Source organism: Oppia nitens, unplaced genomic scaffold (genome assembly GCF_028296485.1).
Source record: "Oppia nitens isolate AA-2021 unplaced genomic scaffold, nextdenovo-longstitch-racon4-pilon3 scaffold1_pilon_pilon_pilon, whole genome shotgun sequence".
NCBI lineage: Eukaryota > Metazoa > Arthropoda > Arachnida > Sarcoptiformes > Oppiidae > Oppia > Oppia nitens.
Genome location: NW_026533199.1, coordinates 13,337,565 through 13,409,551, shown reverse-complemented (window position 1 = coordinate 13,409,551; position 71,987 = coordinate 13,337,565). Strand labels below are relative to the sequence as shown.

General features: G+C 26.8%; 9 protein-coding genes across 9 annotated transcripts; 4 read left to right on the top strand and 5 right to left on the bottom strand.

The window, feature by feature from the left end:
• Nucleotides 1-19,422: 19,422 nt before the first annotated feature.
• LOC128951610 (NADPH dehydrogenase-like) lies at nucleotides 19,423-21,129 on the bottom strand. Its single transcript, XM_054296858.1, has 3 exons — nucleotides 21,103-21,129; nucleotides 20,353-20,891; nucleotides 19,423-20,043 (listed from the first exon to the last, which is right to left on the bottom strand). Exons 2-3 carry the CDS (start codon nucleotides 20,887-20,889, stop codon nucleotides 19,423-19,425), a joined length of 1,158 nt encoding a protein of 385 aa, XP_054152833.1. The 5' UTR covers nucleotides 20,890-20,891; nucleotides 21,103-21,129.
• A 493-nt stretch (nucleotides 21,130-21,622) lies between these two features.
• LOC128951609 (uncharacterized) lies at nucleotides 21,623-25,905 on the bottom strand. Its single transcript, XM_054296857.1, has 4 exons — nucleotides 25,366-25,905; nucleotides 24,236-24,845; nucleotides 22,815-23,338; nucleotides 21,623-22,246 (listed from the first exon to the last, which is right to left on the bottom strand). Exons 1-4 carry the CDS (start codon nucleotides 25,903-25,905, stop codon nucleotides 21,623-21,625), a joined length of 2,298 nt encoding a protein of 765 aa, XP_054152832.1.
• A 13,569-nt stretch (nucleotides 25,906-39,474) lies between these two features.
• On the bottom strand, nucleotides 39,475-41,358 carry LOC128951608 (zinc finger protein 184-like). The gene has a single exon (XM_054296856.1). The coding sequence runs from the start codon at nucleotides 41,356-41,358 to the stop codon at nucleotides 39,475-39,477; it is 1,884 nt and encodes a 627-aa protein (XP_054152831.1).
• Nucleotides 41,359-41,634: 276 nt separating this feature from the next.
• On the bottom strand, nucleotides 41,635-42,291 carry LOC128951607 (deoxynucleoside kinase-like). The gene has a single exon (XM_054296854.1). It carries the CDS (start codon nucleotides 42,289-42,291, stop codon nucleotides 41,635-41,637), a length of 657 nt encoding a protein of 218 aa, XP_054152829.1.
• A 1,930-nt stretch (nucleotides 42,292-44,221) lies between these two features.
• Nucleotides 44,222-46,535, top strand: LOC128951606 (mite allergen Der p 3-like). The gene is made up of 4 exons (XM_054296853.1): nucleotides 44,222-44,226; nucleotides 45,364-45,555; nucleotides 45,614-46,019; nucleotides 46,389-46,535. The coding sequence occupies exons 1-4, from the start codon at nucleotides 44,222-44,224 to the stop codon at nucleotides 46,533-46,535; spliced, it is 750 nt and encodes a 249-aa protein (XP_054152828.1).
• A 511-nt stretch (nucleotides 46,536-47,046) lies between these two features.
• On the top strand, nucleotides 47,047-50,550 carry LOC128951605 (trypsin-7-like). Its single transcript, XM_054296852.1, has 4 exons — nucleotides 47,047-47,050; nucleotides 47,871-48,180; nucleotides 49,480-49,879; nucleotides 50,385-50,550. Exons 1-4 carry the CDS (start codon nucleotides 47,047-47,049, stop codon nucleotides 50,529-50,531), a joined length of 861 nt encoding a protein of 286 aa, XP_054152827.1. The 3' UTR covers nucleotides 50,532-50,550.
• A 919-nt stretch (nucleotides 50,551-51,469) lies between these two features.
• LOC128951603 (uncharacterized) lies at nucleotides 51,470-54,116 on the top strand. Its single transcript, XM_054296851.1, has 5 exons — nucleotides 51,470-51,731; nucleotides 52,325-52,540; nucleotides 53,032-53,292; nucleotides 53,654-53,814; nucleotides 54,111-54,116. The coding sequence occupies exons 1-5, from the start codon at nucleotides 51,470-51,472 to the stop codon at nucleotides 54,114-54,116; spliced, it is 906 nt and encodes a 301-aa protein (XP_054152826.1).
• Nucleotides 54,117-62,588: 8,472 nt separating this feature from the next.
• LOC128951822 (uncharacterized) lies at nucleotides 62,589-66,031 on the bottom strand. The gene is made up of 4 exons (XM_054297101.1): nucleotides 65,908-66,031; nucleotides 64,514-65,435; nucleotides 63,267-63,782; nucleotides 62,589-62,840 (listed from the first exon to the last, which is right to left on the bottom strand). Exons 1-4 carry the CDS (start codon nucleotides 66,022-66,024, stop codon nucleotides 62,713-62,715), a joined length of 1,683 nt encoding a protein of 560 aa, XP_054153076.1. The 5' UTR covers nucleotides 66,025-66,031; the 3' UTR covers nucleotides 62,589-62,712.
• A 2,409-nt stretch (nucleotides 66,032-68,440) lies between these two features.
• On the top strand, nucleotides 68,441-71,595 carry LOC128951863 (uncharacterized). Its single transcript, XM_054297150.1, has 4 exons — nucleotides 68,441-68,748; nucleotides 69,332-70,289; nucleotides 70,806-71,318; nucleotides 71,426-71,595. Exons 1-4 carry the CDS (start codon nucleotides 68,629-68,631, stop codon nucleotides 71,557-71,559), a joined length of 1,725 nt encoding a protein of 574 aa, XP_054153125.1. The 5' UTR covers nucleotides 68,441-68,628; the 3' UTR covers nucleotides 71,560-71,595.
• The last annotated feature ends 392 nt before the right edge of the window (nucleotides 71,596-71,987 follow it).

Below are 71,987 nucleotides of genomic sequence, written 5' to 3'. Positions count from 1 at the left end.
ATTACAACATCCCATTGACTTCGGGTCGGTCGATTATTTGGATCATAAGAAAGTATGTAACGTGTGTCCAACCGATACAGTAACCTACGCGAGAGTTATGGAAATAATTTTCCATTTAATGTACTACTTCGAGAATATGAAGAAATATAGACGACTGGATGAGCAACTTCAAGGGAAAGCTGATGAGGAAGAAAGTGAAATCGAAAAGCTTCGTTCATGGATACAAAGACACAACTTCAATACTAAGCCTTAACTATTAATTTAGACTACCAATAATATATACTTTATATTATTTTACTTATATCACTTTGTATTTTGGTGACGGTTTAATCAAATAAAACATTTATACACTCATATTAATTTACTTATATTTATTTTACTTTTATAAAAAAAATATATTTAAATAATTAAGTAAATTTTTAAGATAAAAAATTTTATTTATTTATTATTCAATCCCATAACCTTTGATTAAATACATTGTAATGAAAAAAAAAAAATTAAAATAAGTAATTTAATTAAGAAAATAAAAGTCCGTGCTTCGTTTATCAAGTAGTTTACTGATGAGTTCTAAGCATTGCATCATCGAGTCAACTTGACAAAGGTTGTTGGAGAAGACTTTGTATTCTTCTGTCGGTTGCCTCATTCTTAATTTAACCGAAGTACGATGTTTAGCGTGGTTGGAAGTAATGTATCCGTCGTTGAAACTATGAGAACCAGGGAAATAAGTGTTGAACGACAATACCTATGACCGAGGAGACATAAGATAATATTAATTATAATAATAAAAAAATAAGATCATATGAAGCAAACCTCATTGCCAGTGCTTGTCTCATGAAGTAAAGTTAACATTAGTGAAGTCTTATCGAATACGAAGTCATTGTGATGACTGAAGAGGTTAATAAACTTGTGGTGACGATGAAATTCAATGAAATTTGTAGCCACTTCCCTGTGATCAACGAAAGTGAAAGAACCCCAATTTTGCCGTATGATGTTATAATTAACTACTTCCATATCCTGCTTAAGTACGGAGTTTTGCCCTATTATATGCGACCATATGTAGAATTCTTCACATAAATCGCTTTGACGCCACGTTAGCAAGACATCACGAAAAAACTCTACCATCGTCACACGCTTATCAATAATAATACCTCCTTGTGTTGCTGACGGATGTTCTTGAAAGCCAGTTTTGAAATTAAAAGCTTCGTTAGTGATGTACTCCAAAATTTTAGTCCTCAATATAAAACCGGCTGGACCAACAAGTGAGTCACGAAGATACTGATAATTTTCGGGAATTTCCATTACAACTGGAATTTCCGAGTAGAGGACCATAGGGTAGTCATTATAACGTGGTCGAGTACCGACGCGCACTTCATCATACCAATTCTCGAAATGTATTTTTAAATGACGGACGAATAAATGTCTACATTGTAGTCGTAGTTCAAAATTTGTTAACCACATACCGTTGCGACGACTTGCGTCATTGAAACAAACGAAGTATTCCAGTGATAGAAAGTTATACCGTTTATCGATGATTTCTTTAATCAATGGTATATTATTAACCGCATTAGCGTTATTTACAGGCTCTTGAGATCTCAGATTCCTTTGTTGTATACGAAGAGATCGACGAACGGCCTAATCAAAATTTAAATAATTAGTTAAAATAATTATTCTAAATAAATATTTGTTTAAAATACATAACTAAACAAAGACTTACCATTTTTAGTTGAATAATAGTAGTAAAAGCGACTGATATCAAATGAGTCAAACAAGTAAATAAAACAAGTTTTTGAAATAACACAACACTCAGACATTAAGATAACACCCTTAAAAACTGGTTTTTACCTGACCTTCTTAAACTGGTTTTTCGTACATAATAAATATAATACAGTATATATACAATATATAAATATTTTTTTTGCTATATAGTTGTATAGAGCTATAGAGTTGTTGAACTTTGTTTATTTTTATGTAAATTATATATATAAAATTTTTTTTATTCTAAATTTTATAAGTCTAACATATAGTGAATATATAAAAATAATGTCGACTGAATACGACTCAGATGATACAGAAATTTATTATAATAGTGATAATTCAAAAATTAGTGAAGAACTAAATCTAATTATTGATGAAACGGTTCACACGTCGGACGAAGAGATAGAGTCAGCATACGATGACTCAGTATTTGATTCAATAAACGATGATCTAATTGAAGAAAATAAAGATGTTGACATCGCCAACAATGTACAAATCAATAGTTCCGATGACGCCAACGATGCTGTCAATGAGGACAACAACTTACAATGTGAAGAAAATGAAGTCAGCAATGAAGCAAATAAGGAAGCAAAGAATATAACTTCAATAATTAATGAGGTAGATATCATTGGAAGTGATGGTGTTAAGATATATGCATACTACAAACCAATAAAAGTGAGTACCTCACTGGATTCATACGAGGTAATGTTGGACGACGAAGTAAAAATACACACAGATTAATATTATGAAAATAACATCAAATCTACTTAAAAAAATTGAATTAAAACAAATATTTAAATTGCTTAAACAATTTATTTTTTTTATATCAAAAAAAATAATACAAAATTAAAATTAAAAAAAACCAAAAAAAAAACCCGTTATATAAAAAAAATTAAATGTTTAAAATTAATAAAATACAATAAAAATATTATATATAAAATAATTATTATGTTAAAATAAAATATATTTTATATTTAAAGTTAAAATAATGTAATTGATAATTAAAAGTAAAATAAAATAATAATAGATAATAAATTTATTCATCGTCTGTTAAGTCCACGTCAGTAGCGGAATTGTCAGCCAAAATAGTTGTTTCGTTTATTGATACCTCTCGTCCTATATTACGTAGAAGTGCGTACATTTGTAAGTTAACCGTATTTGGTAGGAATGCCAATGGTATTTCAGCCGAAGGAGACGACATTACATCATTTTCGCGGTTCAATGGAAGAGTTAATGATTTACTCAACGATGCCACAAAATCCGGTTTATGATTCTTCTTTAAAAAGCAAAACACTTCATATGTGTAACCTTTTGATTAAAAAAATTATAATTATGAATTTTTAAAAAAAAAGAATATATAATTTAATAACTTACCTTTAACATCCTGTTTTCGAATATCTGGTCGCAAAAGTATGATACTTAGAAGTTTATCACGTCGTATATTACACTCAGGTATAAACTTTTCAAGTGGTTCTCGACATAAAATGAAAATTTTCTTATTTTCCGTCAACGAGTCCTTTACTTCGGAGACTATTTCCTTTAATGAACGATCGTAGAAATTTTCCAGTATATCAGTGCTGTTATTAACTTTAACGAGTCTTTCATAAGCTTTGTTATTCTTATTTGGCCTGGTTGAGACGACGCGGTTATAAAACATATAACCTTTATCGCTTAGGTCTGATCCGAGAAGTAAAATTACTTTACGCCATATTAATACAATCAACTCATGTGTTTCAAGCTCTTCATATCTAAAAAAATTGAAATTATTATTAAATTTATATACAATTTAAAATATAAATTCTGAACAATACTTTAGTAATTCATAAAATGAGTTACACCACCCTTCGGTCATTCCATTAGCAAATAATTTTTTTATTTGTTCATCGATTACGCCGTAATCCTCATTAAAATTATGTAAAAGAGAGGACAAAGCTGTAGATGGAGTATTTGCTTTCGCCGTTATAGCCGAGGTAGAAGGCATATTAGCTATTGTAACAGAAGAGACGGTACGATTTACTGAAGCTTTTACCTTCTTAAGGGTTGCAGTTTTACTTTTGGTATATGTTCGCTTATTTACTTTTGGTCTATTGACAACTTCTGGTGTCGGGAAATTATACCGCTCTGGCCCGTGACCTCTACATATATTCGGCGCAGTACGACGATAATGATCAATTGATTCGAGACATGCTGGCAGTAAAAAAGATGCGGGTTGCCAACTATCTGGATGATGGATCAACTGATCATCATCGTTACGAGTCGAAGCATACCTTACTTTAAACATAAGACGCTCGCCTGTTGTGTTGGACGAATAATCGTGACCAACAATTGCCTCAACATCATAGAGGAGACCACTACGACGAGACGTATTGTTAGCATTAGACGTAGGATAAAATTCACGCAAATCAAAATCAAAAAACATGTGATTTTGGTCATCAGCATCATCGTCCTCATCATCAGCAGTCACAGTTATTGTAGGAGGAGAAGGAGGGGAATTGTTTGTAGGCAGAGCTGCGGAAGTTACAGTCACTGAAGCTGCAGGTGCAGATATACTAACATTGTTGTTAGAATTGTGCACTGTAGGTGAAACAAAGGCAGTAGTTGCCTGACGGAAGGGAAGCGGCAAGACATGAGGGGTTTGATTCAAGTCAGCCGATATTTGATCAAATGTGCTTTGAATAAATTGCATTAGACTTAACGATAATTTTTCTTTGGTGGCCAGTGATGCCTGATAAGACTCTCTATCAAAGGGCATGATGTCTGCTAAGCGTAACTATTAAAATTAAAAAAAAATGCATATAAATTAATATAAAAATATTAGAGTATAGTAATGGATATACTACTAAAATATTTAAAGTATTTATTTTAAAAAAAATGGACAAAGTTTTGTTTCGATTTTTAATATTTAACTAAAAAAAAAACTATTTTCCCTGCACGCTACCCGCCTTTCGCTTAGAGATCCCCTTTATAGGCCCGTACGGCCGCAGCCAACACATGTACGGTTCAGACTCTCTCAACTGGCCTAAGACAAGGGGTGTGGTTGTCCTAAAAAGATTAACCAGCCCTTTAGGATCTTAAAAAAAAAACCGATGAGGCCAGGTCCTGTACGTCGTTTATGGACGTAGTCAGAGGACAGGGCAGCGTATGACGAAAAAAAATGCACTCAAATATGTGTACATATGAAAAAAAACAAAGTCTAATAACTCAACAATTATTGGATCAAAATTTTAAAAATTAGTCTCATTTTGACCGCTAAGGTCTTATCTTTCGATTAAAAGAAAAAAATTAAATAAAAATTAAAATAATTACCTTATTTTTACAAATTTAATTTTATAAAAACGAGTGCTTGTTTACAAACAAAGAGTAGTACACATATGACTAACAAAAACAAAAACACATGGGTTGCTATGGATACCTATGACGTCATGAAAATGTAATAAAATTATTACAGAAATACTTTAATCAGATAAAGATTATAAAATAAATTTTATTTTGTATAATGACCTATATAAAATTCTGTACTGTTTTACCACAATGGTCAATAATGATAAATTTAATAAAAAAATCATATCTTAAAAACCATTAATCCTAAAAATCTCATACTTGACTATGATGATCAGTCAAATAAATACTGTAAACTTCGTAAATAAAAATTAAAAATTTTAAAGTTGTTTTTAAGAAAATAATTAAAATATAAAATTTTAAATATAAATTAATCGATTGTTAAATTTTGAAAATTATTTTCAAGTAGTTATTGAAGTTCTAAAAATCCAAAACTTATATAGTACATGCATACAGTATAATCAAACGTAAAAAGCAACTTTTTAAAATTTTAGTAATGCTAAAAATAAAGATATGAATTTTTGAAATTTTTTTATAAAAGTTACATTAAAAAATTTATAACTCGAAAACTATGATAGGCAGATGAAGCAAACATAATCGGTTGTGCTTAGCATAAATATGTCTAATTTTTATTAAATAATCTTAATTAAAAAATTTCTATAATAAAAAAGTTCACAATTTTCAAAAAATCGTGCTTCGTATATCGAATTGTCTTAAAAATACGAAATAAGTTTAATTTATATCCATCACTGAGGAAGTACAAAACAAGAGCATTTTGCTTCGTCTGAGAGTTGTAATTTAATAGATAATGAAACATTTGTAAAAAAATTTTAATTTTAATACAACTGTAAATTCACTAATTTATTTAATAAACGTACTTTATGAAACACTCATATGAAGCGATTTGCTATAAAATTATGAAATAGATCATAATTATTGGCATAAAAATTATTGAGCTTAAAATATTGACTTTTCAATGAGGTGGACCATTTTAAAGATTATGTCTATTTTCGGTAGATTGAGTTTAAGAATTTATTAAAAATAGAAGACGATGTCTAAAATTCTCGAAATTAAGGAAAATGATAGATGTATATATAAAATATTTATAATATTAATTACAAAATTTTAGCCCTAATAATAAATACATAAATGACGTTTATGTAGAAATTTTATGATTTTGTTAAAATTATTGTTAAATTTTTTAAAAATCAATGGATACAACTAGAATAATTCTAAATGATGCAATTTATCAACTTATTTGTCCTTTACTACCTACAAAAATATTGGTTAAAAATATTAAAGTTTACCACGAGGCAGGCCAAATAAACAAAATAGGCTAAAATCATTCTCATTTTTGAAATTACCGGCCTCATTGTTATTAAGCAGATACTATAGTTTTTGTTTCATGTATTTAAAAAACAAACTCTGAACAAATTTTTTTCTATAAATTTTAGCCGTAATTATTACCATAATTAAGATATGTTAATTTTAAATTAAATTTTTAAATTTTACTACACTTTGTCTTATAGCCGTAAAACTATTACTTTTAAAATTATTTAATTTGGTGCACATAAAGATTACAATATATTCTTCTAATTTGCTTAACAAATATTTTATTTATAGTAATAGTTTTTGAATTAAAAATTTTTAAAATTATTTTACATAAATTTTTCAATTTTTTGAAAATTTTTAATATATAAATGGTTTGCTCTAAAATTATGATTTCATATAAAAATTATGTGTTTAGTATCTAACTAATGAATTTCATAGGTATTACTTCATTATAAACTTGGTTGTGCTTTAAAGTTTTTTTAGTATTTTATTCTATAAAATTGATAATTGAAGCAAATATTTAACATTAAGTCTATGGGTTTACATGTTATTTCTATGGAAATTTCAAAAAAAATACAAGTATTTTTACATTATGTCTATGGGATTGTATGTTATTTCTATGGAAATGTTTTACAATTATACCTTATGTTTATTAATATTTTTATACAAACACGTGCTATAACTACTATTATAAAACATGTCAATGTGTTTTAAAAAAATATATAGGTATATGAGGTAACCTTTTATTTGTTATATTGTGACGCCCATGCGACGTCATGAAGGATGACGTAAAATACTACGGTTAGAAGTGGTATATATACGAGTGTAACCACTTCATTTTGACAATGATGTTTGTTACTTTACTCTTGTTGTTTGTGTTAATAATAGTTATTTTAATTTTAAGTGAAGTTTTCTTTCGCTATTATTAAAATGTTTCTAAAAAGTATTATTCTATTAATATTAGTTACCTATAGTATAGGTATTTATACTGACTATTTGACTTTGATTAATACAGAAGATGAAGATAAGTTCTTATCAAATCAGTCTTATGAATTGGTTAACATTATTGATCGAAACAACCTTATTATACGTAATTCAAAATGTGACGTTTTGCATATAAAAACATCAAATATTAAAGAAAGGTTTTCAGCAGATGTTGGTATCGACCGAAGATTTAAATGTAATGGATATGTGAATGTTGATGATAAAAATGATACTTCTATTGAATCAATGCAGACTTGGATTGTCATCAAGCGTCAGATGGTCAGCGTTGATAAAGATATTAAAGATGGTTTTAACCATGTCTTAATATACAAAGACAAACTGTATGAACCTGACTATGGCTCGCATACTTCGGGTATAATTTATATACATAACGATAAATGTGAATCCACTCCGGTGCCTTCAACGTATGCTACCGTCCATTACATTTACGACACAAGTACTGCTTTGTACCGATGCTATCATCCACAACTTTTCAGCAGCCAAATTGATAAAATAAATTATAACTACAAAATTGATTCTAATTACACACTAGAAGTATTACCAGTCAGTGGTAAAACCGTTTATCTCAAAACAAAAGACAAATTTGGCAGTCATTCAGTAAAAGTGGAGCCATCATGTCCAACAACCGAAGATAGTTATACAGTCACCAATCCGGTACTCAACGTAACTGCAATAACATCAACGGAAACAGTGTTTTCTACATCTACCGTTACTGTTACATCGATACAACCAACCGAAGTAATTAAATTAACTACAACAACCACGACAATAAATTGTCAACATGTCGGTCAGTCGCAAGAGATAATTAAAAACGACATTAATAATATATTTTCCAAACGTAAATTATTAGAATCAATAGGATTGGTATCGTCTGCGACTCGCAATGCAGTACTTCGTCAATTTACTTCTCAAAAACCTCAACCCGTAACTCCAGTACCTATTCCTGTAGAAGATAATAGATTAAAAGTAAAGATCACAAATTTTGAACTACCAAAACAAACTAATAAAGTACAAGATATTAAATACGAAGATGAGAAAGAAGATGATAATATCGACGTAATTCCTTTAGAAAACAACATATATGTTTCAAACATTACAAGGAAATTTGATGATCTAAACTATACAACGGTAGCAGCTTACCATGGCATTCAATTTACAAGATATGGCAAGCTATACGCCTTCACAGATGAATTCATACATTTTATTAAATTTGACTTCCCATTTGAAAATTTTCGCATATCTTCTTTACATGATATAAACTTGTGTACAGAAATGATATCAAAAATTACTGTAAGTGGAAACATAACCGAAGCCGAAAATTTTGTGACTACATTAAACAATACATGTCAAAGTTTCGAACAAAGTATGGCCTCCTTTTCCGAACAAATTGATATGACCGCCACTAAGACACTTAAAAATTTCCGTTTAAGACAACAATCAAGAGGTGAAATAAGAAATAAGCGTTTCATTGATCCGATATCTGTGGCTGTAGGAGCCGGTGCAATCTGGTTGGTGACGGAAGTGATCTCCGCTAAACACGACCGAAAGAAACTATACGATAGGGTTACCGATTTGGAGGATTCTGTCGAAAAGACTGCAAAAAGTTTAAAGATTGTAGCAGAAAATTTCATAGGTTTTTCCAAAGAAGTTTCCGAAACAATGATAAAATTTAATGAAAAAATAAATCTACTAAAGAGTTACACTACCACAGAAATTAATAATCTTTACAATTCATTAAATGATTATAAAGATTACTTAGAGAGCAAAATAATCATTGTAGCTATAATGTCTATTTTTAACGATTATCGATTGGCAGAAAATAATTTATTTCAAAATCAATTAGTCGTACTTTTAGATGGCATACAAACGTTTGAAAACATTTTCAGCGTTATTAATTCAGGGCGACTTAGTCACGGATTACTGAGTTGGCGGCGCCTAAACCGTATATTAAGCAATATCGAGAGATCTTTTAATAACAATTTTGACTTAGGTATTCATAGATCTGAACGTCAGTTATACTATACTTTTCCACTAATTTCTACTGCAATCGATCCAAAGACGAACAAAATTTACATTTCCATTCGAATACCGCTGACCAGAAAGAAGAGTAATAGAAAATATACCATAATAAAGCCAACGTTTTTGCCGTTTACATGTTTAAAAGAAGATTGTTTCAATAAGGGTAGTAAAAATAAAACATTAAGCTTCATCAACGGTGATACGCTATGGTTAGTAAATGAAGATGAGACAGACCTAATGGGAACCATATCACCTAATTTTATTAACTGTCAATACATAAACCATCAGTATATTTGCTTTACATTTGATGTTAACCAAATTATGGAAGCAAAAAGTTGTTATAAAGGTATCTTTGATTGGGATGAAAGAAAAATTGGTCAAAATTGTGACATCATTACACGCCAATTGGACGACTATCAACCAATTGCTATCGGAGGTGATCGATATGTTATTCATAAAAATGCACTACCTGTTTATGATTTATTGTGCGAAAACAAAAATCCGGTGAGACATCACTTAACTGAATTCATAGAAGTTATCAATCTAGATCCGGGTTGTGACGTCTCATTCCCTAGTATCGGCCGGATCCTCAGGGGTCCGTTTGCGAGGCCTCTTCGTAACGAAGTGGATAACCAAGCATTTTCATATCATTCAGAGCTTTTGACTGAAATACAAAAAATGTCGACAATAAGTGATGAACAGGTTAACAGTTTGATACTACCAAACATTACAGTTCCACATATAAGACAATATAACTCAACGATTGATGACGTATTCTTCGAGTGGGACACAAAAACTCTGACAAAATTTACAAATTATTTGTCTACTATGCAACAAAATTTAGCAGAAGCTATCAGCGAAGTAGAGTCGGTAACGGCAAAGAAGACCGGAAGTTATTTTGTTAAAGGTTTAGTCGGGACATTTAGTGGTATCATTCAAGTGTTGATGATTACTATAGCAATAATGGGTGTTTTATCGTACAGTAGAGTAATAGGTTCTACGGCCTGTTTTCAAGTAATTGCTATGACTGAGGTTGAAGCCTCTATCTTTGGTTTAGATCGAGAATTGTTTTCAATAGATATACAGACAATCGTAGATCTGACAGTTATCGGATTACTAGTTTTTATCTTAACGTTAATTGTTATAACTACATGGAGAAGAAGAACCGTCTACACCCATTCAATTGGTAGGATTATCGAAACATATTCAAATAATTGGACTATTTTGGTATTTATCGTAAAAGAAACACCTAACATATGTACTTATTTTGTCGAAGTCGTCGAATTGCGAGTACCTGTGTTGATCGGACAAGCAGGAAGACAAATTACTGACTTAAGAGTAGCTAACAAAGTGATACCATGGCATATAAAGAACGGACGTAGGGGAAAGACATTGTCGTTGGGAGAGAAAGTTCATATTTATGACAACAATGACTCATTGATCGATGGATGGCAACAAATTCAGATTAAAATAAGCGCTATTAAATGGAAGTATTTACCAGAAATGCCACATAACAGACGTCCGGTGTTTCTCAATAAGATTAACGAACATGGAGTAGCGTTTGTGAATGTAGCGCCTAAACGACTTTAACCAATTATAAGACAAAAGACAGATTTTCAAGGACATGAAACTGAATATTTTTTTTTATTATACTACTTTTATGCTTTATTTTAAACTTGTCTTACAAAACCGGTTATATTTCCTATATATTTTAATCACTCAATAAACTTGTTTCAAGCATTAAAAAAATTGTGTTTTATTAACTATATAAGCAATGGTTATATGAAGTAATCATTCATTCTATTATTACTTCAGTTTGTGTAAGCATTGATTTGGTGATACTTTTTAATAGTTGTAAAATTAAATTTTATGATGACAAGTGAGGTTAGACGTAGTGTTTCATATGAAGCATTGGATATTAACAATGCAGATCCAATCGCACCTGTGTACCGTTCTATTAATGATGACCAACTAACCGATAGAAGTGTCATGGATCGAAGCTCAATTGGCGTTAGAGATAACGATAACCATGAGAGACCGACTGAACGCGACAATACATTTATTAGTCATCGTTTTGTTAAATCATACAAGCATCCACAAATCGATGCTTATAATGGAAGTAAAAGTGGTGATTTTGATGATTGGATAACCAACTTTGAGCTGTTAGTGTTCGGCAATCACATCATTCCTGACGCCGAGAAACGGAAACTATTGATCAATAATTTGGGATCAGAACCGAAAACCTACGTTAGATATGAAGTAACCAATGGTACCTATGTTGCAATCAAGAAGAAACTTATGGGCTTGTATGGTGGCTCTGACGACTCTATAACAGAAATGATTAATCGTAAGTTTGATTACGGCCGAGAACCGATTCAAACTTATATTGTTGAGAAAAATAATTTGATTGAAAAGTGTTCTCCCGAAATGAGCCTTAAGAACAAAAAGCAAACGATTGTAGATGGTTTCAAAGGATATGAGTTCTATGAGGATATGTTGGATATTACTCGAAACACAGATATAAATAGTGAACACGAGTTGATAAAATTAATAGTTAAAAAATTCAAAAATCATGAGAAGGCTAGAAACGCAATTAATCCCAAAGGTTATAAGACTGAAGACGATGATTTAAAACGTTTGCTACGTAAAAGTATTGAAACAATTAATAATACTAAACATGTAACGTTTAATCGACGCGATCAAACGGATTTCAATAGAAGAGAATCACAGGAAGTTAATCAACGTAGTTCGAGAGACTACACACGAAATAGACAGCAAAATTTCAATTTACGTAACAGAAATTTTAAACAATATAGAGACCCTTCGTATGAAAACGATAACTATAATAAACGTTATAATACTTCGTTATATGAGAACACAAATAGTTACCGAAGAGATAGTTTTGGCGATGGTAGTCGACCAAGTAACAAGGATAGTAATACATTACCGAAGAGAGTGGATAACAACCCAAACAAGGCTGACAGACAGCAACATCCTCTACAAGAAGGAAAGCTTTCCAGACTAGGTCCAAGGTGTTTCAATTGTGGAAAAATTGGGCACATTAAGATTAACTGTACCCAACAACGAAAAAATTCAAAAAACTAATTAGATCGAGTGATGATAAAGATGGACATACACTCGATAAATTTTATTATAGCTATCCATCTAAATATAAACTATATTTTGATATTAAACTTAATAATAATAATTATAAAATTTTATTCGATTCGGGGTCGGATCTTTCTTATATTCATCCAAAATTACTTATCAAACTTAAAGTTTCCGCTACGAAATGTCACCCAATCCCAGTTAGTTTAGTTAATGGATCCAATATAATAATAAACAAAAAAGTAAAAATTTTACTTTCATATAAAAATATAAACTTTGATCATACGTTTTACGTGTTTGATAATTTAAATGAAGACGCGATTTTAGGTATGAATTATTTCATGGACGCTTTGTTTCATAATAATGGTGACATTGAAGAAATTTTCCCATCGCTCGTCCAGTGTGGTATCAATAAAAATTTATTATACGATATCTCTCAAAAATCTGAAGAAAAATTTATAATTGGTACTAAAGATGAAGAAGAAAAAGAATTAATAGAAAATTTATTAAACAGGTTTACAGATGTTTTTGCTTTCAAAAATTCAGATCTAACTACTGCCGTAGGCATTAAACATTCAATTGACACCGGCGATGCTTTGCCTATTAAACAAAAGAATTATCCACGCGGATGGAGGGAAAAAGATGAGATCACTACAATCGTTGACGAAATGTTAACTAATAAAGTAATAACAGAATCTGTTAGCCCTTGGAATAATCCGATTGTATTAGTTAGACAAAAAGAGAAGACAAGGTTTTGTCTTGATTATCGTAAACTTAACAAAATAACCAAAGAAGACGTATTTCCGTTACCGTTAATTCAAGATCTAATAGACCTATTAGAAGGGAAGCCAATTTTCTCTTCGTTTGATCTACGTTCCGGCTACTGGCAGATCGAATTAGAGGAAAAAGATAAAGAGAAAACAGCATTTACTGCTAATCATCAAAGATATCAGTTTAATGTAATGCCATTTGGACTTGTGAACGCACCAGCGACATTTCAACGATTCATGCAGAAGGTTTTTGACGGCATTCTACATAAATTTGTTTGCGTCTATTTAGACGACGTCGTAGTATTTTCTAATACATTTGAAGACCATCTTCAGCATCTAGAAGTCGTACTGAACCGAATAAGAAAATACAACCTTAAGATACATTCAGATAAAAGCTACTTTGTTGTCAATGAGATGAAATTTCTTGGCTTTGTTATCAATCGAAATGGTACTAAACCTAACGAAGACAAGACAAAAGCCATATCTCAATTTCCTGTACCTCACAACTTAACTGGCATTAGGTCGTTTTTAGGGATGTGTAATTATTATAGAAAGTTTGTTCAGAATTTTTCTTCAATCGTCAAACCCTTAACTAATCTTACACGAAAAGATATACCATTCATTTGGAGCGCTGAATGTCAAAAAGCTTTTGACGACATTAAAAATAGACTTTTGAACCCTCCGATACTTGGACATTATAGGCAAAGAGAACCGTTAATCTTATACACTGATGCTTCCGGTATTGGTATATCTGGAATATTATGTCAAATACAAGACGGTAAAGAAAGGGTACTATACTATGCAAGCGCAACGTTGAATAAAGCAGAATCTAATTATTCAACAACTGAAAGGGAATGTCTAGCTATTGTATGGGCTATCAAAAAGTTTCATCAGTACTTATATGGGTCAAAATTTGAAGTCAGAACCGACCATTGTGGTCTGTGTTGGCTTAAAACTATTGATAACCCACGTGGAAGACTACATCGTTGGTCTCTTGACTTGCAACCATATCTAAACTACATGGAAATAAAATATAAAAATGGTAAACTGCATACGAATGTTGATCCGCTTTCTAGATATCCCGTCAATGATGAAGTAGACCTAAACACTGATGTGACATTTTATCAAACCGCAGTAAACATCGGTGATGAGCAGAAAAAAGACCGTTGGTGTCGTGAACTATATAAAGAAATTAATACAAATAAAACTGTAAAATACATAATTGAAGACAACATTATCTACTATGTTGATTCGGACATTACTGGCCAGGAAAGACGCAGAGTCTGCTTACCAAAGCATATGATTGATGATGTCTTGTATTCATTGCATAGTGACGTGACTTCTGGCCATTTAGGACTAAATAAAACATTCGACAAAGTTATGAATAGATTTTATTTTCCGAACATGAAGAAAATCGTTTTCCGTTTTATCAGGGGATGTGCCGAATGCCAATCACGTAAAAGAGATTATGGTTTACCTAAAGGTACACTCCATTCAATAACTACAAGCAAACCTTTTGAGAGGGTAGGATTAGACTTTATGGGTCCAATATCACCAAAGTCATATAATGGAAACAAATACTTAATTATTTTAGTAGATCATTATACTAAGTGGGTCGAAGCAAAAGCTGTACCCGATTCGAAAGCGGCCGTGGTCGCAGATTTTTTTATTCATTCTGGTGTATTAAGACACGGCGCCATCACTACGTGTTTAACGGACAGAGGTCTTAGTTTTTGTTCTGAACTTACTGAAGAAATTCTCAAAGTTTTTAACACAAAACACGTTATGACATCGCCATATCATCCACAATGTAATGGATTAGCCGAAAAACAATGTAAAACATTAACAGATATGATGGCTTTATATTGTAGCTCTAATTATAAAGATTGGGATATATTTTTACCTTATTTGGTGTTTGCGTTAAACACCGCAAAACAAGAAACTACTCAGTTTAGCCCCTTTTATATGCTTTACGGAAGACATCCAAAGCTTCCGTTGGACGTTACTTTAGACATTGAATTAAATAAAATCAATGAAATTGATGTGTTTAACAAATTTGCAGAAGCAAAAGTATTAGTTAAACAAAACATGATTGAGGCACAGATGAGACAAAAGAAGAATTACGACAAAAGACATAGATCTATGGAGTATCAAATCGGAGATTTGGTGTTAGTCTACAGAAAAATAAGAAAAGTTGGCCTAAGTGAACGACTTATTAATCCCTTTGTGGGCCCTTTAAAAGTGATAAATAAGTTCAATGACACGTATTGGTTAAAGGATGTAAACACAGGTACTGAGATACAGTCAACAATCGATCGTATAAAGCCTTATTATGAGTTTAACATTGATGACGACGATATTTGGCCACAATTTGAAGACGACGTATCAGTGGATATGGAGTCGACAACCGAAGCAGTACCGAACAAGGAAGAATCTAAAGCACCATTATAATACGTGGGGCAACGTTCACGCCTTAATGTTTCAACTTTTACATTTTTAATTTTATAATTTTTGTCTAATATTGCATGCAATTGTTTAAATATTTTATATTGATTTTATACCTGTGCACACATTCTCTAATCTCGGGACGAGATTTCTTTGAAAGGGAGGGTAGTTGTCACGTTTGACGGAGATTAAGCCTCAGTAGAGGCCTTAAAGCTTCATAGCTTCATAACTTTAGGCTTCATATACATATGAAGTTATATAGTGAGGTACGAAGCATATCATCATAATACATAGCAGTGTATTGAGCATAGCTTTGTAATACACAGTAGTGTATACAGTATAGCATCATAATACATAGCGGTGTATTGAGCATAGCTCTTTAATACACAGTAGTGTATACAGCATAGCATTATAATACATAGCAGTATATTTCAGCATTAGCGGCACTAACGATACTAATACATTACTATTGTATTAATTGACACTATATTATAATAACTAGTAAATAACACTATAGCATACAGTATACTACATATGCCTTATAGCATTAGAAACCTTGATTGCATTATTTTAAGGCAATAACTAGTTTAATGACAACCGGTACGTATTAACTAGGCTGAGACAGTAATAGCCAATAAGAGAGTAGTTTATATAGTTGTGTCACTAATAAGTAGTATATGATTGGTATGATTAGAGCGCCGACTCGGGAAATGTGCCGAGCATTCTGTTCCCTAGTCACTTGAGTGACTGGAGAAGAAGTGAAGTTCGAGACGCCGAGACGAGAGGACGTGTATTACCTATTATTGTAACCCTTATTATACTTATATATATTTAATCAATAAAGTGGTGACGGTTAGCAAAAGCAACAGTAAGTTAAAGTGTTTGTAGGCGCAGGCCTTCGGGCCTTGCGTTCGCCGGCGACGGTAGTCGCGTAAGTGTGGGACAGAGATCGGGTAAGATTTGTTTACTAAGACAGAGTCTCACCTCCCGAGTCGTTCGGTCGAGGCTAGGGAATCTCTGATCTTCATTTTGGTAGGTAGTCGAGACCATTGGTATCGTCTCGCTTCCCGTCGCCAGACGGTTGAGGCTCGAGATGAGGTCTCGATCAGATCAGGCCAAAGGGCCGACAGTGTAATACCATCGCCACATCGGGAGCGACCGGAAGGCGGTTATCGGATGGCCGTCGAGAACCCCTAGACAACTTATGACTACGCGATACAACAACCCCTAGACAACGTATAACTTCGCGATGCGATTAACCCCTAGACAGACAAACTTCATAGACGACAATCCGAGTAGACGAGTTAACGTTACGTACTTCATGGGTATGGTTAGGATCGGCCACGGTCAGGCTACGGCGTCGTAGAGTAGCCACCGCAGGGTGACCTAGTGCAGCGTTGGGGAATCGTAAGATGCAGAGTCGTAAAGTCTGCATAGCGCTGGCGAGCGAAAGCGAGCGAAAGCGAGCGAATATTACAAATACAGGTCGGTGCGAGATCTACATGGTGCCTACGACACTGGCGACTTAAAGCCGATTCACCCTTACGTCGAAGTAGCGACGCAGGACGTTACAATATGAATAGTTTAAATAATTAATTAGTTAATAATTTTTCTATTTCTATAATAACACTAAATTTACATAATAAAAAATAAAAAATAAATATTCTAATTAATTGATTATTGATAAAATCAAAATATTTAAATTATATATGATAGAAAAAATATTAATTAATTAATTAATTTATCTATATATACTTATAATTTAATTGTCTAGCTAGTTCATGTAATATTTTTAAGCTAGATGATCCTGAATAAAATATCCTAGGCATAGTGTTGTTATTGTTGTCATCAGCAATTGTATCAACTTTAAAAAGAGTCCACTAGGTAAATTAAATAAATATTTTATTATATTTTTTTCAAAAAAATATTTATTTAATATTAATAAATTATTTTAATAATAAAATATAACATATTTAGTATTATTACTATTATATTGACTCTATATTTATATACTATAGAAAATAATATTTGAAAAAAATAATTAAAAATAGTTATTTAAATTAACAATGAATTATTTAATTTAGTAATTATTAATTATAACTTATTATTATTATATATACCTCATTAATATTTATTCCAGCATAAAATATGTTAGCTGATTTATTGAATTCATAAAATTTATTTAATATTATTAAACTATTATTAACATTATATGTATTATAATTATTGCATTCAATAACAGTTAGATTAATATTTTCAACATATTTTCTTGTAAATAAATTATTTTCATAATTATTTGCTAAATATTCAGTTATCTTACCAAGCTGATAAAAATTTATATTATTCATTTTTATAAATTTATAAATATATATATTTTTTAAAAAATATAATAATAAACTTTGATTTATCTATATATATATATATATATGATATTTTAACTACAAATTGAGATTGAAATTTTAATAAATAAATTCAATTAGCAAAAAATTATGCTTAATTGTTATTTCAAATATTATAATATTATATTAATTATGTTTTTTTTAATAATTTATATATAAATTAAGTGATTAATAATACTGTAAGTGAAACTAAATGATTGTTAGATTATAAAAAAAACAATTTATAAGAAAAATTTAATAGACTTAACATTAATAGCTTTATTAAAAAAGCTAAAAATCTAATTACTTTAGCTAATTATCAAAAATTAATTAAACAATTATCATATATTAAACAGTAAACCTTATTATTATTATTATGAAAACATAAAACAAAAATAAGATAAAAGTATTTCAATATAAAATAATATTAGACAACAATAATTAGTTTATTAATTATATAAATATTTATAAGTGATATATAGTTATATATATAGATCATAAAAAAATAATATCATAAATATTTTATAATAAATTAATTTACAAAAAAAACTATTTTTTGTTATACCAAAAAAATTTCAATATATTTAATATTTTTTATCACTTTTTTTGAATAATATTTGTTGTAATCTATTAAACATGTTATCAAAAAAAACAATATTATAATCTAAATTTATTAAATATTTATAGATATTAGTAATCAATAATAATTAGTATTATTATTGAATTAAAAATACAAAAACAATAAACACAGATAATCAATATATATCATATATATACAAAAATAACCATGAACATATTATAATTCAATTTACTATTTTATAAAATAATAATAATATTAATAAAATAATATTTTTTTAATAATGTTATTGTATTGTAAATTGAAATATTTAATTATAATGATTAATCATCGGTAAATTATTTATTTATTTTAAATTATTTACTTATTTTAATTTTTAAAAACTGTAAAATCATAATTATAAAAAATATATGATTTTATTAAATTATTGTTAATAAAATTATTGGATTATAGGTCGTCCTATAGTTAATTTAATAATAATAATTATTATAAACTATACCATTAATTAAATCTAAAATTTTAGACTAAAATTTTAAGAAAACAAAATGTATTGTTTATTATATAAAAAAATTATTAAACTTTTATTATTATTATTATTATTATAATAAATGTTTTATTTTTATTTAAATTTTTATATTTATTTTAAATATAAATAATTTATATCAATTTAAAATTTAGTTAATGTTTTTAAAAATCAACTATTATCATCATTTTGATCGGTATATAAATCTTGACGCCATTTATACATTGCTTTCCAACCGATACACCAGTCATAGGATTGGGGATATTTAAACGACTGGCCATTGAGTATATCGGCTGCCTTGTAGGGCCAGTGCGGGTCATTGAGAAATGCCCGGCCAATCAATACAATGGTTGCACAGTTAGACTGTAATAGTTTTTCAGCCAACACGGGATCAATAATTTTGCCGACAACTGTCGTCCGGATACCGGCTTCACGTTGTATTGCATCGGATGCCCGGTGCTGTTGATCGGGTGTATTAATGGCCGAGTAGTTGACACCACTGACAACACCGCCGGAGCTGACATCCAGTAAATCGACACCGAGTTGTTTGAGTTGTTTGGATAAATCGATAGACTGTCGCAAATCCCAGCCATTATCGGCGTAATCGCTAAACGATATCCGAACCGCTAGTATGATGTTATCGGGTATAGCCTGGCGGACATCGGCAACAATTTCCAGTCCCAGACGCATACGATTGTCAAGTGAACCGCCGTATTGGTCGGTACGCCGGTTGGTCACTGGCGATAGAAATTGATTTACTAAATAACCATGGCCATAGTGTAATTCAATTAACTGTAATAATAATAATAATAATAATAATAATTTAATAAATTATTATATATATACTCTTTGAATAATTTTTTAATTAAGTATAAAAATTCTTTAATTAAAAAAATTATTTAATATAATTTATGATAGTTTTGTTTACTTAAAATATTTAAATATTTAAGAAACTTATAAAAATATTTATTATTGTTATGAATATATATATATATATATATAAACAATTAAAATTTAATAAAAATTATTAATAAGTAGTTTATTTAGTTAAAAAAAACTTTAAAATATTATTATTATTATTATTGTTTTTCAATAACTAACCTGAAAGCCGGCCCTAACAGCCCTGACAGCTGCCAAAACAAACGACTGCCTAATAGTTAGCAAATCATCGACAGTTGCTTCAATGGGCACCTGACTAATACCGGCACCAAACGGTATAGCACTGGGAGCTATTGTAGGCCAACCACCACTACCATCACCAATGGCCAACGATTGACTACTAAGCGATTCGGCCGATGTACTACCTTTACGGCCAGAGTGTGCCAACTGTATGCCCGGCAGTGATCCCTGTCCGCTGAGAAACCTGGCTATACGGCTCAGGCCGTCCACCTGATGGTCACTCCATATTCCCAGATCACTGGGCGTTATCCGACCCCTGGCTTCCACAGCAGTAGATTCCAGTACGACTAGACCTGCACCACCCAATGCAAACTGGCCGTAATGTGCCAAATGAAAATCGGTAGCCTGGCCATCCGAATCGGCCATCCAGGTGACCATCGGTGATACGCCGATACGATTTTTCAATACCTGTCCCCGGATGGTCAACGGTTCAAACAGTTTGGACACGGATTTAGACATAACTAATAATAATTATAATTAAAAAAAAAGTTGATTTTTTAATTAAACAATATATATATATATATATACAGTATATATATCGTATACATTAAAAATTATTAATTTACAACACATTTACTAATAATAAAAAATAAGTTTATATTTTTTTTTAATAATAAATTAGTTTTGAATAAATTTAATTAAAAAAAAAATCTATTATAAATAATATTATACTTGATTTTTATTGTTCCTGCAATTCAATGATTAATTAAATTAATTAATTTCTAAAAAACCGTAAAACACTACTCTCACTGTTAGTCAGGAAAAAATAGTTTACATAATGTTTTTTAAAATTATAATACACAAACACACACACATAAAGTTTTTAATTAGTTTAATAATTAATATATAAATATATATATAATTATTTATTTATTTATAAATTTATAAATATTTTTTTTTTGAAATTGTATTGAATTTTTAAAAAAATAATAATTATAAACTTTAATCTATATATTTATGATATTTTAAGTACAAATAAGATAAATTAATAAATAAATTTAATTGGTAAAAGAAATTATGCTTAATTGTTATTTCTAATATTAATATTATATTATGTAATTAATAATATTTAAAATAAAATGTTTATTAGATTATAAAAAAAAAACAAATTATTAGTAAAATTTCAAAATAAATGTTTTTATTTTATTTAAATAATTTATATCAATATTAATTTAGTTAATATTTTTATTAATCAATTATTATCATCATTTTGATTGGTATATAAATCTTGACGCCATTTATACATTGCTTTCCAACCGATACACCAGTCATACGGATCGGGATATTTAAACGACTGGTTGTCGTTGAGTTTATCGGCTGCCGAGTAGGGCCAGTGCGGGTCATTGAGAAATGCCCGGCCAATCAATACAATGGTTGCACTGTTAGTCTGTAATAGTTTTTCTGCTAACAAGGGATCAACAATTTTGCCGACAACTGTCGTCCGGATACCGGCTTCACGTTGTATGGCCTCCGATGCCCGGTGTTGTCGATCGGGTGTATTAATGATCGAGTAGTTGACACCACTGACTACACCACCTGAGCTAACATCCAGTAAATCGACACCGAGTTGTTTGAGTTGTTTGGAAAACTCGATAGACTGTCGCAAATCCCAACCATTATCGGCGTAATCGGTAAACGATATCCGAACCGCTAGTATGATGTTATCGGGTATAGCCTGGCGGACATCGGCAACAATTTCCAGTCCCAGACGCATATGATTGTCAAGTGATCCGCCGTAATGGTCGGTACGCCGGTTGGTCACTGGCGATAGAAATTGATTAACTAAATAACCATGGCCATAGTGTAATTCAATTAACTGTAAAATAATAATAATTTTATAAATTATAATTTATTTTTTTCAATAATTTTTAATTAAGTATATTTTTTGATTTAAAAAAATTATTTAATATAATATATGATAGTTTTGTTTACTAATTTATTAACGCATTTAGTCAAAAATTAAAATTATTAACAAGTATTTATAATAATTATGTAGTTTTTTTTTTATTTGAATATATATTTATAATTATTTTTTTATTATAATATTTTAATTTTTAATTGATTAAGTAAACTACAGTATGAATTTGTTTTGTAGTTTTAATTTTATTATATTTCACTAAAAGTAATTTTTTTTATTAAGTAAATTAAATTGTAAATTTTATTTTATTTAATACAATTTTTTTATCAATCTATTAAAATCTATTATCAAATCTAAATATTTACTAAAACTAGTATTAATTTTTAAATTATTAATAAAAATTTATATATATTTTTTACTAAATTAAAAAAAATTATTACTAAATTATTAATAATTTTTATTTAAGTATATTTTATTAATTGAAAAAATTAATTAATATAATTTATGATAGTTTTGCATAACTAACCTGAAAGCCGGCCCTGACAGCCCTGACAGCTGCCAAAACAAACGACTGCCTAATAGTAAGCAAATCATCGACAGTTGCTTCGGTGGGAACCTGACTAATACCGGCACCAAACGGTATAGCACTGGGAGCTATTGTAGGCCAACCACCACCATCACCAATGGCCAGCGATTGACTACTAACGGACTCGACCGATGTACTACCTTTACGGCCAGAGTGTGCCAACTGTATGCCCGGCAGTGATCCCTGACCCGTGAGAAACTTGGCTATACGGCTCAGGCCGTCTACCTGATGGTCACTCCATATTCCCAGATCACTGGGCGTTATCCGACCCCTGGCTTCCACAGCAGTAGATTCCAGTACGACTAGCCCGGCCCCGCCCAATGCAAACTGGCCATAGTGTGCCAAATGAAAATCATTGGCCTGGCCATCCATTGGGTCGGCCATGAAGATGATCATCGGTGATACGCCGATACGATTTTTCAGTACCTGTCCCCGGATGGTCAACGGTTCAAACAGTTTGGACACTGATTTAGACATAACTAATAATAATAATAATAATAATAATAATAATAATAATAATAATAATAATAATATTATTATAATTGTAATTATTATTATTAAAACTTTTTTTTTAGTAAACTAAAATAATTTATTATTATTATTATTTTAAAAAAATAAAGTTTGCAAGTTGATTTTTTAATTAAACAAAAAATATATATATATTAAAAATTATTAATTTACAACACATTTACTAATTAAAAAAATAAGTTTATATTTTTTTTAAAATAATAAAATTAGTTTTTTAATAAATTTAATTACAAAATCTATTATATTATAATATTATACTTGATTTTTATTGTTTAAATAAATCGTTATTACTGTTCAATACTGCAATTCAATGATATTTTTGAAAATAAATTCAATTATCATTTTGTCAAATAATAATAATAATAATAATACTTTTTTTTCTGAAAACCGTAAAACACTACTCTCACTGTTAGTCAGGAAAAAATAGTTTACATAATATTTTTATTAAAATTACAATACACACTACAAGTTTTTAATTAATTTAATAATTAATATATATATATATATAATTATTTATTTATAAATTTATAAATATATTTTTTTTAAAAATATAATAAATAAATTTAATTAGCAAAAAAATATGCTTAATTATTATTTCTAATATTAATTTTATATTAAGTAATTAATAACATTTAAAATAAAATGTTTATTAGATTATTAAAAAAAAACAAATTATTAGAAAAATCTAATTACTTAACAACAATAGCTTTAGTTAAAAAAATTTAATTATTAAACATTTATTATTCAAAATAAATGTTTTATTTTATTTAAATAATTTATATCAATATTAATTTAGTTTGTATTTTGAAAACAATTATTATTATTATTATTACTATCGTTTTGATTGCTATATAAATCTTTACGCCATTTATTCATTGCTTTCCAACCGATACACCAGTCATACGGATCGGGATATTTAAACGACTGGCCATTGAGTTTATCGGCTGCCGTGTAGGGCCAGTGCGGGTCATTGAGAAATGCCCGGCCAATCAATACAATGGTTGCACAGTTAGACTGTAATAGTTTTTCAGCCAACAAGGGATCAATAATTTTGCCGACAGCTGTCGTCCGGATATCGGCTTCACGTTGTATGGCCTCAGATGCCCGGTGTTGTCGATCGGGTGTATTAAAGGCCGAGTAGTCGACACCGCTGACTACACCACCGGAGCTAACATCCAGTAAATCGACACCGAGTTGTTTGAGTTGTTTGGAAAACTCGATAGATTGCGATAAATCCCAACCACTGTCCACGTAATCGGTAAACGATATCCGAACCGCTAGTATCAGGTTATCGGGTATAGCCTGGCGGACATCGGCAGCAATTTCCAGTCCCAGACGCATACGATTGTCAAGTGAACCGCCGTAATGATCGGTACGCCGATTGGTTAGTGGCGATAGAAATTGATTAACTAAATAACCATGGGCATAGTGTAATTCAATTAACTATATAAAAATAATAATAATATAAATAATATATTTTTTTTAATATTATTTAGTTAAGTAGATATTAATTAATTATTTAGTTTTATTTTTTTTTATAATAATAAGTTTTAATAAATATTTTTATGTATTAAAGAGTGAGAGAGAGAGAAAAAAAATAAAGTATTTAATTAATTAATTTTTGTTTTGTTTACTTTACTAACTAAATGTCTATTGTTATTATTTTTTTTTTAAAAAAACTGTAATATTTCAAGTCTAAACAAATAAAAAATTAATACTAATTTAATAAAAAGCAAAAAAAAAAATTATATTATAATTGATTGATTTTTTTGTTGTTGAAAAAAATCATCTATAAATTAATGAATCTAAAAATAGTACTCAAACTATACTACAGTATAGTATTCATATAATATACTGGAAAACAATTGTTTAAATCAAATAATTAATACATTTTTTAAAACTATATTTAGTTAAAAAAAAATACTTTTAATTATTATTATTATTGTTTTTTTCAATAACTAACCTGAAAGCCGGCCCTAACAGCCCTGACAGCTGCCAAAACAAACGACTGCCTAATAGTTAGCAAATCATCGACAGTTGCTTCAATGGGCACCTGACTAATACCGGCACCAAACGGTATAGCACTGGGAGCTATTGTAGGCCAACCACCACCACCGTTACCAATGGCCAACGATTGACTACTACGCGACACGACCGATGTACTACCTTTACGGCCAGAGTGTGCCAACTGTATGCCCGGCAGTGATCCCTGACCCGTGAGAAACCTGGCTATACGGCTCAGGCCGTCCACCTGATGGTCACTCCATATACCCAGATCACTGGGCGTTACCCGACCCCGGGGTTCCACAGCAGTAGCTTCCAGTACGACCAGACCCGCACCGCCCAATGCAAACTGGCCATAGTGAGCATGGTGAAAATCATTGGCCTGGCCATCCAATGGGTCGGCTATCCAGGTGACCATCGGTGATACGCCGATACGATTCTTCAATACCTGTCCCCGGATGGTCAACGGTTCAAACAGTTTGGACACTGATTTAGACATAACTAACTAATAATTAATAATTAATATTATTATAACTTTTTACTAAAATATTTAATTATCATAAATTAGTTTATTATTTTTATTAATAAAAACTTTTATGTTTATAGTAAACTAAAATTAATTATTATTATTATTAATTTGTTTTTTTTTTAAAATAAAAAACTATTTTTAATAACTAATTTATATATTGTATATATAACTTTATATATCAATATGTATTTATATACTATATAAATAAGTTTTCAATGTTGACCTTATATACACTTTTTGATTTTATATTATTATTATTATTTATTATACACTTTATGTATTGCACTCTTTAATATGAAATAATATATAAAGTTTTATTTATTTATTTTTGACTATTAATTACAATCAATCTATTGATGATTTTATTTTTTTTAAAAAAAATTATACAATATATTATTTATGTATTTATTATCAATAAATACATTATTATTTTTTCAAAAAAATGTTTAGTTTGTAACAAATATTGCATAATAATAATAATTACTAATATATTACTAATATATTACTAATATATGGCATATAATGTATGTGTAAATACACTTAAAATATTATCGTTTTGCACTTACAGTAAATTTAAGTGTATTTTAAGTACATTTTTTAAAAATTATTAATAAAAGTTTTAATTTTATTTACTTAAACTTAAGTGTAAAATATTAGTATAATATATATATATAATAATGTAATATAAATAAATACAAGATATATTGTATTTAAAATTGTATTGTAATTAAATAAACTTAATTTAAATACAATTAATATTTAGATATATTATATTGTATTAAAAAAAAATATTATGTAAACTATTTTTTTTCCGACTAACAGTGCAATAGTTTTTTTTTCATTATTATAATTCAATAATTGTTATCAACTATTAAATAATATATATAAATATAATGACTTTTTTAACTTTAAAAAAATCAAACAAATTATTTAATAAAGAAAATTACAATAGTCACTAAAGTATAGTAATTTATTTATTTTTTTGTAAATAAACATTATATAATTTATTATATTTTTAATTACATTCAATTATTTGACTTTATTAATAAACTGTAATTTTTTTAATTTGTTTTATTATAGATATTTTTTTTAATTAATAAATTAGTTAATTAATTAGTAGAGAAAAATAATATTAAACATACTATTTAAATTTTATTTGTTTATTTTTAAAAAATTAAAATTCAAGTAAAATATTTGTTTAGATCATATTTTTAATCTAATTAAAGTAGGATTTTAAAAAATTAAATATTGTTAAATGATATTAAACAAAATTTTAATGATATTAATTTTTTTTAAATATTATTTTTACTATATTTATCAAAATGTCATATGTGAATTAAATAATTATAGATAAATAAATATCTAACCAAACAAACAAAAATTGTTTGATAAAAATATAAATTAATTAATATATATATATATATATATATTGTAACGGTCTAGTAATACTAGTAGTATTCATTGGGTGTTACAACCCGTTGCAACTACTTATTAGATAAAATTATTTATCACTACATAGTTCAGTGTATACTACTTAGATAGAAATTATTTATCAATACATAGTTCAGTGTATACTACTTAGATAGAAATTATTTATCAATACATAGTTCAGTGTATACTACTTAGATAGAAATTATTTATCAATACATAGTTCAGTGTATACTACTTAGATAGAAATTATTTATCAATACATAGTTCAGTGTATACTACTTAGATAGAAATTATTTATCAATACATAGTTCAGTGTATACTACTTAGATAGAAATTATTTATCAATACATAGTTCAGTGTATACTACTTAGATAGAAATTATTTATCAATACATAGTTCAGTGTATACTACTTAGATAGAAATTATTTATCAATACATAGTTCAGTGTATACTACTATTAAATAGTCAACTCACTTTTACCGACGGTAATTATTGACCGACTTTGTATTGACACGATAGCTATTGAGTAGTTTCCGCAGTTTGTTGTGGAACTGATTCGGTGACAGCTGTAGTATCTTCAACTGTTGTTATCTTAATTATGTCGACTGCAGTCCTGTTGGGATCAATTCAGTGATAGTTATCGTGTCTTCAACTGTTGGTATCTCTTCAGTTGGAATCGCTTCTTCAGTTGTAATTGATTTTCTCTTTGGTTTAATAATCTTTTTCTTACTGATTATGTCGACTGCAGTCCCGTTGGGATCAATTCAGTGATAGTTATCGTGTCTTCAACTGTTGATATCTCTTCAGTTGGAATCGCTTCTTCAGTTGTAATTGATTTTCTCTTTGGTTTAATAATCTTTTTCTTACTGATTATGTCGACTGCAGTCCCGTTGGGATCAATTCAGTGATAGTTATCGTGTCTTCAACTGTTGATATCTCTTCAGTTGGAATCGCTTCTTCAGTTGTAATTGATTTTCTCTTTGGTTTAATAATCTTTTTCTTACTGATTATGTCGACTGCAGTCCCGTTGGGATCAATTCAGTGATAGTTATCGTGTCTTCAACTGTTGATATCTCTTCAGTTGGAATCGCTTCTTCAGTTGTAATTGATTTTTATTTAATTTCAAACAAAATTAATAGTAATAATAATGACACATATATTCTACATACAATTTATTTATTAACTTTTATTTCATACTAGATTTTTACATATCATTTCATGTTTACAACAACACTGCTAATCCTCTACTCGATCGGGAACTCCTGATCCCAACAGTTTTGTTGGACGATCAGTACGGGTGGAGTTTCACTCACAGTACACATAACAATACCATTCAAGGAATGGTATGCTGTATGTGTGTGTGTGTGTTATACATGTATACTAAAATTGTTTTCGTTAAAATAGTTTGTTAAAAATAGAAACTATTTTTAATGACTATTTTATCGGCATCCTGACCGTGGATCGGTCCCCGATCAATTACATTCAAGTTTTATATTTTTTTGGTATTTTAGAATGCTTAAAACAACACAAATTAAAACAACAATAAGATAATAGTAAACATCAAACGTTTAAAATGCTACAATAATTAAAGCAGATAAATAAGTTCAAGTTATACTTAAAATAAACATTTAAAGTCGTATTGATCACTAAGAGAGTAATCAAAGCGAGTCTAAATATTCTACGCGTAGAACTTCAAAACCGCCAATGTAGAACTCCTCCTCTTCATTGGTTTGACGACGTCGATACAACAGCCGGCGAAATGATATCTTCATTTCCCACTGTCAAAGAAGTAACGGACTGTGGAAGTTCGCAGACGACCACTCCTTTGTCAGGGATCTCATAAGTTTTCCCTGTATTATTATTACTATCAGTACGCAGACTGATTTGCGAACATGAAACATCATTGGTTTCATGTGAGATATCGCTGATACTTGGGCTATTATTATCCTCAAAATATTCTGTTTCGATAGGGTCTCTTAAATACCATAATTTAAGTTGTTCTATAGGGACTTTAGATCTTTCCCTTGGGTCTGAAAGACTTTCAATAGTATAGTTGTTTGGTGGGTCACCGTGTATTTTGACCACTTTATATGGTCCGAAATATTTTAACTGCATTTTAGTGTTTACCCCCTTGTGTCGTAAAAGTTTGTATCGTCCAACCGTGTCTCCGATAGTGAAAAGTTGTGGACTTCGTTTTTGATCGTAATAGAATTTTTGTTTGTCCTGAGCGGACTTTAGAAACTCTCGGGCAACTTCCCTGGCGTCGGCTAAATAATCGCCAGTTGTTTGCTTTGGGCTGTCGAATGGTAAACCAAAGGCAACATCTATGGGTTTACGAACGTGAAAACCATGCATTAAATAAAATGGGGATTTTCCAGTAGAAGATTGAGTGGATGCGTTGATTGCAAACTCTATGTACGGAATAACCGATGACCAGTTTTCTTGATTGCTGTGACAGTATAATGAGAGAGAATTTATTATCGTCCTGTTTGTTCTCTCCACTAGTCCTTGTGTTGATGGCTTATAAGGAGCACAGAGACTATGTTGTGTTTGAAAGCTTTGAAACACGACTTCCATTGCTTGCGATATTAATTCCCTTGCCTGGTCAGTCAATATACGCGTTGGACAGCCAAATCTTAAACAAATTTGTTTTATAAAGAACTCAGCTATTCCTTGTGGTTGCCTATCTTTGATTTTTCCCAGAATTACAAATCGTGTAGCATAGTCGACGGCAACAATGAGATAACGATAGTCATTGCTACGGGGTAACGGTCCGACCAGATCCATGCCTATGAGATCCATTGGGTGTTCAATTGAGATCGAATGTAGTAATCCTCTCGGATATGTTGTCTCATGTTTGCGTCGTTGGCAACAATTACAGCTTCTTACGAATTTATCCACATCTTTTTTTCTTTCTGGCCAATAGAATCGACGGTAAACTTCACTCATAGTGCGATCTCTTCCCATATGTCCAGATGTTAGTGATCCGTGTAAATCGGAAAGAACTAATTCTCTCAAGTGTTTTGGTAGGCAAAGCAAGTAAACAGGGTGTCCCTCAAAGTAAAATATTCGGTAAACGCATCCATCAATAAGTACATGTCTTTTTTGTGTTTCTAATTCGTTTCTTTCCAATGATTCGATGAGAGACCGAGTCCAAGAATCCTTTAGCTGTTCTTCGCGGGTGTTTATTAATTCCTGAGCGTTAGACTCTGTTATTTGATTATTACGTATTTTAACCGTTTGGACATTTGTTAAACTGTTTAGAGTGAATTCCCAACCAAAATCCTCAAACGATTTGATACTCGAGAAATGCATTATTTCCTCTCTTGCACGCTCCATATCGTTTAAAATACATTCCTTAGACTTGCATAATGCTAGTGAAGTAAATTTAGATTTTGACGGCTTAATGGCTTTACTATCGATTAACTCTTGTTTTATTATCGGAAGTCTTGACATACAGTCGCTGTTCTTGTGAAGTGACCCAGATTTATATTCTATGCGTAAATTGGGGATTAAGTGTTGTATTTCCAAAGCGTATCTTCCGAGTCTTCCGTTAAGATTCTTCATTGTTGTGAGAAAACATAGGCTATGATGATCTACACGAACGGTAAATGGGGCGTTGTTAATGTATTGTTGTACGGCTCTGATGCCTTTTACTAGCGCTAGGGCCTCTTGATCCGTGACACAATAGTTCTGTTCTCTTGGGCTAAATTTGTAACTTCCGTATAGTAATACTCTTTCAATACCGTTCTGTAATTGATGTAGAACCCATCCGGCAGAATATTTACTAGCGTCGGTGTAGAGGATTATCGGCTCATCAGGCTTATAATGACCAACAACTGGGTAGGTGGACAACTTTTCTTTTAATTTATTAAATGCAATATCACATTCATGTGTCCAATTTATTTTGTTGACTTTCGATGCGATTGTCTTTTTTAATAAGTCTGTGATAGGTTTAGCTATCTTTGCAAAGTCTTTAATCAAACATCGATAATAGTTACATAATCCTAGAAATCGTCGCACGTGTTTTAGTGTTTTCGGTTCGGGCATACTCGTTATCTTCTCAACATTAGTGGGATTGGGACTGATACCGTCCATGCTTACTATATATCCTAAGTACTGTAATTTCTTTGCTAAGAATTGACATTTCTTTGAATTAACTCGTAGATTTGCTTGTTTGAGGCGGTCAAAGGCAAGATCTAAGTGCTTGAGATGTTCTTCAAAAGTCTTAGAATAAACCACTATGTCGTCCAAATAGACTAGGACAAACTTGAATAAATATCCAGCGAAAGCCTTCTGCATCATTCTTTCGAAAGTAGCCGGTGCGTTGGTTAGACCAAAACTTAAGACGTTATACTCGTAAAATCCTTCGCTGCATATAAATGCAGTTTTGTGTTTATCCTTTTCTGCTATTTTGATTTGATGAAATCCGGAAAACAGGTCGAGACTGGAGTAATAATTACTGGAACCCAATGCATGCAACAAATCGTCTATTAATGGCAATGGAAAGCGATCTTTAATCGTTGCCGTGTTGAGTTCTCGGTAGTCAATGCAGAACCTCATGTCTCCATTTTTCTTGTAAGCTACTACTACAGGGGCGGCATAACAGCTTCTTGACTCGCGAATTAATCCTTCTTTTAATAGTTGTTGCACATGATTTTTGATAAATTCAGCCTTGATTGGATTTGTGTGATACGGTTTCCTATAGAAAGGGACATCTGTGGTTAATTCAATAGTATGCTCCAAAATGTCAGTCGTGCCTATGTCTTTTAATGAGGTGACAAAGAAATGCCGTTTTGTTATTAAGAAGTCTTTCATTTGATTGAATTCATCGACGTTTGTTTTGTCTATCATGCTGTCAATATCGACTTCTTCAGGTAACTCGAGAGAGTCTCTTTCTTCGACTTCATAGTCAGTAGTGTCATCCATGTGTATGTTCATAATTTTTAACCTTGTCTTTTCTTCGGTTATTGTGAGCATCATTGAGCTAATGATGTCTTGCGTGTAGTTGTCACTAGGCTTGTAGTAAGGCGACATAGTGAGTAGCTCACTGACATTCATGGTATCGGTAGGATCGGGTAACTTAAAAGTAATTCTTGGTGTGTCTTCTGTAAGGTTTATTATGTCTATATGTTTATTTATAAAGTCCATTCCTAATAAAATTTCTTCGTTTTGACCAAAATGTAATAACATGTCTTGATTAAACTGATAAGTATTTTGGCCTTCTTCTATAGTAAATACTAATGGACTCCAGTACGATATGATTTGTTTATGTCCGGCAATCATTTCTGCTACATAATTAATTTTTGTTTTGTGAATTTGTAATTTAGAGTTGCGTGCGGTATCTATAGGCATAAGTGATCGCTCACTTCCTGTATCCAAAAGCGTTAGATATTTAATTGAGTTAATTGTTATATAAATTTGTAAAGTATTTGAAGGCGAACTTCGATAAATTCGATGGGGTACAACGCCTACAGATTGTACCTTCGCGACTAGTTTCCCTGTTTATTACGCGGACATTGTGGGGATTTATGACCCACCTCTTTGCATCTGTAGCATACCGGTTCCTTTTTGTCTTTTGTACAGGTATTTGACATATGACCGTATTCGTGGCAATTCCAACATTGAATATTTCCTCGAGTGTCACGTACGACGTTCGATGGGCGTACTACATCTTGTCTTTGATTGCCCGCGGCTGTTTTGGGAATAGTACTCTGCGGATTTCCTCCGAAAGCTCTAGCGTTTCGCAAGTCGTTACGTAATCTTCGTAAGTCCATTCGTATTGTCTGTAATTCTTGAGAGTGATCTATACCCATAGTTGACACGGCATTGGGGCCAATAAGTTTTTCTTCCAAACATTGTCTTTCAATGGGGACTACGACTTGTATTAACTCTTCAATTGAGTTTATTTGTGTTGGTAGTTTGCTACGGATAGGATAAAGTAAGCCTTTTCTTATCAGTTCAATGCCAAGTTCCTCTGGTATCGGATGGCTACAGTAGGATATCATGCTTTCTTTTTCCATAATGTATTTCTTCGCACTCTCATTGTTAGTTTGCTTAAAGTCGACCAATTGTTCGAAACTGCATTCGAAGTGATCTGTGTGTCTTGCAAGAAATACAGCTTTTGCTTCTGGCCAGTTATTTAATAGATTAGATTTCTTTAGTTTGGAGTAGTAGTCATAGTAATCTGTTTTGTCAAAGCAATAAAACAGGTGATTGAGACGATCATAGTCGGTGTATCCAGCGGTCGCGTTTTCATACTTTTCGATCCAACGTTTAATGTTGAAAGGATCATAGGGTGGACAATTATTTTTATTAAGACTATAAGGAGCCCGATATCTTGTTAAGTCTATGTCAGAAATTGTTGGTGCTGTTGGCAGGTCGGTCTGTTGTGGATTGAACCCGTGTAAGTCCGTGAATTGGTTAGTGTATCTTATTGGTTTATCATTATACAGTGGCGGAGTCTGAATCTCTTTGCTTGTTGATTCTCTTGATAAATCGATAGCGTGTGGCATAGGCGCGGCGGCGGTGATGGTTGATAACTCTTCTAATATTGCGTCGGGGTTAAGCATCTAGGCAAACAATTGGTTAATTATTAAGTGAATAAATTTAGACGTGTATCGCATTAACGATACATCGTCCGCACAAAATCGTATGACAGGTTATGTCAGGTTTGACTTGATTTGTTGTAGGTAGTTGCCATGATATTCTGTGAATGGGTAACTTGACATTAAGGTTGTATTTCTTAACAATTCTCCCCAAATTATCTAACCCAACTATCATAACCAATTCCGCTAGTTCCAGGTGTTTGTTTCGTATTAACCATTGATTGTAAAGGTTTACTACTTCAACGCGACATACATCTGGTCCAAAATCAGTTTCAACTATTGAATTTTCGCTGTTAAGTCCTTTCATTAGCGGAATTCTTAAATTGATTGTTTCAAAAAGCTTATATCTGAAGTAATGAGCTTTATGTTCGAGACTGATAACCAGAGCAAAATTGTTTGATGTATTGCGCGAAGTGCATTGACCTTCATAAGATGCTAATCGTATTGTTCTAAAGTAGGCCAGTTTTACATATAGACCTAACATAACTATACAAGTTATTACGAATAGAAAGTTGATAGTGATATCAAAGCTTCCAACATATGTAGTTATACTATCGAAAGAAAGCGCATCAGTTCGACGACTGTGGACAATTAACACTGTTCCAGCTATGCGTCCAAATGGTCTTGTATATGTCATTATTCCAAATAACACAATCAGAGTCGCAAAGGTTTTCAAGCAATCGGCGATTATAGTTATATAAGTGTAAAATGTGGTGTGTTCTTCATGTGAAACAAAGTTATCATCAATATCGATTACCATCGCTTCCAGTTCTTTGGTTGATTCCATTAAATAATTTGAAATTGCAGTGAGTTTAGAATTATCAAATTCTACTTGAAGTTTATATCTGTCTGGATCGAAGATACGGAAGTTTCGCTTCCTTCCTCTTATTTTCGAGAAAATATCCTAATCTGGTGTGAATGACGCGTATTTTGCAAAGTCATCAATTGTCTCTTGATTTACTGTATTTATGGTTTCGTTGCTTTCTGAACGCATTTCCCTATCATATGGTCCAATAAGTGTCAGTTTAAGTGATGGGATAAAGACTTCATTAAATGGTGGGATAGTAACGACGTCAGCGAACCCACTGTTTATTATTTCGGTGTCCAAACCGCGTTTGTTAATTAATACGTAATTGGGTATGATTTTTGAGTGCAGTATAAATTTGTTACTCGTTATGGCAATAGGTAAGTAGGTTTTTATATTTCGCTGCATGAGTTTGCATTCTTGAACTATTAATGAAGCAGACCAGTCCATTAGAGCCTGGCTGCAATCAGAAGGCATTCTGAGAGTGTGAGACTGAAAGGTGAAACAAACTTCATTGGCACCTGTAGCTTTACACGCAAAGTCAGTTTTATAAGTCTCTCTATGTAGGCGTTGATTATGTATTAGCCATAGACTGATTGGGGTGTCTATGACTACTAGATTGTTGTTGTCTTTGGTTGTATTGCCGCATATAGATTGATGGCAAGGAAACCCGGTTGAGCGAAGCGCTACCATATCAAATTTGTTTGGCTTGATTGGCTTTCGAAGAGGTATTTGTAAGTGGGCATATAAGGCATTTTCAGTCAAGTCAATTCGATAAGTTACGAGGGGCAAAACGTAATATAGATGGTAGTCATCATAGTCGATTCCAAGTTCATATGTGTATTGTATGTGTTCTTTTATTCCATCAAGTATTGGTTTTAAACTTGTCCAAGGAATTAGCTGATGGCTAAGAACCGATCTTCTTAGATCTGCCATTATGTTTTCAAAGTTTTGAAACATGTCCATGATAAGCAACGATAGTTGTTGTAGTGCGTTTAATTTTAAAATTTTAAACATGTTTGTGTGAGTGAGTAGAGCTAATAAATATTGCTGTTCATTAAGCAAATCAATCTCTCTTTCAACAAAGTCGGAGAGAGCCCTTAGTTGATTCTCCGTAGTAGTTTTTAAACTTTCTAACTTCTGATTTAAAAGTCTATTACTTTCATCCAATACATTATTTATCCCTTTTAGTTTATCTCTCAAAATTTCGATGTTTTTCTTGTTTAGATCAAGTTGTCCTTTGAGTTTTCTAAAATCGTGTTCCAATTCCCTGATATCAGAATCCTGGTTCACATTCCACCCGGCTAAGAATGCAATTCCGGAAGCTATCGCGACCCCAGCACCCACAACCGCCATTGTTATCGGTTCGAATCGCTGCACCCTTATTAATTGTTTATCTTTAAATTGTGTATGAGCAGACTTTAATGTCAATATTGTCGTTTCCATTATGCTTTTAACCTCATTTTCAAGTTGGTTGCAACTTTCATTTAGCTGCTTATACAGATCTTTCGAATTTTCGTCAAAATCTTTTTAGTGATGTTATCATTAAGTAATGCAAGGAAATCTAAACAATCAGTTGGCATAACTGTGTTAATAAGTTGAGGTCTGAAAGTCGGTAGCTCGACACGTATAAAGTGATCCCAAACTGAGTCAAAGACGTATCCGACTCCATTGCGTATAAATTGTACTCCAAATATTCCTGCTTTGGTAACATAGTCTTCACTTAGAAAGGACGGGTTATAAGTGAGTAGTTCATCCTTTGTTGTTATTATTGTTGATTCGTTATTGAATTGTTCGGGAATAAATGATTGGTTTAAGTGTTTAGTTAAAAGTTTTCGTGAAGTTTTTCTTTGTCTTATACTTTCGATAAATCGTTGTTTATGTATCTCGTCGTACACGCCTACGTTAGGGAATCGAGCAAAATCGTAGGTACCGAATGGTAAATCATTCATTGCTACGAGATAATCATCATCAGTGTGTGCATATGAAAAAGTGCTTTGAAGTCTTTGTAAGTTTTTGGTTTTATCGAATCTATTAGGGTCATCTTCTAACAAGTATATGGCTTCAGGTTCGGGACCAAATTCGGTTTTGGAGATGGTTAATATAGCTGCACTTTTATACAGAGCTGGATCTGTACCTATAGTTGTACCCAATAAATTATAAACTCGTAAATCCTTGTCTGTTATTTGAGCGTCTTTGAGAAACAACATTCGCCAAGCCTTAAAAAATATAATCAATTCAAGACCATCCATACATTTCCTGCAGTGTGTTTTGTATACGGATTCATCACAGCCTACAGGGGTGGGTGGACAACTCCATATGTCGAGATCAGCCCCAGTTACGTTTAAAAAATACGTATCAAAAGGGTCTCGTATAAAATGCCTTGTCTCGTTATAACACCATGTATGCATAGATAAGATATTGTCTTTGTAATCTTCCGCTGTCATATAGCTATCCAGGTTTATAGTCCTATCTTCTGAGCCAAATGTTCTACGCGACCACGATTTTGGTAGGGACGGAGGTCCTCGTGACAAGACATTGGATAAGGTGAAGCAAAGCAGTAAAAGTATAATCGTCGAAGACATTGACTGTAAAGTATAAAGTAGCGTAAAGTTAATCTAACAATCGGGTTCATAATCTGGTTCAAAGTTGTCGTAAAATCTTATTAAAGGAGAGTCAGGACATCTAATTGTAATCCCCAAAGTTTGTCGAGTCGGGTCGACCCAGTGATCACTCGGGATTAATTTATAGAGTTGGAGGGTAACGCATGCATCAGTTACAGGACTGTGAGATTTAATTGCTTTGTTGTTTTGAATGTCTGTATCCAATATGTACTTGGCTAGCCATTCCAATTTTACTGATTGTATTCCGGCGTCCATTGGTCGACGATAATAGTCTTGTATGTCCCTGTAGTTAACTTCAGATTGATTTATTTCCAAAGCTTTAAGGTCGCTTTCATGATTACAGGTGACTAACATTTTGTTTTGAATTATTTTAAGAAAATTAGTTCTAGCCACTGATCTCACCATCATCTGATCTGAATGTTCTTTTAAGTCTCTTAAGTTATAACCAGTTATTGGTTTCCAACAGTTGATGCGACCGGTCGTCGGGGGTGACCAGAATGAATGATATATCAGTTTGTAGTCGGGAACGTGTGATCGCCCCTTCAAATGTTTTCTATCTCTTTTTGGCACTTCACCCATTAATGCTACGCGTATTGCGATTGGTTTTCCCTTTTTTGCGTTATTGGGTATAAGATCGGCTGACTCGACATCTACGGCAACAGCAGACATGTTGGGCAACATCGAAAGTGTCTCTTCGTCTATGACTTCCGGCCTACTTATAGTATCTTCTGGTCTAATGTGAGTTCGACAAACAAATATCGATTTTCTACATTCACTACAATTTGTTTTATCAGGTATACTAAAATGATTATCATATTCACTGATTATTGATTCTAAATTGATTTCATGATAATCGGCTATTCTTGATAGTTCATGTTTATAGAATTCTAATTTTAATCGACAATCGTTATATCTTTCCATAGCTTGTATATGATAATTAGTTAGTGTTGTTAACCAATATTCAGAAAATCTGAATTGAATAGGTTTAGGAAACACAATTACAGGAAACTGAGGTGTGACAGCTACATTAAATGTTGGTTTCCCCTTCTTAACCTTTTCAACCTGTCGGTATAGCTCTTTCCTAATGTAAGTAATTTTCTCTCTTTCTTTAGTGACTTCTCTCTTAATCTGACGGTAGTCGGGAAAATTCTTTTCGATTTCGTTGATAATTTGTTTTGTTTGGTTTGACATCTAATGTAAATGTAAGATCAATGCGGGCCTTGATTATCAAAGTCTACATTAACTATTAACCTATTAATTTAAAATTAACTCAAAACAAACTTGTCAACAACTGATTCTATATATTTGGTAGAACCTCTTTGTATTAACATCAATCTAATAACCTTTCATACCCGAGTCCATACATTCATACAACAAACACAATTCATTAATTTGCATAAAACATTTATTTTAAATAGATCAACAAACAAAATACATTAGTTAATTAATTGTAAGACTTATTTATTGTTATTCTAACAGCATTTTTTGAAACAAATAAAACATTTATTATTTTGGAGTATTGCGGCATGATCGGGTTTAAGAGGGCATATTAATCGGAGTCCTGGTTCCATTTCAATCAGGTTCCGGACTTGTAGCCTTCTCAGGTTCCTGTATTTTTCATAATGTTTCCAGGTTTCGGGCCGGTCTTCTCGTCTGCTACGTTGATGCCTCTCGATGTTATCCGAACTTTCGGCCACTGTACGTAAGTGTAGTCGTAATTGCACTCTCAGTTCTCCAATCCTCCTTGTTTGTTCTAAGTTGGTTGGATTCGGGTTTTCGGCGATGTATGCCTCTATGGCTTCTACTCTTGCCTTAACACGTCTGTAAAGTTTGTTGATATTTCTTCGTATCTTGCGTAAAGTATGTTGTGTCGGAAAAATCGACTCGTTTGGATCGAATGGCCCGTCGCTGTCACTGCCCGCAACATCCATTTCCTGACATTGGGTATTCGACATCTATTAGTAGGGTAGGTAGGTGGAAACAAAGAAAAGCATTAATTCAGGCACAAACATTTAATATTCAGTATTACATCTGGGTTTAATGTCGATAAGCAAGTAAAAAGGTAAATATTTTAGTCAGTTGAGTTAAATGGCAACTGAATAGGCGACAACTTATGAGTGTTAAAATGTTCCACCATTTTACTTATTGATGAAAACATCAATGGACAACCGGATTGATCGCATTTAATGGTATTCGTATTAACACTTGATTGTGTCCGAACTTGGTTAACTCGGAATCTTGTGATTAAAGGTGGTGATGGTGTCGGGACATATGGTGTAATTGACGAGTTACTTATATCATCAAGACTTAATGTGTCGGGATCTCTAGTTGGTTTACATACGTTATGGTGTTTTTCCCATTCGGTTAATGAGCCAAAAGATTGTATACAAAACAAACAATCAAAATTAGTCTTTCCGTGTTGACGTCTTTCGTGTTCGTTTAAAGTAATGATAGAATCGAATTTCGCAAAACAATTCAAACAAGGATATCGGGGTTGATGACGAAGATAAACGTGAATGCTCAAGTCTTCTTCAGTTAAAAACTGTTCGTCGCAACCTTCCTTTTGACAGCTTATTAATTGTAAATCCATCGGTGAGTATTCTGGAGATCGATGACCGTTATTCATTGTAAGAGATAAGGTTTCACGCGATGTGTCACTGTCTTCCAGTGTTATTGTCTCGGGGTTTATCCGAACTGATTTACAAATTATGTTATGTGAATCCAAATCTTTCTTTGTACTGAATTTTTCATTACAATAGATGCAATCAAACAAATTCAACCCATGATGAGTTTCCTTGTGGTCGCGCAAGGTTTTGGGTGATCTGAAGTCTTTGTTGCAATCACAACACCTATATGAGGTTGGAAATTTTCGAAATTTAATTTTATGATTAAGTTGACGATGTAGAACAAGATCTCCCTTTTCAATGAAAAATTCGGGGCATAGGTCACACTTCCTTGCCGACTTGAGTTTTCGGTTGTGCATAGCTTTCTTGTGATTGTATAAATTGTAGCCACTTGAGAATTTCCTTTCGCATAATAAACAATAAAATGGTTTTGCTTGTTTGTCAAGTTTGGGTGTTTTCATTATATTTTTTGTCAAACGTTTAGTCCGTTCAACTAAAGGATCAGATGGCAATTTGGGCCTGCCGTTGTTGAGTTGACGAATACAGTCAGCCGAGTAGGCGTCGAGATGTCTAAAGGATGCGTTTTGCCAGCAAAATCTTTGATCACATGAGCCTGTAATGCAATGATACTTAGGATTTCTGTTGTGTTTATAAACTAAATGGTGATCAAGTTTTTCTTGATTTATAAATGTCTCATCACATTTATGACACGTGCCATGTTCTAGTTTTCCGTGTTGATTTAGTTCTTTTATAGTATGAAATACTTTGCTGCAGTTTTCGTCATTGCACGCAAAAGAAGTTTGTATTAATTTTGGCCAATTATTGTCGCCACTATACTTAGTAGTCGTAAATGTTTGAAGCAAAGTGTTACCGTGAGTATTATTAGACTGGTGACAGACAATTGGGACTTTGTTTTTATAGAATGGACTATTTATTCTCTTCTTGTCCGGTAACTTCATAACATTTAGCTCATCATTGCAGTGCCTACTTTCAACTTGATGATTATGTAGTTTTGTGTAATCATAGAATTCTTCGCTGCAGTTGTTACAAATTATTGGTGGTTCAAACCCGCGATGTAGCATTTCACCAATAAATTTGTGTGCTTGGAAAGCGCTAAAATCATGTTTGTAAACCAAATGTTTGTAATATAAACCCGGTTCAATAAATTTCCCTCTACATCTCACGCATTCGATGGCTTCTAGACAACGTCGGTCATTAGGTGTAAATATATAGGTTATCACGTTTGTCTTTTCTGATTTGTCACGTATTAGTTCTTCAACTCTAGACAATGAATCCCTACTGTAGCTACTATCGTCATATAGGCCCGACATTGTATACTGTTGAATATTAACATCATGTTAGTTGGTGTATATGTAAATGTTAATATATAAAATAATTAAAGCATAAAATGTTAGGTATAGCATCGGGTGACCGGCATTGTTTTCACCGAAAACACCTAAGTATACCTTAGTGTTAAGCATATTACAGATACTACATACACACACAATAGAATACACAATACTACACACAAATTGCACCTAACATTTATAAGTTGTGAAGCGGACGCCCAGCAGTGCCGTCACACGGGTCGCCTACTCACAGCAATCTTAAATGTCAAGTGCTTTAACAATGGACTCGGCGTATGTAGGAGTCATTAACTCTAATTGTTTTCTGGTTGAATTATTCATAACCTTAATAACCGGTATGTTTTCCGGTAGATTTTCTAACCATTGGTTATAATAATGATTAAGCTCAAGGAGGTAAGGGACACGTATGTAACCACTCTCCTCGGCCCGCGCTCGACAATATATATTGGTTGTGAGTTTATCTATTGGGGTTTCAATATAAACTACTAGATCGTATTTCAAGGCGTCCGCATATTGAGATAACTGTTCATTAACTATAGCATCAAACACCTCGCTCTCATAATTAGACATGAGATGTTGATCAACAAGTGTGGGTTTAAAGACGCGAATCGCGGAGAAATACGATCTTTCCATAACCTTAATGTCACTACCATCACGTGGCAACGCTCGGTGATGGTCAATCATTGTAAGTGCAACATAACTTTCAAATAAAAAGGCTCTCTTTTCAGGTTTCCTATAGTAGGCTTTTAATAAGTTAAGGCCGTTTAGGTCTCTCCACTTATCTATAGGTTCATTATGTATAGAAAGTCTGTTTGCTATTTGAGATTGACTTAAATAATGACTAAAGGTTGTCTTTCCTGACCCTATATTCCCTTCCAATAATATAGTTTTATACATTATGATGCTTATAAAATTATAGCCCAATATCAACGACGGTATACCACTAGGCCTTATTAATTACTAAAATTAGTATAATAAAATAATTGAAGTGAACCGGTTAGATAACTTAATTGATAAGATAATAAAATTAAATCGTGGAATGGTTTGTTTCGATTGAGCAACTATACTCAAGTGTTTTTAGCTTAATATTTAACAAGTAAATCAAAAGTGAACTACTACGGCCGATTGTAATTCACAATTACATATACTTATTTATAAATTATTAAATTAAATCGTTATATAAATTTAAAGAAAATAAAAACATAAAATAAAAGGATAGGTTTTTTGTTTCGGATACACCTCGACTGCCAGGGCTACTCACCCGGCCCAGGGCACAACTGCCCGGGTTAGTCAAGGGAAGCAAATAATAAAACATAAAAGCAAAATACATTTAAGTCAAATAAATAATAATAAATTTCAAATTATAAATTAAAACCAATAATTAAAATGTGGGGCTTTTGGGAATTTATCATCCCCTACTTCTGAAAATAGAATCTATGTAACGGTCTAGTAATACTAGTAGTATTCATTGGGTGTTACAACCCGTTGCAACTACTTATTAGATAAAATTATTTATCACTACATAGTTCAGTGTATACTACTTAGATAGAAATTATTTATCAATACATAGTTCAGTGTATACTACTTAGATAGAAATTATTTATCAATACATAGTTCAGTGTATACTACTTAGATAGAAATTATTTATCAATACATAGTTCAGTGTATACTACTTAGATAGAAATTATTTATCAATACATAGTTCAGTGTATACTACTTAGATAGAAATTATTTATCAATACATAGTTCAGTGTATACTACTTAGATAGAAATTATTTATCAATACATAGTTCAGTGTATACTACTTAGATAGAAATTATTTATCAATACATAGTTCAGTGTATACTACTTAGATAGAAATTATTTATCAATACATAGTTCAGTGTATACTACTTAGATAGAAATTATTTATCAATACATAGTTCAGTGTATACTACTATTAAATAGTCAACTCACTTTTACCGACGGTAATTATTGACCGACTTTGTATTGACACGATAGCTATTGAGTAGTTTCCGCAGTTTGTTGTGGAACTGATTCGGTGACAGCTGTAGTATCTTCAACTGTTGTTATCTTAATTATGTCGACTGCAGTCCTGTTGGGATCAATTCAGTGATAGTTATCGTGTCTTCAACTGTTGGTATCTCTTCAGTTGGAATCGCTTCTTCAGTTGTAATTGATTTTCTCTTTGGTTTAATAATCTTTTTCTTACTGATTATGTCGACTGCAGTCCCGTTGGGATCAATTCAGTGATAGTTATCGTGTCTTCAACTGTTGATATCTCTTCAGTTGGAATCGCTTCTTCAGTTGTAATTGATTTTCTCTTTGGTTTAATAATCTTTTTCTTACTGATTATGTCGACTGCAGTCCCGTTGGGATCAATTCAGTGATAGTTATCGTGTCTTCAACTGTTGATATCTCTTCAGTTGGAATCGCTTCTTCAGTTGTAATTGATTTTCTCTTTGGTTTAATAATCTTTTTCTTACTGATTATGTCGACTGCAGTCCCGTTGGGATCAATTCAGTGATAGTTATCGTGTCTTCAACTGTTGATATCTCTTCAGTTGGAATCGCTTCTTCAGTTGTAATTGATTTTTATTTAATTTCAAACAAAATTAATAGTAATAATAATGACACATATATTCTACATACAATTTATTTATTAACTTTTATTTCATACTAGATTTTTACATATCATTTCATGTTTACAACAACACTGCTAATCCTCTACTCGATCGGGAACTCCTGATCCCAACAGTTTTGTTGGACGATCAGTACGGGTGGAGTTTCACTCACAGTACACATAACAATACCATTCAAGGAATGGTATGCTGTATGTGTGTGTGTGTGTTATACATGTATACTAAAATTGTTTTCGTTAAAATAGTTTGTTAAAAATAGAAACTATTTTTAATGACTATTTTAATATATATATATTAAATAAAACTCTATAACATTAGACTATTAATTAATAATAATTTTTTTTTATTAGTTTTACAAATTAGTTTATTTTGTGTGTATATGTTTTTATTTGACTTAAATTATAATTCAAACATAAAATAATTTTTTATTTTGTAGTGTCCACTACATTACCTTAAGCTAATTTAGTTATAAAGTATTTTTGTATTTAAATTCCCAATAATTTGTATACATTTATTTTATATCCTATTTTTGTGCTAAATTCTTAGTATTGCTTTTCAATCGGTTATACAGTTCCTTATACTTACCGGTTGCTGACCTCAGACCTCTGGCACCAAACTAACTGTTCAACGGTTCCCACATTCAAACTATCCAATGATAGCTAACCATTCCCTATAACTACCCGTCCTCTCTCAAACACTATAAATACTGTACTACAGTATACACATACTTTAGTACAGTGCCAGCCGTCATACACAACAGTCATACCTGACTCTCACATATCATACTGTACTCACATCATACATGTGCTCCACTGATAGCACCATTTTAACCATACAATCCATTGTATCCTCAATTGTCTTAAACTAATCAATAAATTGTTATAATTATCTTATACCTGTGTTAATCATACGATTCATTACCATCGCTATTATCATCATTGAAACTATCACTTCAAGAGTCCAACCGGTTGTTCACATCATTAAAGACATACATACAACCCGGTTGTCCATCAACTCTAACCTACCGTTCCGTATCGCGTGATATCAAGAGATAGTACAGACATCCAGATTGGGATCAGCTCTAGCTTTACGCTTGGCCACCACTACTGCAAGTGATCTACCCTTTTATCATCCGATAGGTCTCATACCGACCCTTCAGGTGATAATCTATAAGGAATTGGTTGATAATCGGTTGTAGGCCTCATACCGACCCACGCATAACAACCGGTGCTCTCCTATTCCTCGAAGTTGTGTCCAAACATACAAACTCAGGCACAACAATTTAAAAATATGTTAATCAAAACTATTAACATAATAATTATTATTAGTTTAGTTATATGTATAGCAATAGCTATAGTTAGTTGTATACCCAGTAAGTCAAACATTATCGGCGGTACTGATGCCAAACGGGGCGACAATCCGCACATGTGTTCACTACAGGTGCGCGGGTCGGGTCACAGTTGCGGTGCTTCAATCATCGGTGACCAGTGGGCCATAACGGCTGCACACTGTGTTTTCGGGTAAATAATAATAATAATAATAATAGAAATTATTTTGTTTAATAATTATATAATTTAGGGAAACACCTAAAACCCTATACTTACGGTGCTCTACACTTGAACATGCCAAACCTGGCCGGGACTATAATCTAACTGACCTCAGTGTACACAAACAATTTGACGGTTATCATTATGATTTGGCCCTGCTGAAAATTCAGGGTAAATTTCAGCTAGGCAGCCCTGATATGGATAAAATACAACTGGCAGCTCCGGGATCTAATGTAACCGTGGGTAGTCTATTGACAGTTACCGGTTGGGGTATCTATAATCTGACTGATCGTAAACTGTCGCCAAAATTGCGTACAGTTGATGTACCAGTAGTTGATTGGCTGAAATGTGTCGATGCATATAAACGTAATAAAATGAATGTTACCCAGGATGAATTTTGTGCCGGCTATGACCAAGGTGGTAAAGATAGTTGCACAGTTAGTTATTTTTGTTTTTTTTTAAAATAAATATTTTTTTAGCATTGCTAATTATTTTAATTTTTTGCATGCTAATTATTTTTGCTTTTTAGCTTGCTAACTATTTATTTTTAGCATTGCTAATTATTTATATTTTTTGCATTGCTAATTATTTATATTTTCAGCATGCTAATTATTTTTGCTTTTTAGCATTGCTAATTATTTTTAATTTTATCATGCTAATTATTTATATTTTTAGCATGTTATTTATATTTTTAGCATGCTAATTATTTATATTTTTAGCATGCTAATTATATTTTTAGCATTGCTAATTATTTTTATTTATTAATATTTATTTTTAAAAATTATTTTTATATTTTTTTTAAATAGAGTGATTCTGGCGGTCCTATTAAATATCAAAATACATTGGTTGGTATAGTTTCGTGGGGTGCCGACTGTGCCCAACCCAACTATCCCGGTGCTTATGAAAGAGTGGGCCTATTCAGGGATTGGATCAAACAGATTAGTGGCATTTAATAATTATTTATTAATAATAATTTAATAATAAAAAAAATTATTTTTAAAAAAATATTTTCTTTAAAATAAAAATAAATAAATAAATAACTAATATTTTCATTTAAATAAAAAACTGTAAACTATATTATAAACTATTTATTTATTTGATTTATTAATAACTATTTCAAATATATAGGTTTACTGTTTTGGCCACATTTTAATTTTTTCAAATATTTATTTTTTTCAATATAAAAATTACTTATAAATTAATTAAATCATTTAAAATATATATGTTTTTATGATCAAGGTTGATTAACTGGATCAAATATCTTTAAATGACATTTAATAATAATAATAATTGTTTTTTTTTAAATTGCAATATTATAGGAATACCCTATTTAGTTTTAACATTAATTTTTTTAAAAAAATATTTTAAAAATATTTTTCTTTTCTAAAACTGTAAAATATATTATTTAGTTTATAGTATAGTTAATAAATATTTGTTTAATTAAATAATTTCGATAAGGATTGTATGCGCATATTTTTTTTAAAAAAAAATTATATATAAATTAATAACTTAGATACTTAATTAATAATTTTAATTTTTCACATTTTACTAAAATTATTATCATTTATTATATTATTACTGATTAATTATTAAAAGATTGATTAAACTAATTGAATAAATTTATTAGTAATTTTTAAACATATAAATTTTAATCAATATATTCAAAGTTTTTTTTAAGTTGTTTTATAAAATAAACTTAACTATTAAATAATAATTATTTTATCTAATATCAACATTGATTCAATATAATACAATTAACTACAATATAATGTATTAATATATATATATATCGATATATCATTTTATTTAAAAACTTTATAATACAATATTATCATTTTTTTGTAAATTTTAGTGTCAAAAATATAAGGTACATAAAATAAAAGTAATTTTTATATTGCAATGTATAATAGAAATTATGTTTAATATTGATAAATATATATATATATATAATATAATAAAAATGACAAAAATATTGATAATATTATTAAATAAAAGTAATTGATATCGTATATTGAAATTATTATTATATTTAATTAATCAAACAATTAATAAATCATCGATAGTTGCATAGTATTAATATATATATATATATATTATATAATTTATATACAGTATATAAATAGTATTATTAATATTAGATAACAAATTTAATATAAAAAAATTAAATAAATATAATTTAATTTATAAAACATTATATAATATTAAAATAATAACTATTATATATTTAAAAAACAATAATTAATTAATAGTAATAATAATGTATTATTTTGTAAATATATTAATTTTAGCAATAATTTTATCAATTATACACCAATTTAATTGTTCAACAATTAATACTAATAATAAAAACAACCATGTTGCAAATACAACAATAATAACAATAATAAATTTATCTAATAATAATAATAATAATACTATCTATACTAATACAACAACAACTGTCCCCAATAATAAGGGTCCGCTTATAATAGGCGGTACCGAAGCCCAGGCCGGAGATAATCCACATCAATGTTCATTGCGTTGGGACGGACAGCATAAATGCGGTGCCAGTATTATCAGTGCTAACTGGTTGCTAACGGCTGCTCATTGTATACCTGGGTAACTATAATATTAATTGATTATTATTATTATTATTATTATATAATAGATTAAAATATTATCAATAAATTAATATATTATTTAATATCTTAAAGGAATTTTGACAAAAAATAATTAGTATTTTATTTTCTTTAATAAAAATAAATATACAATTTTGAAACTTTTATACTAATTTTTGGTATTCAATTAAAGTTATTATTATTATTAAACTTTATTTTTTTTTTAAAATATAAGAATTTAAGTTTATTTTTTAGTAAAAACCAATATATATTTATGTCTATTAAAGTTAAAATAATTAATTTTTTTTAAAATATATACAGTTTGTAATTTAATTATAAAATTATTTAATTTAATCTAAAAAAAACTATACTATATATAAATATTAACTATATTATTAAATAATAACTATTAAAATATATTAAATATTAATAATATTTTTAATAATAATAATAATAATAATTTAATGATAGAAGTATATACAGTATATTATTAATACATTATTAATTAATTATTATAACTAAAATTTTGTTTATTATTTATTAATTATTATTCTAGTAATAATTATTATTATTTTTAAAAATTATTTTATTTAAAATAAAATAAAAATAAATAACTAAATATTTTCACTGAAAAAATAAACTGTAAACTATTAATAACTATTAATTTAGTTGGTTTATTAATAATATTTTTTTTAAATAAATAGTTTCCTTGTTTTGGCTATTTTTAATTTTTTTTAAATATTGTAATAATATTTTTATTTTTTGAATATAAAACATTACATATAAATTAATTAAGTCATTTAAAAAATGTGTTTCTATGATCAAGGTTGATTTAACTGGATCAAATATCTAAATGACATTTATTAATAATAATAATAATAATTGTTTTTAAAAAATAGCAATATTATTTGGCTAACTTGCTATTAGTTTTAACATTAATTTTTTTTTTAAAAATAAAATTATTTTTCTATTCTAAAACTGTAAAATATATACTGTATTATTTAGTTTTTATTATATTTGTATTTTTGTAAAATTTGTAAAATTGTATAATATAAAAAAATAATTTAGATGATTATTTTTATTAAATATTATTAAATAATAACTATTAAAATATATTAAATATTAATAATATTTTTAATAATAATAATAATTTAATGATAGAAGTATATACAATATATTATTAATAAATTATTACTTAATTATTACAACTAAAAAAATTTTTATATTATTATTTTTAAAATAATTTTTTTTATACACATATTTATTTACAAAAAAAAATTTTAATTATAAATTCATCAAGTGACCATGATATATTATCTGTACGATGCGCTACACTATTTTATGGGGAACCGGGATTAGATTTCAAGGTCAGCCAAGTAATTGAGCATGATCAATTTGACGGTTTTGACTATGATATAGCATTGGTAAAAGTTTCGGATGATATACCATTGGGTACGCCTGATCTGGATAAAATAGGACTACCCGACCAGGACATGGATCCCGATCCGGGAACCGTACTAACAGTTACCGGTTGGGGTTATCGGGATTATAAGGTTGAAGTACTATCAGATAGGCTGATGACTGTTGACGTACCCGTAGTCGACCGGCAGGTATGTGCCGATGATTTACTAGATATTCATGAGGTAACCGATCGGATGCTGTGTGCCGGTTATGATGAGGGCGGTCGGGATGCCTGTCAGGTATGTATATATATATATATAGTGTTGTCAAAAAAAAATTAATAGAGATAATAGAGAAATTTCTAGAAATTTTCCTTAAATTTTTTTTATGTAATTATAGAAATTTCCATATGTTTATTATGTTTTATTATTTTAAATATTTTAACAATACATTATTGATTAGGAAATAATAATTAAATAATAATATAATTTTAATTAATGATTAAAATTTTTAAAAAATAAATAATCTGTTTTTTATTATATTAAACTTTTTTAAATAAATTTTTTACAAAACTATATATATAGTTATCCTATAGTAATAATACTAATGTCTACAGTATATCTAAAATATCTACAGTATATAAATTAATTTTTTTGGGATATTTACTAGAAATTTTCTCAATGGGGGAAATTTACTAGAAATTTCTATTTGTCCTTTATTAATATGTACCGGTATATAAGCACAGGTAGATAAAAAAAATCAGCTAACATTATACACTGTTTTTTGTTTTTTTTAACTAATTAGGGCGATTCAGGTGGACCTATAAAACATGATGGACTACTTGTTGGGGTAGTTTCATGGGGTAAAGATTGTGGTCTACCCCATTACCCGGGTGTCTATGCCCGGGTCGGGTATTTTCGCGATTGGATTAGAGATAAATCTGGTGTTTAAACTAAAAATAAAATAAAATAAAATAAATATGCGTTTAGGTTAATTGTAATATTGATAAATAAAATAATATTATAATTAATACAAATAAATATTGCATTCAATATATATGATATATGTGTGTAATTTAATATTTTAATTGATTAGATAATTCAGTAATAATAATAATATAAGATTATAATTTATAAATATATTTTTATACAAAAAAAATAATTAAATATATTTATTTACAAATATGTTAATTAATATAAACTAATATAAAAATATTTATTTTTTAATTAATAAATATACAGTAATAATAATAATAACATTTTTTAATTAAATTATAAAACTATAAGTTTAATTTTTTTAATGATTTAATTTCTTTGAAAATTAAAACTGTAAAATAAACCTGATTAATTAAATTAATGTTTTGTAAAACTTATACTGATATTTTAAGCCAATATTAACACAGATTAAAAATTAATAATTATATTTTACTAATTGTTTATTACAATTATTTTTAGACATTATAAACATTGCTTATATATTTTTCATTACAAATATTAATAATAATAATAATAATACATTATTATTGCTATTATAAAACAAGTATAGTAACGTTAAAATGTGTTATTTGTTATATCCTATTGACATTTAAGATATAATATACAGTATATATATATATATAATAAAACATTTCAAGTATTTTAAGTATTGATAAAAAATAAATTTAATCAACAATTATTATAATATTAATAATAGTAATAATAATAAGTATTAAGAAAAAAATATATTTTATTTCAATACAAAATGTAATACTAAAACAAAAATAAATATCAAATAAATAAACATAATTTTCGTAATTTGTAAATAACTTAATATTATTATTATTATAAGTAATAAATAATTTTTGCTAATAATAATAATAATAATTTTTTTTGTTTGTATATTGCATAATAATGTTTTCAATTAAGTACCTTGTACAGTTTGTCTACTATATTAGTACAATTAGTATATCAATCGGACAGTTAGCATTGCCACCTAAAGTCGATATACTGTACAGTGAGGATGCCTACTATGGTAAGGATAGACTAATCAGATTGACATGCGATGCCCAAAATGCCGGTCACGGTGACGATAATATAATTACCATGATCAAATTCAATGTCAACAACAAAACGGATGATCCGTTTTTTACGTTTGATTTTGTCAATAATAAAGGTAACAATTTTTTTTGATAGTAGTAAAATAAAAATAAAACATATTTTATTATAATCATAATAATTGATTATTTTTAAATAAATAAATAAATAAAATTTTCTATTATTATTATTTTTTAATTTATAAAACTAACTGTAATATTATTTATTAATTAAATATTATTAAACATAAATATAAGATCAATAATAAAGGTAACATTTTTTTTGTAGTAAAATAAAAATTAAACATATTTTTTAGTAAAAATAGATATATAAATAATCAATAATTATAAATAATTATTAATTATTTTTTTTAAATAAATAAATAAATTTTCTATTATTATTATTATTTTTTTTAAATTTATAAAACTAACTGTAATATTATTCATTAATTAAATATTATTAAAAAATAAATATATTTTTAGGTATATTTTTTAGTGATATCATTAGATAGAAATTTATTTAAAAATTTTGTTAAATTAATTTTTGTTTTTGAAAAAATTATACAATAAATATTTAAAATATAAATAATTTTTTTTCAAATTGAAAAATTATAAAAACTTATTAATATTTATTATAATTATTTATTTTTTTTTTAAATAAATATATATATAGAAAATGTAACATTCACAAATGTTATGGGCATTGAAAATGAAAAAAGTATCAAACTAGACCCGTTAACATTTCGACCCGATCATATTGACATAATTATCCAACCCGGTAATATGACTGCATTTGTTAACAATACGTTCAAATGTAGTGCCCGGGCAAAAATACCCGGTGATGTCTATATTGATAGTAAACAAACTGTGACAGTGCCGTACGATATTGGTAAATATTATTTTTATTATTATTTAAAAAAAAAAAAATTTTATTAAAACTTTAAATAATAATAATTTTATATTAATGATTTTACTGTGAGTGCACAATACTATTAAGTGTATAATCAATAATAATATAAAATTAAAAACTGTATATAAAGTCAACATTAGAAAACTTATTTACAGAGTATATATATATATAAATAGTATCTATTATTAAATACATATATATAAAGTTATATAATAGTATTAATATAAATTAGTTATAAAAATAGTAGACTAATTAATAATAATAAAATATTTTAGTTTACTAATAATAAAAAAGTTTTTATTTAAAAATAATAGACTGATTAGCAATAATAAAATATTTTAGTTTATTAAAAAAAAGTTATAATAATAATATTATTATTATTATTTGTTGTTGTTATTTTTGAACTACTAAATAATTTTTAATTTTTTTTATAAAAAAATAACTAAAAAATAAATCTTATTTTCCTTTAGAACGTATTGACGAAACAATACAATTGCCTAAAGATGGTAACAAATTTCTAGACCGTGACAATATAAAAATATCGTGTCAATATAATCTAACTAGTTTGGATAAAACTAGAAAACTAGATGGAATATATTTTTCAATTAGTCAATTAAAAAATACCGAACCGCCACAATTAGATGATGATAATGATGATGCTAATGATGCTAATGCTGATAATGGTGATAATGATGAACAAAATTATTATGTTTATCTAACAAATGGAACAAGTTAATATTTTATAAATATTTTTTTTAAATTTAAATTATTTTTCAATCTAATTTTTGTATATTAGTTAAAAAAATCTTATTTTTTATTTATATATTTTTTTATTTATTTATTTATAATTTTTTTATTTATTTATTTATAATTTTTTTATTTATTTATTTATAATTTTTTTATTTATTTATTTATAATTTTTTATTTATAATTTATATTTATATATTTATATTTTTTTTAATTTTGTTATTTATATTTTTTTTAATTTTGTTATTTATAATTTTATTTATTTATTTATAATTATATTTATTTCTTTATTTATAATTTTTTTCATTTAATTATTTATAATTTTTTATTTTAAAAAATTTTTAGAAACACAACTTAAATCCGATTATTTTTACAAAGATACAATTAAATTGGATTCACAATCGGATAATAAAATTACCCTGGTTGCCTTGAATGTTTCGAAAATTTCTCAAGGTAATTTTAAATGTAAATTGGCCCTGGTTGATATACATAATCAATCGGATATTGTTTTGAGAAATTCAAATAATATATTATTGTTTTATAGTAGTAGTTCAATGAATCTATCAGTTAATGGATTATTATTATTATTAATAATAAATTTTCTAATTTTTTTTAGTAAATAGTTATTAATTAATTAATAATAATAATACAATATTTAATAAATTAATTATTATAATTGGTCTATAGTTTAAATAATATTACAAATATGATTACTAAATATTTTATAAAAATTAATTATTTTTTTAAATAACAATATATATTTTATATGTAAACAAAATTAAATTATCACTATATCTTATAGTTGTAGTGTATATATAACTTACTATTTTTTAGATATGTATTATTTTGTTAAATATTTTATAATTTTGTTTTTTTGAATAATATTGAACTTTTAATTGTAACATTTAAAAAAAATTAAAATTATAGAAATAATTAATTAATTTAGTTTTAGATTTTTAAATAAAAATACATGTAGTTATCTGATGCTATAAATATAATATAAAACTAATTATTTAAACTATAAATTAATTTTATATATTTTCTAAACAGTTTAAAAAAAATATTTAATAAATACAAAAATTAAAATAAATTATTGTATAACGGCTAAACATTGTTTAACTATATTTTAATTTAAATAAACAAACTGTTATATTATTTTAATTGTAAATTATTTTATAAATAAATAATATTTTTAATTGCATTTAGTTCCCCCAAAGATGAAAAATTATTATTTTAATTAATATTTAAATTATTATAATGACTATTAAATAATTTTTTAAAATTTAAATAAAATAAATATTTTTAATTATTTATACAATAAATAACTAATGAATTTGAGATATAAATATACAATTAAAAGTAGATTTTAAAAAATTTAAATCTTGTAAAAATTTCTTATTCATATATTTAATCACTATGAAATAAATTTTAACTAATATATAACTATGAAAAAATTGCTTCAATAATTTACTCACAGTTTAACAACTAATTATAAATTTTAATCAAAAAAAAAATCTAAAAATAAACTATTATGTTTAATAATAAATTATAATTATAAATATTTTAGGTTTAAATTCAAAGTTTAATAATTTCATTATATTCACATAAGTTAAATTTACTTTTTTATTTGTTAGTTTTATTTATTTTTTTAGTTTAATTAGTCAAATAATTTATTTAAAAATAAAATTATATAATTAATAATTTAGTTCTGATATTTCTGTTAATCGAAATTATTTATGTAATTTTATGTAAAATTAATATTTTTAAAATTATTGTTTAATTATACAGTTTATTAACTTTTATATTTAAAAAAAAAGATTTAAAATTACCCAATTTTTAAATATAATATTTATATTTTTATCATTTTTTTATATTAAATATAGTGTTAAATAAAAACAATATTCTAGTAAACAATCAATATATCATTATATTAATTGATTGATTAAATCAAAACTAAATAATACTCTATTGTATTTGATTGTATGTAAATAATAGTTATAATTTTATAACAACTTTATTTATATATTGTAAAATTTATTTCCCTAATATTTAAGTTTGATATTAATTAATTTATTTTATAAAAAAAACTATAAAGTTACAATTGACATATTATTTTTGAATTAAATATTTATAAATATTTATTTTTTTATTTAAATCAATCAAACAAATAATTTTTGATTAGTATGTAATTGATTGCATCATTATATAGAAATAAATAACAGGATATTACACACAAAAAATAAATTATAATAAAATATACACAAAAATGTTTTATTCCTTATATTCATAAATAAAATATTTGTTTTATTTTTTAAAAAGTTTTGTTGTATCATTGTCTTATTTATTATATATATATAAAAAAATTATAACTAAAAAATAATAAAACTTGTTTTTAGTATTATATTATTTTACAAAAAAATATACTAACATTTTTTTTGATATAAAAATATTTTAGAAATGTTGTATTTTATTATTTTTTAAAAAAATATATGTTTATATTGTTATTATGATTATAAAAATTTTTTACAATCTATTAAATCATTTATTGTCTAGTATTTAAATAAAATAAAAAACTACATAAAAACACATAATAAATAATAATGAATTATTTTAAAGGTATTTATTTATTTTTTGTTGTTGATAATAATAATATTAAAATTATTTTAATTTATATTTAATTAATAAATATTTTTTTATTATTATATTATTTATCAAGATATTAATAAAATCTATTATAATTGCATTAATGATGATAATATTGATAACATTGATTACCAATTTTACACTGATACAATAATGGACTCATGGAAATTGCCAATAAGTGTATTTTTAATTATTGTTTTTAAAAATATAATTAACTATATTATTTAAGTACTGTTTAAGTTTTTTTTTAAAAATTAACATTAAACTAAGATTAACTATTTACTCAATTAATAACAATTAATAACTATATTAATAATTTATAATATTAATAATTAATTATGTGATTGGTTTAAGTAAATATTTAATCTTAGTTTAATTTCAATTAATATTACTAATTAATTATTAATAATATTTTTAAAATGTATTTTTTGTTGTTGAATAATTACATCTAATAAATATTTTATATATAAATAAAATTAATTCATCACTATATACGGTATATATAGTTAAATATAGTATAAACATATATAAATTAATATTTAAAAAAAATATTGTATTATCTTGTTTAATATTTTTAAATTTTGTTTTTTAGAATATAATTTTTAAATATAATTAAACTATTGTAAATTTGATATTGTTATTTTAATTAAAAATTAATTGCTATCTATTATGGAAACATAATAACACAAAACTAATTTGATATCAATTAAAACTACAATACAATTAAATCAACAACAAAAATAATAATTATGACTTATTTTAAAGGTTGTATGTAATTGTTGTTATTAATAATATTTTTTAAAAACATTATTTTAAATTAAAATTGTTTTTGAAACATGTTATGTTTTTTATAGATAGATAAATTACAATATATATATATAAACTATAATAATGTTGTAGATGACCTTGATTATCAATTTTACACTGATACAATAATGGACTCATGGAAATTACCAATAAGTGTATTTTTAATTATTGTCGTTAAAAATATAATAATTAACTATATTATTATTTTTAGCACTGTATAAACATTTTTTTTAAATTAACATTTTGTTAATTATATTTAATAATAACATTAATTGTAAATTAATTATATATAAAAACTATATTATTGTATTCAATAATAATTAAAATTATGATAAATCTAATTACTGTATATTATTGTCCTATTTTTTTAATTGATTTTTATTTTGTTTTTTATAATTATTATATATTTAGATTATTTTATATTTATTCAGATATAATTTATATGTTTAAAAAATTGTATTTTACACAATAATAATACTGTAATTAAATATTAATGTTTACTGGATAAAAATATATATTACATTAGTCTATATCTATTAATACTATTATTGTATTAAAGTAAACAAATAATATATATATATATAATTAACATATTGTTTGTTATAATACAATAGTTTTTTTTAAGTATAAATATACTGTACTATATTAAAACATTTTAATTTAATTATAATATTAGTATTTTTTATTTAATAAAAAAAAACAAAATAAATAAATTCATTTCAAATTTGTTTATTATGTCATTAATTATAAACTTGTTATTAATTGTTGTATTTTATATAAATATAATTAATTTAATTAATTGTCGACAACAACAACAACAACAACAACAACAACAACAACAACAACAAAATCAATGGGGAAACTATTGGCGCAATCATTTTACTGATGAGGAACGTCAATGGGCTAGAATATTATTTTGTAGTAGGTACATTTTTTTAAAAAAATAATTATAATAATTTAATTAAAATAATTAATAATTATATATATACAGTATATTTTTATATTTTCTATTAAAAAGTATTTATAATAATAATTATTATTTTTTTGAAAAAAATTAGAATACTATTAACTAGAAATGTCTAATTTATTTAATTATTATATAATCAAATTAAATATTATTATAATATTTTTTTTTAATATATGGTCTAACTATTTGCATTATAGTTAATTAAATAATATTATATAATTGTATAAAATAATAATTATAATTATATTATTAGTTTATTATAGTATAATTAATTTTTAAGGCTTCAATAACGCATGTATATTTTTGAATTAAAAATATATTAATTAATTTAAAAAAAAAACTAAAACATTACTAAATATATATACTGTATATATATACTAATATACTAATTATAATGACAAATGTAAAAAACAAACAAAAAATAAATGATGATTAATATCAGATTTAGTATTAATCAACATTATAAAAAAAATTAACAAAAAATATTAATTACTATTAGAAAATATTTTTATTTATTTATTTTTTATTTTAATTATATACTTTATTAATATTTTTATTTTAAGGTGATTGTCAACACATACATAAAGATCTGGACCGCTATAATAACTGTGCCAATAGACACTACGGTGATCATAATAAACGTTTACTGGGGCACCGGCAATATTTTAGCCAACAACACCAACAACAACATGCTAACAACAATAACCATGGTCATCAGCATCAATCAAATATCAATAACAATCATGGTCACCAACAACAATATGTAGGTTATCGTGATTGTTATCGGGAGTTTCATAGGACCTGGTCATCCTACTACAATGGACAGCATAATGGCAATAATATTATGCAACATTTTGTCGACTGTTTTCGGGGTGCTGTAGACAGGGATCATATGAGACAGTGTCAGGACTATGAATACGATAGAGATTATGACTAATAAAATATTTTTTTTATCATTGATTATCTATGCTTGAAAATAATAATTTATTTTATTTTATTTTATTTGTTAATTAAAAAAAATTAATTATCTATCTTAATTAATTAGTAATAATAAATAATTTTTTTTATTGTATAAAATTATAATTTATTTTTTAAATAAAAATATTATTTTTAAAAATAATATCATCTAACAATATGTATCAATTATGTAATTATAATATAATAGACAAAATAAAATGTTTATCTATTAGTAGTAATAGTTATAGTTATAAAAATAATAATAATAGTTAATTAGTAATAGTATTAAAAATTTTTGCACATATTTTTTTAATTAATAGTTTTCAATGTAAAAAAAATATATAGTATTTGCTTAGTTAAAGTGATCGGTTATTTATTTTTTAATTATAAAAACATTTTAATAAAAAAAAATAGTATTATATATATATATCACCCAGTTAAATCGCTGCTAACAATATTACAATAATATTTTCTAACTTTATTACCAATTATTGTTGTGTTCAATATATCAACAAACTCGACACCACCAGTTAGTTGTTGTAAAATAATAGGAAATTTTTCTATAAATATACAAATATATAAATTAGTATTATTTAAAAAAAATATATAATTATTTATAATTTACTTTATAAATTATTATTATTATATATAAGCAAGAAACAATAATTTAATTGTTTTAGTAATAATAATTTAGTTGGTAAATAATTTAAGTTATTTACTATTAGTAATTAATTAATTAATTAATTAATTGTTTTAGTAATAATAATTTAGTTGGTAAATAATTTAAGTTATTTACTATTAGTAATTAATTAATTATTTAATTGTTTTAGTAATAATAATTTAGTTGTAGATAATTTAAGTTATTTACTATTAGTAATTAATTAATTAATTAATTAATATTTTTTTTCAAAAAAAAAATACAATAATTAATTAAAATTAAAAAATATAATAACAATTTTAAAATACATACTCGAAACTAATTGTTCAATTTCCCCATCGGGTACCGTATGACCTGATTTAATTACTACATACAGTTTCAGACAGTGTAGGCCTATCCTATTGTTGACACCTACCAGTGCCACATCATCTACCGATTGGTGTTGTTTCCTAATAAACTGTTCAATACTGTCGACATCAATAGTAAGTATATTATTATTATTATTATCATTAATATTATTATAATTTATATCATTTAGATTAGACATTATTGTAGATAAATATTTATTTATTTAAAAAACAATACTTTTAAAAGTTAAAACAAAATTATTATTGTAAAACTAATTCAAGTAAAATTCAATATTTATTTATATATTTTTTTTGTAAAAAAACATGATAATAATATTGTTTTTATGAAAATAATAAAAAATATGGTATAATATTTAATATTTGAAATGTAATTCAATATCTTATGAATAACTAATTGAAAATTATTTTATTTATTTTTATTTTATTTTTTTCAAAAAAAGCTGTGTCAATAATTTATTGAAATTTTTTTATAGATTGTATTACAATGCAATAATTTTTTTGTTTTATTACAACTTAACTTTATTTTTTTATTTAACTAAAAAATTTTTTTTTAATGTTTTTTAATTGTATTAATAATGTGTCAAATAGTTTGCTGAAACAAATAGATAAATATAATAATAATTGTAATAATATATATATATATATATATATTATAAGTAAATAGTTTATTTAAATTAGTAAAATATTAATTAAATAAATAATATTATTTATTATATAATTATTAATTTCGTATTTAGGATAATTTCTAATTTAATGTTTAATTTATAAATAAATTATACATTAATTATTAATAGTTTATTGAATTACAGTTTTTTCAATAAATAAAATATAATAATAATTCTTTTATTTTCTAGACAATAATATAATTGTTAAATATTATTTAAAATAAAAAAATTATTAAAAAAAACTTATTAATTTATCTTATAATTATTAAGCATAGTTATAAATAATTATTAACTATTTAAAAATAAAAATCTATAGTATTTTTAAAAAAATATTTTATGACTATTATTATTTAAATTCTAGTAAATTATAATAATATTATTATTTTCAAATTTAATGAATAATAATTATTAATTTAAATAAAGAAAATTAAAAAACTGTTAAAAAAATTATATATTTATTTAATTAAAATTAAAAACTAATAAATAAAATTTTTGTTTGTTTCTTATTTAATACAATTGTTTTTTTTTGTAAATAAGTAATTAATTAATAATAGAAATGTTTATATAATGCACTAATAATGTATAAACTATAGTACAGTACATAATTATAATATTGAAATTAAAAAAATATTTAATTTAACTAAACATAATTAAATAAAATTAAATAAAATTATTTATATTATATATTTTTTAATACTTAACTATTAATTTAATTCAATTAAATTTCAAAAAAATACGACTTCTCACTATTTCTAATTTTTATATCAATAATTAAATAATTAAATTAATAATAATAATAATAAATTTACAGTTTTTATTTAAATAAAAAAAATTTATCGAATCTCGTAGATTTTTTTTATTTTTAAAAATATATTGAAAATTAAATGCTATCAATAATTTAATTTATAATTTTAGTTTAAAATATAATATAAATTCGACTATTAAATGTTAGTTTTATTATCTAATATAAACTAAACAAAATTAAATTGTTAATCAACTAAATAGTTTGAATTTAAACAACAAAATTAGATTATAATTTAATTTATTATTTTTTTAATACTGACTAATTATGAAAACATTAAAAGTAAATAATAAATAAAAATATTTGTTTAAATATAATATAATTTACTAAATTAATAGTAATGTTTATACATAATACTTTAATACTAATACAATAAATTATATAATAGTACATAATTATTATACTTTATTTAATTATATTTAATATAATTAAAAACTAATATTTAAATCATATTATAATATATTTTATATTTAATTATTAAATCAAATTTATAAAATTTTTTCTTAAAAAATATATTGACAAGACAAAGAGCTAATTTTTTATGTCAATAATTAAATAATTAAATAAAAAATAATATTTATAATGAGTTTACAGTTTTTTTTAATAATAAAAATGTTTATCCAATCATTTAAGATTTTGATTTTTAAAAATTTAAGTTATAATAGTAAATATAAGTTTTATAATATGATAAATGTTGAACTTGAATAGTATATTATAGTTTATTAATCTTTAATTTTATATAATTTATATTATTTTTTAATTTTATATAATTTATATTATTTTTTAATTTTATATAATTTAAATAATTTTTAAAAAAAATATAATTAAAAGTTAATGGCCTATCTTTGTTTTTTAATTATTAATATATTATTAAAAAATAATAATTTACAATTAAATATTTTCATAATAATGTTAATATTATTTATAGTAAACTATATAACTATTATATTAAAAAATATTAATAGTTAATTTTTTTTTAATTTATCTAACTTTCCATAAACTTTAATATTAATATTATTGAAATAAAAACTTATGAATAAGTTATTGGACTAATCATTTTTTTTTTAATAAATATTTTAATTAATATTTAATAGTTAATATTTTTATCCATACTCTCCAATAAAATAAATATACAATATTTTTTTTAAAAATAATTTTTAATTATTATTTTTTTATCATAGCAAATCAATACAAACAAAACAAACAATAATAATAATATCAAAAAAAACATAATTAGTATAATAATTAACAAATATAATAGATATATTAACAATTTATAATTTTTATAAAATATATTTAAATAATAACAAAAAATTTAACATAATTTTTATAAAATAATTCGATAGTTTAGTAATATATATATATATATATATAATATATATGGAAGACATTGTTTTTTTTGCACACAATTTAATTATTATTATTATTATTATTTTTGAACATTTTGATAAAAATATCAATCAAATCACATCACAATCAACAACAACAACAAAATTTGTTAAAAAAAACAAAAAACAAACAATAATTTAGATAATTATTAATCAATTATTTCATTTTTAATTAGATTTCTATAATAGTTTCGGTCGACTTTCCCGATGGATGTCCGATGAATGCTATCGACAAACACAACACCGGCTTTCAATTGTTTAGTATAAGCCATAGTATCTGAAAAAATTAATTAATTAATTAATAATAATTAAATAATAAATAACTAATATACTAATTAAATAATAATAATTAAATAATAATAATTAAATAATAATAATTAAATAATATACTAATTAAATAATATACTAATTAAATAATAATAATAATTAAATAATAATAATTAAATAATAATAATTAAATAATAATTAAATAATAATAATTAAATAATAATAATTAAATAATAATTAAATAATAATAATTAAATAATAATTAAATAATAATAATTAAATAATAATTAAATAATAATAATTAAATAATAATTAAATAATAATAATTAAATAATAATAAATAAATAATAATAATTAAATAATAATAAATAAATAATAATAATTAATTAATAATAACTAAATAATAATAACTAATACTATTAGTTGAATTGAATACCTGAAACAAACTTCTGTATATCATCGGCGGTAACTAAGTGTCCATTTTTGATGACCACATAAGCCCGGGGCCAATGAGTGCCGACTGAATTGTTGACACCTATAACGGCAACTTCGCTGACGGCCGGATGGGTCAACAAAAACTGTTCAATTTCTACGGGACTTATATTAACATAATGATTGTCGACACCAATCCTGAGTACTTCCTTAATACGTCCAACAATGAACACCCGGTCCCTGTTGTCATAGTGACCGATATCGCCAGTTCGGTACCAACCGTCCGCATCGATAGCCTCCTGATAGGCCCTGTCGTTGTTGAGATAGCCTGAAAAACAACGACCCGTCAAACTTCTGACCAGTAGTTCACCATCGGTGTCGGGTCCCAGTGCTTGACCACTGGTCAAGTCGACAAATTTCAATTCACATCCCGGTGCCGGTGTACCCAAATTACCCGATTGAAAGTCATCGTTAATATCCGACCCATTGGTTACCCATAGAAATTCGGTCATTCCGTAGCCTATTATATAGAAAAATAATTAATTAATTAATTTTATTATTTTTTTCTAAAATGTAATATTTAATTTTATTTAACTTTTTTAAAAAAAATAATAATAATTTAAATTATCATGTTCATCTTGTTTTTAAATTATGAATATATTATTTAAAACAAATAAAAATAGACTAAAATTTTTTTTACAGTCATTAAAATATAATATTAAATATAAAATATTTATTTAGAATAATAATAATACTGTACTGTAATAATAATGTTTATATATTATAATAAATTACATACTTAAAAATAAACTAATATAATTATATATATATATACATTTATGTATATAATAATTTAAATAAATATTTATAAATATTTATATATTAGAAACTTTAGTTTAGATTATAATTATATCAAACATAAAATAATAATCAATATTTTGTAAACTGTTTATCAAAAATAATTAAAAAAAAATCTAACAAATATAATAAAAGTAAAAAATAATAAAATATTAGTTTAATAAAAATAATAATAAAAAGATTTTTGTATAAAAAAAAGATTATAACTTAATATTTATATAATTATTATATTATTGAACATATTATAATCACTATTTTCAATTAAAACAGTTTATCTCAAATAATTTTCTAATATTTTTTCTTTTTTTAAAAAAAATTCCACAAATAATTTACAGTATTTATTATTAAAAAAATTATTAAAAAATAAATAAATAAAAATTTTAAAAAACTAACCTTCCTTAAATTTGACACCATATTTCGCGATAATCTCTTTGGCAATATTACCGGGAAAGGCAGCACCGCCTGAACTAACCACACGTAGACTTGACAGGTCATACCTATCCACACAATCACTTTCAATTAGACGGCGACCAAAACTGGGAAACGTTGGCAAAACATTGATCCCGTATTTCTCGACCGATCGAAACAATACCCGTTCATCGAAACGGCCCATCAGTATCAAGCGGTGACCTTTACTCAGTTGAATGGGTAGCCAAGCAGTACCGCTTATGTGACCCAGGGGGTAGGGTAGCAAATTGATAGTCGTGGGTGTGTCCTCTAGGGTTACAAATTTTTCCCGTTCCTCAGCTGCCTGTATGAACATCCTGTGCGGTATTTCCGCACATTTCGGACGGCCAGTACTACCGGATGTATGTACGAGAAACAGTTGGTCGGTATCGGGTTGTACATCAAAATAGGGTATTTTAGTTAGTCTATCGTCACGGCCGTCGGCCAGCAGCTGGTCATACGTTACAAACATATCGGTGTCGGTGTTGTTATCGGTGTTGTAATTGCCATCAAATACTACAACAAGTTTTATTGATAACCCTTGTTGTTGTTGTTTATCATCATTACTATTGACTACTAGTGTATCAAATTTAGGTAAATCTTCGGCTGATGTCATAACTATAGTACAGTTAGCATCCCTGACCTCCCTGTCCACTTCATAGGCTTGAAATGTTGGACTCAACGGCATAAATGTTACGCCCAATAGTTTGATGGCAAACCTAATGACCGCGTGTTGTATAGAATTTTGACCCGATATGGCTATCAGATCACGTTTGGTTACCCCCCGATTGACCAGTGCTACCCCCAGACTGTTGGCCCGTTTTTTTAGTTCACCAATTGTTAGACTTTCATCGGTTACAGCATCGATCTATTGACAATTATTATTATTATTATTTTTTAGTTATTTTAAATAAAATAATTAATTAATTAATTAATATTATATTTTTTTTAATTTACAATATTATAATAATAATTAGTTAATACTGATTCTGTTATTAATAACTATTATTATTATATTTAATTAATTAATATTTTTAAATTTTTTTATTATAGTTAATAATAATAATAAGTATTGAGTTGTAAAAACATTTTTATAAATTAAAAAAAACAACTCAAAAAAAATTATTATTATTTATTTGTGATTTTATATAATATTCAAAAATAAAAAATAAAATAAACTATCTTGTTAAATTTTGATTGAAACCCTTTAACCTAATTAATTATTAATAGTTATATAACAAAAATAATAATAATAATATTATCAAATACTTTAATACTTTAATTAATTATATTTATAAAAAAAGTTATAAAATAATAATAATAATACTAATAATACATACCAAACAAACAAATTTATCATCTAGCTTAGATAATTTATCCCATAAATATGAGCCGGTAACATTAAATTTACTAATAATTGGCTCATGTTTTGAACGTAATATTTTGTCCTCGCTCATTTTTGTTATTATTATTATAAATTTTTAACAAAATTTAATATATAATAATATAATTGTGTAATTTAATTAGTAGTAACACAACAATTACACAATAAATTTATTTTACAACTAATGATAAAAAAGTAATTAACAAATAAATTTTAGCTAAAATTTACAGTATATATATAAAAACTAATTTCTAAAAGTTATACAGTATATACTGTATATAAATACATTGGTACAGCTAATTGTGCCAACTAATGGGTATATTTTTATAACACCCATCAAAAAAAAAATAAATTACTGTATATTATTATTATTATTGAAATAACACATACAGTGTATATAAAGTAAACACAAATATGTATACATTGAGAAATGCGCATGTACATTTTTTTATATAGTATTATACAGTATATACAGTATATATATTGTATAATATAATTTGTATTACTATATACTAAAATTGTATATTACATTATATTACTGTATATTATATATATATAGTATATAGTAATACAAATTGTATTATATAATATATATATATATATAATACTACATAAATTATATATATATACAGTATATATTGTGTGGTAAGCTTTACACATACATTACACTTACAAAAAAAAAAATTGTTATTTTTGTTTATTATTTTTATGTCTATTATAATATGCGTACTAAAAATATTTTTATTTTTGTCTGTTTAAATTAAAAACATATTGTTGATATCAAATAATATTATTTATACAATAATAATAATAATACTATTAATATATAAGCTTATTATTATTATAATGTTATTATTGCAAATACAGTATATATATAGTGTATATAAATATATAAAATTATTTATACATTGATAATAATAATAATAATTTTTTGTAATATAATATCCTTGAGTTGTAAAATAAAATTAATAATAACTATTATACTATTGATGTATTTGTATAATGTATTTGAAAATACATTTTTTTACTTCATATTGAATGTAAATTACAATTATTATTATATCAAAAATTACTGTAATTATTACAATAATAAACAAAAACTGTACAATAAAAATAAGTAAATTTTTTTATATACATAACAAATATTTGTATAATATTTAATTAGAAAATCTCAAAAAATGCAAATAATTTTTGATATAATTAACTAAACTTATTATTTATAAAAAACCAACATTTTTTAATTAATTGATTTATATATATATATATATATATATATTTTAAAAATTCATTTATTTAAAAAATAACTGTATATATCATTTTTTCAAATATTATAAGTTATAATCTATAACTTTTAGTAAACAAAATTATAATAATTTATTTTTTTAGACAACTATAACTTTTATGTTGTTTTTAAAAACAAAAAGTTTTAAACAAACATTTATTGACAAAATTAATTAATAAACAAAAATTATTTTATTATTAATATTGTAAACAAATATTATTTTTATTAATAATTTAGATAATCTAATAATATTAATAAATGTTAGTTGGTTAATATAAATATATATAAATTACAATATATAAACATTTGTGTATTTATTAAATATTTTAATAATAATAACAAATTTTCTTAATTAATTAGATTTTTTTATATAAAGTTAAATATTATTATAAATTTATTAGAAATATAAATGCTATTTTTTAAAATTTCTAATAAATTAAAATTAACTAAATTAAAATAAGCAATTTTCTAGTATATCTATACAATAAAAATAATTTTGTACTTATTTAACAAAATTTTTTTTAAATAAATAAATGATTGCAATAATTGTGGACATTTGAGTACAAAATACTGTTTTCCAAAAAAAATAACTACCAGTGCATTTTGAGTCTATGATTATCAAATAAAATAATTAATGATGATTACCTTGATGATAAACAATTTATATAGATAATTGTTGATAAATACATACACACTAATCATATATGATAACATAAATATGATTATAAATGTTTTTTTTTTGTTGAATTATCAAATTATATTAAGACAAAAAATTAATAGTTACAAAATAAAATGTTATTCAAACATTATACAAAAAAATTTTTTTTTTAATAACTATTATGAAAATTATTTAGTAAAACATATATTAAATATAATAAATATATTGAGATAATAAAGTTTTAATTAATTTTTTTTTAAAAATTAGGTGCTAAATTATAAAATAAACAAATTTTAATTAGATGCGATAATATATTATCATTTATATATATATATATATATTTGATAAATTATATGTGCATTTGATTTGCCAAAACAATATTTATAATTGTGTACATATTATACAGTATATACTATATATAAGTACAGTATAACAAAATTAATTGAAACAACAAAATTAAAGTAATTTTCTATATAAATATAAATATTTTATATAAATAAATGTTTAGTAATTAATTTGAGATCAAATAGTTTTTTTTGTGTGTATTAAAGTCTATGTGTTTTAAATAGCAAATAATTTTGTTTAAATTTTTAATTAAATATTGCAAATTTTGCCAACTTTTTTGCTCAAAAAAAAAAAATATTTAAAAAAGTTATTTTGTTGTTGTTGTTGTTTTTGGAAAAAAATAATATATTTATTTTTGTTTTTGAAAAAAATAGTAGTCCTAATTATTAATTATGCCAAATAAAAATAATATTTTATATTCAAATGATAAACCATTTGAAAGTCCCATCAAAATAGTTGGCGCCTATTTATGGGACAAACTAAATAAATTATCAGATGATCTAGTTTGTTTGGTGAGTTAATTTTTTTTTTTGTAAAAAATATAATAATTTTAGTTTTTTTTATAATTTTAAACAATAAAATACAAATAAACAAAACATAAATTATGAGATGATCTAGTTTGTTTTGTATGTTACAGTAACATATATTAAACAGCTATTTATTTTTTTTAAATATGATAATTTAATTTAAATTATTGCATTAATAGAAAAATAATTAAGTAATTTTAAAATTAAATAAAATATATAAATTTAATTATAATAAAACAACTAAAAATTTATTGACAAACTATCAGAAAATATATTTTCAAAATTAATATTTGTTTAAATAAATTATTTACTAAACTTTTATTAGTATAAACAATAAGAGTGATATATTATAATATTTAAATTTATTTTTTTTATAAAAAACCTAGTTATAAGTTTTAAACTAATATATATATATATATATATAAATTTTATGTTATTTTTTTATTAGTAATAAACTTAAATAGATTTTATATTTTGAATGTAAAAATACTATAATTATTGATTTATTAATGAAAAAATAATAATATTAATTACAACAAACAAAAAATATATCTAAAAATACTATTAGATCGACGCACGTACTGATGAACGACTAACAATTGGTGAACTGAAAACACGTGCAAACAATGTATCGATGGCTCTCATTGGCCAAGGGGTCACCAAAGGGGATAGGATTGCATTTTCCGGTCAAAACTCTATACAACATGCAATCTTGAGGTTTTCAGCTAAACTATTGGGCCTAACATTTATGCCATTGAGTCCTACATTTGAGAGCTACGAAGTCCAACAAGAGGTCCAGAGCGCCGGTACTAACATTATAGTCACATCCAGTGAAGACTATCGTAAGTTTCAACGTGTTTTCGACGACAACACCAGTAACAGGAATCCCGTCGTAAAACTTGTTGTCGTATTTGATGGCGAACTACAATCAAGACAACAACAACATCAGGATATCAAACATATAATATATGGACAGTTGTTAGTCGAGGGTAGTAGTGGTCAACAATTACCGCAAATACCCTACTATGAGGTCAACACCGATACGGATCCATTGTTTCTGATACATACGTCCGGTAGTACTGGCCGTCCAAAGTGTGCAATGATACCGCACCGTACGTTCATTGGTGCGGCACAGGAGACAACATTTTTCCTGTCCTTACATAACAACAATAATAATGACAACAACAACAACAACACTGCGGCTAAAAACAAGCAAACTGTATGCGCAATGCCCTACCCGTGCGGCCATATATCGGGCACCTGTATGATACCGTTGCAACTGATATCCGGAGCCCAGTTGGTCATAATGGGCGAGTTTGATGAGGACCTACTGTTCCGGTCTATTGAAAAATATCGGATCCAAATATTGCCGGCGTTTCCCAGTTTCGGTCGGCGGCTGATTGAAGGCGATTCCGCCCAACTGTACGATCTGTCGAGTCTGCAGCTGATGAGCACCGGCGGGGCCGCCTTTCCCGGACATATTGCCCAACAAATTATCGACAAATATGGTATCAAATTTAAGGAAGGTATGGATAATATATATTTGACTATTATTTCATACACACCCCCTACCCGCCCCACCCCATCTCCTAACAATTTAGGCTATCTCTAAACTATCTTATAATAAACTTAAAATTATTTATAAATTTTTAGATTATAAAAAAAGTTTAATTTATAAATATTGAGTAAAGTATATTAAATTTTTTTCAATCTAAAATATATATATTATAAAATAATTTTTTGCATTATTTAAGTTATAAAAGTTAATAATAGTTAATAAAACGATTATTAATGATATTAATTTTACTATATATATTATATTAATAATAATTACTATTTAAAATTATTTTACAAATTTATATTATTATAAATTGAAAACTACAATATAATTATTGATAATATATTTAATATAAACTAAATTAATTTTTATGCGATATATTAATTGATAAACAAATTCAAAAAAAAAATATTAATAATACTTTTGATAACTTAATTTAAAAATAAATAATAATTTATATCTATATAATCTCTAATCATTCAAGCATACGGTATGACTGAGTTTCTATGGGTAAGCACTGGTAGTAAAATTAACGACAAATTTGAATCGGGTAATGTGGGTCAAGTGGCACCGGGATGTGAGCTGAAAATTTGCGATTTATCTACCGGTCAGCCATTGTGTCCAAATCAAGACGGAGAGATATGTATTAGAGGTAACAAACTGTTTATGGGTTATCTGGATAGCGATGACCGGATAAATCGTGAGGCCATCGATGAGGACGGTTGGTATAGGACTGGCGATATCGGTCACTACGACCAAAGGGAACGGCTGTTCATTACGGATCGGCTGAAAGAAGTGGTTCGTATAGGTATTGACAATCACTATATCAATATGAGTCCCGTTGAAATCGAAATGTTTGTGTTGACTCATCCGGCCGTCAGTGAGGTAGCCGTTGTCGGTGTCAACAACTCGGCCGGTACTCATTGGCCGCGAGCTTATGTAGTCCGCAAACCGGGACATACAGTTACCGGCGATGATATTGTCAAGTTTGTTGCAGGTATTTGTTATATATATATATATGATTATATATATATGAATATAATTAGTTATTAATTATTATTATTATTATTATTATTAATTTTTTATAATAATTTTTTTCTACAGATATGTTAGCCTATACTAAACAATTGAAAGCCGGTGTTGTGTTTGTCGATACCATTAATCGGACATCCATTGGGAAAGTCGACCGAAAATACTATAGAAATTTAGTTAAAAATGAAATATTTGATTATAAATAAATAAAATTAATTTTTCATATAAATATTTTTGTTTATATAACGTTAACAACAAAAAAAATATATAAAGAATTTTTATTTTTTTATAATCTTAAGTATATATTTTAATTGATTTTATTTTTTTAAGAAAACTTAATGAAATAAATAAAATATTAGATTTTTTACAACAGTTTTTTTACAATTATCTATTTTATAAATAAGTAAATAACATAAAGTAAATAAATGAGATTGCTAAATATTATAAATAATCAATTTAACATTTTTATTTTTTTTTATCATTTAATATATTTTACAGTAATTCATTTAATGTATTCATTTAATAATTAATGTATTTATGTGTGTTTTATAATTTATAAAACCATATATAATATGTATTAATAATAATTTATCTTTATTAATCTTATTGTTTTTTTTAAATAATTATATTATAA

Coding starts and splice junctions, on each gene's coding strand:
- LOC128951610 (XM_054296858.1), bottom strand. CDS start 20,889: ATGTCTAAATCCGTGTCCAAACTGTTTGAACCGTTGACCATCCGGGGA. Junction 20,044..20,352: donor CTGTTAGGGCCGGCTTTCAG/GTTAGTTATTGA, acceptor TTATTATTACAG/TTAATTGAATTACACTATGG.
- LOC128951609 (XM_054296857.1), bottom strand. CDS start 25,905: ATGTCTAAATCAGTGTCCAAACTGTTTGAACCGTTGACCATCCGGGGA. Junction 23,339..24,235: donor ATATAGCAATCAAAACGATA/GTAATAATAATA, acceptor TGTCTAAATCAG/TGTCCAAACTGTTTGAACCG. Junction 22,247..22,814: donor CTGTCAGGGCCGGCTTTCAG/GTTAGTTATGCA, acceptor ATTATTTTACAG/TTAATTGAATTACACTATGG.
- LOC128951822 (XM_054297101.1), bottom strand. CDS start 66,024: ATGAGCGAGGACAAAATATTACGTTCAAAACATGAGCCAATTATTAGT. Junction 65,436..65,907: donor ATGATAAATTTGTTTGTTTG/GTATGTATTATT, acceptor AATTGTCAATAG/ATCGATGCTGTAACCGATGA. Junction 62,841..63,266: donor TATACAGAAGTTTGTTTCAG/GTATTCAATTCA, acceptor TAATTTTTTCAG/ATACTATGGCTTATACTAAA.
- LOC128951606 (XM_054296853.1), top strand. Junction 45,556..45,613: donor GCTGCACACTGTGTTTTCGG/GTAAATAATAAT, acceptor TATATAATTTAG/GGAAACACCTAAAACCCTAT. Junction 46,020..46,388: donor GTGGTAAAGATAGTTGCACA/GTTAGTTATTTT, acceptor TTTTTTAAATAG/AGTGATTCTGGCGGTCCTAT.
- LOC128951603 (XM_054296851.1), top strand. CDS start 51,470: ATGTTTTCAATTAAGTACCTTGTACAGTTTGTCTACTATATTAGTACA. Junction 51,732..52,324: donor TGATTTTGTCAATAATAAAG/GTAACAATTTTT, acceptor ATATATATATAG/AAAATGTAACATTCACAAAT. Junction 52,541..53,031: donor GACAGTGCCGTACGATATTG/GTAAATATTATT, acceptor ATTTTCCTTTAG/AACGTATTGACGAAACAATA.
- LOC128951607 (XM_054296854.1), bottom strand. CDS start 42,291: ATGTATAAAACTATATTATTGGAAGGGAATATAGGGTCAGGAAAGACA.
- LOC128951608 (XM_054296856.1), bottom strand. CDS start 41,358: ATGTCGGGCCTATATGACGATAGTAGCTACAGTAGGGATTCATTGTCT.
- LOC128951863 (XM_054297150.1), top strand. CDS start 68,629: ATGCCAAATAAAAATAATATTTTATATTCAAATGATAAACCATTTGAA. Junction 68,749..69,331: donor CAGATGATCTAGTTTGTTTG/GTGAGTTAATTT, acceptor AAATACTATTAG/ATCGACGCACGTACTGATGA. Junction 71,319..71,425: donor TATTGTCAAGTTTGTTGCAG/GTATTTGTTATA, acceptor TTTTTTCTACAG/ATATGTTAGCCTATACTAAA.
- LOC128951605 (XM_054296852.1), top strand. Junction 48,181..49,479: donor GCTGCTCATTGTATACCTGG/GTAACTATAATA, acceptor AAATTCATCAAG/TGACCATGATATATTATCTG. Junction 49,880..50,384: donor GCGGTCGGGATGCCTGTCAG/GTATGTATATAT, acceptor TTAACTAATTAG/GGCGATTCAGGTGGACCTAT.